General features: G+C 48.9%; 2 protein-coding genes across 2 annotated transcripts; both read left to right on the top strand.

Annotated features, from left to right (window-relative positions):
* The first annotated feature begins 24,007 nt into the window (after positions 1–24,007).
* LOC139835783 (uncharacterized) lies at positions 24,008–25,061 on the top strand. The gene is made up of 3 exons (XM_071825648.1): positions 24,008–24,248; positions 24,301–24,687; positions 24,763–25,061. The coding sequence occupies exons 1-3, from the start codon at positions 24,008–24,010 to the stop codon at positions 25,059–25,061; spliced, it is 927 nt and encodes a 308-aa protein (XP_071681749.1).
* A 17,315-nt stretch (positions 25,062–42,376) lies between these two features.
* On the top strand, positions 42,377–49,852 carry LOC127335551 (DEAD-box ATP-dependent RNA helicase 13-like). The gene is made up of 16 exons (XM_051362256.2): positions 42,377–42,581; positions 42,657–42,895; positions 44,124–44,229; positions 44,481–44,671; positions 45,019–45,213; positions 45,459–45,635; positions 46,365–46,753; positions 46,871–47,051; positions 47,567–47,689; positions 47,784–47,900; positions 48,069–48,173; positions 48,288–48,428; positions 48,572–48,637; positions 48,737–48,892; positions 49,031–49,112; positions 49,408–49,852. Exons 1-16 carry the CDS (start codon positions 42,389–42,391, stop codon positions 49,458–49,460), a joined length of 2,514 nt encoding a protein of 837 aa, XP_051218216.2. The 5' UTR covers positions 42,377–42,388; the 3' UTR covers positions 49,461–49,852.
* Positions 49,853–71,736: the final 21,884 nt, after the last annotated feature.

Raw genomic sequence — 71,736 nt, 5'->3', positions numbered from 1 at the left:
TATTGAAGAAGCGGGGTTTAATTAAATTGAATGATGAAGATATGAGGGAAGCCAAGAAGTCTCTCAAGGAGAAAGGTATTAAATCTGAAGATGTGAAGAATCTACCTCCTATTGAAGATATATGTGAGATAATTCCCCCTTCATCCATGATTGAGGTAAACTCCCTTCAACGCTTTACTAGGGAAGATATTCCGTATTCGAAACCTCCTGCACAATGCTTAGATGAGTTTGATAATTATATTGTTAAGCAAGAAAATTTTAATATGAGAGTAGAGAATCATTTAATGGAAAATTCTCAAGCTATTAGTGAATTGCATGATATTGTGGAGAGAACCTCCAATGATGTTAAGATGCTTGTTAAACATTTTTAAATGATTCAAACTCAAATTGATCAACTCACTAAAGTGCAAAATGACTTGTTAGGGAATAATTCTAAAGAGAAACATGCTTATGAAGTAACAACTAGAGGTGGTGTCTCTACCCAGGATCCTCTATATCCTGAAGGGCATCCCAAAAGAGTTGAACAAGATTCTCAACGCATTGAACCTAGTGCTCATTCTAGGAAGAAAAAGAAGAAGAAACATAAAAATGTTGTAGAATCCTCTGAACCTGTTAATGATCCTAATAGTATTTCTATTTCTGATGCTGAAACTGAAAGTGGTAATGAACATGATAATGATAATGATAATGATAATGATAAGAATGATACTCCTGATAAAGAAGAGGTTGAAGAAGAACCTGAAAAGCATGCTAAAAATAAAAAGTACACTAAAGAAGATTTTATTGCTGAGAAACATGGTAATGAAAGAGAACCTTGGGTGCAAAAGCAAATGCCTTTTCCTGCTAAGAAACTAAAATCAAAGGAAGAAGAACACTATAATAAATTTTGTGATTGGATGAAACCTTTATTCTTGCAAATCCCTTTGACTGATGCTATTAAATTGCCTCCTTATTCAAAGTATATGAAAGATATTGTTACTAAAAAAAGGAAAATCCCCAATGAGGAAATTTCCACTATGCTTGCTAATTACTCTTTCAATGGCAAAGTTCCGAAGAAGTTGGGCGACCCAGGTATACCTACTATTCCTTGTTCTATTAAGAATAATTATGTTAAAACTGCTCTATGTGATTTGGGAGCTGGTGTTAGTGTTATGCCTTTTTCTCTTTATAAGAGACTTTACTTAGATAAGTTGATACCTACTGATATATCTTTGCAAATGGCTGATAAATCTACTGCTATTCCTGTTGGTATATGTGAGAATGTTCCTGTTCAAGTTACTACTAACTGCTTGATATTAACTGATTTTGTTGTGTTGGAAATGCCGGAAGATGATAATATGTCTATTATTCTTGGGAGACCTTTTCTTAACACCGCAGGGGCTGTTATTGATTGCAATAAAGGGAAGGTTACTTTCAATGTTGATGATAGGGAACATACCGTTTATTTCCCCAAGAGGATTGAGAAAGCGTGTGGAGTTAATACTATTTCTAATGTGAGAACTATCAAAGTGGGAACTATTGATTGTCCTATATATGAGCCTAAAGAAGAATATCAAACTCTCGTGATTGGATCCATATCAATACAATTCAAGGTAACATGATTGATTTGAGGTTTATTTCTTCTTATGCTATGAAAATTTATTTGGTGGCAAGACTTGATCAACCTTGTTAACGAATACTTTTTATATGCATAGAGGAGGTAAACAACATCTCTTTCTTCCTCCACTTGTTTTACTTACTGTAGCAACCTCTCCTTATCTTTATTTTATTTCAATGTTGTGCCAAGTGAAGCCTCTAATCGAAGGTTGATACTAGATTTGGATTTCTGCGCAGAAACAGATTTCTATCTGTCACGAATCTGGGTTGTTTTCTCTGTAGGTAACTCAGATAATTATGCCAATTTACGTGCGTGTTCCACAGATATGTACGCAACTTTCATTAGTTCTGAGTTTTCTGATTTGAGCAACGGAAGTATTTTATTAAAATTCGTCTTTACTGGCTGTTCTGTTTTGGCAGATTCTGTCTCTGTTTTTTGCATTGTCTCTTGCGGACTTTAAGCGAGCTTTTCTAGACGTAGAGAGCTGTAGCTAATGTTTTATTGAGTTCTTGCAATGTGCCACTACAGGACCAAGGTGGATTCAAATTTTTTGAGTACTAACCCCTCTAATGAAGTTTATGAGAAGTTTGTTGTGAAGGAAGTTTTCAAGGGTCAAGAGAGGAGGATGATATATGATCAAGAAGAGTGAAAAGTCTAAGCTTGGGGATGCCCCCGTGGTTCATCCCTGCATATTTCAAGAAGACTCAAGCGTCTAAGCTTGGGGATGCCCAAGGCATCCCCTTCTTCATCAACTTATCAGGTTCCTCCCCTGAAACTATATTTTTATTCAGTCACATCATATGTGCTTTACTTGGAGTGTCTGTGTGTTTATTTTCGTTTTGTTTTTGTTTGAATAAGATGGATCCTAGCAATCCTTGATTGGGAGAGATACACGCTCCGCTTTTTCATATGAACACTTGTTCTTCGTTTTACTTTTAATGTTCAATGATAAAAGTTGGAAGCTACAATACTTATCTTTATTTGGTTGGAAAAGGAAAATGCCTCATATGTCTTGGATAATTTGATACTTGGCAATTGTTTTGAGCTCTCAACTAGATCATAAGTTTTTGCATGTAGTTTAAACCTATTAGTGGAGAACTACCGTAAAGCTTGTTAAAATTGGTTTGCATAATTGATCTCTCTTAAGGTCTAGATATTTTCTGGTAAAAGTGTTTGAGCAACAAGGAAGACAGTGTAGAGTATTATAATGCTTGCGATATGTTCTTATGTAAGTTTTGCTGTACCGGTTCATACTTGTGTTTGCTTCAAACAACCTTGCTAGCCTAAGCCTTGTATCGAGAGGGAATACTTCTCATGCATCCAAAATCCTTGAGCCAACCACTATGCCAATTGTGTCCACCATACCTACCTACTATGTGGTATTTCCTGCCATTCCAAAGTAAATTGCTTGAGTGCTACCTTTAAACAATTCAAAATTTATCACCTCTGATTTGTGTTAATGTTTTATAGCTCATGAGGAAGTATGTGGTGTTTAGCTTTCAACCTTGTCATTTACTTTTGACGGACTCTCATATGGACTAGTGGCACATCCGCTTATCCAATAATTTTGCAAAAAGAGCTGGCAATGGGATTCCCAGTCCCAAATTAATTAACTCAAATAGACACTCCTCCATGGTATGTGATTGTTGGAAGGCACCCGAAGGATTCGGTTAGCCATGGCTTGTGTAAGCAAAGGTTGGGAGGAGTGTCATCATCATAATAAAACTAAAATAAAAAGGCACTCCTTCATGGTATGAGATTGTTGGCAGGCACCCAAGGATTCGGTTAGCCATGGTTTGTGAAAGAAAGGTTGGAAGGAGTGCCACCCAAAAAAAATAAAATAAAATGGGAGCCGCTCTTGAAAGTCCGGTTGGCGAGGTAGTTAGTGTACCCATTACCATTCGTTGACAACAACAAACACCTCTCAAAATTTTACTTTTTATGCTCTCTATATGTTTTCAAAACCAAAGCTCTAGCACAAATATAGCAATCGATGCTTTCCTCTTTGAAGGACCATTCTTTTACTTTTAATGTTGAGTCAGTTCACCTATTTCTCTCCACCTCAAGAAGCAAACACTTGTGTTAACTGTGCATTGATTCTTACATACTTGCATATTTGCATTCATCATATTACTCTATGTTGACAATATCCATGAGATATGCATGATGAAAGTTGAAAGCAACCGCTGAAACTTATATCTTCCTTTGTGTTGCTTCGATGCCTTTACTTTGAATCTATTGCTTTATGAGTTAACTCTTGTGCAATCTTTTGATGCTTGTCTTGAAAGTACTCTCCATGAAAAGTTTTGCTATATGTTATCTACTTGTTAGCAACTATAGATCATTGCCTTGAGTCACTTCATTCATTTCATATGCTTTGTAATAGTATGATCAAGGTTATGTAAGTAGCATGTCACTACAGAAATTATTCTTTTTATCGTTTACCTGCTCGGGACGAGCAGGAACTAAGCTTGGGGATGCTGATACGTCCCCGACGTATCCATAATTTCTGTTGTTCCATGCTTGTTTTATGACAATACTTACATGTTTTGCTTGCACTTTATGATGATTTCATGCGTTTTCCTAACTAACCTATTAACAAGATGCCACAGTGCCGTTCCTCGTTTTCTGCTGTTTTTGGTTCCGTAAAGGCTGTTCGGGCAATATTCTCGGAATTGGACGAAATCAACGCCAAACCTCCTATTTTTCCCGGAAGGCTCCGAACACCGAAGAAGAGTCGGAGAGGGGCCAGAGGGCCACCAGACCATAGGGCGGCGCGGCCTGGCCTGGGCCCGCGCCACCCTATGGTGTGGAGCCCCCAGGTGCCCCCCTGCGCCGCCTCTTCGCCTATAAAATCCCTTTCGACCTAAAAACACCGTACCAATTGACGAAACTCCAGAAAGACTCCAGGCGCCGCCGCCATGTCGCGAAACTCCAATTCGGGGGGACAGAACTCTGTTCCGGCACCTGCCGGAACGGGGAAGTGCCCCCGGAAGCCATCTCCATCAACGCCACCGCCTCCGCCATGCTCCGTGAGTAGTTCCCCCATGGACTACGGGTTCTAGCAGTAGCTATGTCGGTATTCTCTCCCCCATGTACTTCAATACAATGGTCTCATGAGCTGCCTTACATGATTGAGATTCATCTGATGTAATCGGTGTTGTGTTTGTTGGGATCCGATGGATGATACATTATGATTAGTCTATCTATAAAGTTTGTGAAGTTATTGTTGCTGCAATCTTGTTATGCTTAATGCTTGTCACTAGGGCCCGAGTGGCATGATCTTAGATTTAAGCTCTATACTTATTGCTTAGATTGTATCTACAAGTTGTATGCACATGTCACTGTCCGGAACCAATGGCCCCGAAGTGACAGAAATCGGGACAACCGGAGGGGATGGTAGTGATGTGAGGATCACATGTTTTCACGGTGTGTTAATGCTTTGCTCCGGTACTCTATTAAAAGGAGTACCTTAATATCCAGTAGTTTCCCTTGAGGCCCGGCTGCCACCGGCTGGTAGGACAAAAGATGTTGTGCAAGTTTCTCATTGCGAGCACGTACGACTATATACGGAAAACATGCCTACATAATTAATAAGCCTGATGTTCTATCTTAATGCTTTGATTCCTGTCAATTGCCCAACTGTAATTTGTTCACCCAACACTTGTCACTTATTGGAGAGTTACCACTAGTGTAGATCGCTGGGAACCCCGGTCCATATTTCATCATCAAATACTTGTTCTACATGCCATCATATTACCTCTGTGTTACTATTACTGCTGCTGTGTTACTATTACTACTGCTCTCATATTACTGCTACTTTCACATCACCCCTGTTACTAGTGCTTTTCCAGGTGCAGCTGAATTGACAACTCAGTTGTTAAGGCTTATAAGTATTCTTTACCTCCCCTTGTGTCGAATCAATAAATTTGGGTTATACTACCCTCGAAGACTATCGCGATCCCCTATACTTGTCGGTCATCAGGCATCTCCTTCGTCTAGATCAATCCAGGTTTCCATGACTGGGTGAGCTCGGGATGGAAACATACACGAAGAGCACCCCTATCAACTCGCTCGCAATCCGCAGCACCCTTGAGGTGACTAGGGAGGCGCCGCCGGGGCCTTTTGAGGGATCGTCTACGGTGGTGTGCCGTCTGAAGGCACCGCCTAGCAATGCCTGCCTATCAGGATCATTTATATCTCTCCATCCTATATTCTACCAATTGGTAGTTTGGTACATGCCCAAGCAAAAATGGTGCTCTCATCGTTCTGGTTGTCCACATAGTTTTCCACGTTGTCTATAACACACTATTTTCGTTTTGGTAGTTTTCTCGCTTTTTCCATCCAAACTTTTGTTCTGCCAGTTTCCGTCCCAACTCTGATGCAATTATAGAACACATACATTCCAGGTTTTTTACCCTAAATTTCTGCATGACCTGTCCTATCGGGAAATTTCATGGGACCAAAAAAAGACCATTTAAGCCCCCGAATGAGCCCTGCAAGTTCTATCAACAAGAATTTATTTGGATCCTTATATTATGCCCATCGTTTCATGGGTCTTCTCGTTGGTGCGCTCTATTGCATTACATATCATTTTATGTGTGTTTCTTTTGTCGCATGTTAATATTTTATGCATACAATGATTGCATGAAACTATCATTTCATGGGTCCCTACTTTATATGCATTTCCTTGTATCGTCTGTCACCACATGTTATTTGGGTCCTTTTATGCCTCCTCGCTCCGCCTCATCGTGATGGCGCTTGGCCCAGTCCAGACGTTAGAGACAACAATCAAGAGGGAGCGACGCCTAGTGACCTAAAAGTCGTGAGCTATCTTGTTCTGTGACGGTGAGGGATGTGTAGCATCAGAGGAGCCGTCATCCACGCCGGTGGGTGGGTGCACTAGCTGCACGGTGGCACCGGAGGGAGAGCTCGCCTCAGAGTCGTTCACGCAGTGGTGAGGGATGCGGGCAGCATGTCCTGGGAACATCGTCCATGTAGGAGGCAACGCATGGCGGTGGGAGAGGGCGTCGCAGAAGCACACAACCTCGAATCCATGAGCCCGGTGCGGTGCTTGGTGGGAGGGGGCGTGGCTCGCCACCGATGATGCCCCGCTTTGCGGTGAGGCGAAAAAGCTATCCTAGGGCAACCAATTGACCAGCTACATTTTGGTGGCCGGTACAGGGGCTTGGGCGCGGCGGATCTAGAGCCGGTTTAGTGGGGGCGGACGAAAGTTGTCCGGAGCCGAAGGCGGTGGGCGATAGAAGCGGCGTAGAGAGGGTGAAATGTCAGATGTGGTTTATCGCATTTGACCCCATTTTTCCCACCCAACCATTTGTGCTGGTAGTTTTCCAGCCCAATTTTGACATAACTATAGCCTGCATGCATTCTAGGGTTTTGCGCCAAAATATTTGTAGGTTAGTAGCGTTTTACGAGAGCCATAGCTTCTATATGCATGCTCCAAGCAAGGCGATTCCGGTGGCGTTGGAAAGGCTCTCAGAAAGTTAGATTTTTCTAGACATGTACTTTTAGAGATGTAGTGTTTATGGTTAGGGTTTAGGATTTAGGTTTGGGATTCCGGGTAGGGTTTAGGGTTAGGGTTTATGTGAATGGTTAAAGTTTATGGTTTAGGATTTAGGATCAAGATTAGGGTTTAGAGATCCATCATTTCATGTGTCACAAAATGATAGTTACTACTCCATGGTGCTCCTATACTGGAGGCGACCGCTAGTAGGACTCCGGCGCCGGCCATGGCCGCGCGCCACCATCTGAGAGATCTGAGAGGGGGCCACGGACGTTGGTGCTCAGGACCCATGAGGCCGGAGGTAGGAGATGAGGTTTCACACACGTGTTCTAGTTAACTAAGTTGGGAGCGCGGGTTGATAACAAGAAAAGCTTTAGGGTTTATTTGCAAAATCGCATGTCCGGCAGTTTTTCGGATCGGAGGGAGTACCTTTTTTGGTTTGGTAGATTTCCAGCTTATTTTTTTTACAACACATGCACTTTCTAGGTTTTCCTTCCCTTTTACATGGGGATTCAATCTATCTACCATGAATTTCCATTGAAATTTTCTTCATTTTTTGTCTGACAATATACATCCAAAAAGTGACCTTAAAGTTGCACCACCAGTACTAGAAATTGCAGGAAGAAACAATGTTAATTATGGTATAGATTTCTGACTATCCATAACCGGGCCAAACATGACAAACATTTGGTTTTTCCATACATTGTAGTATACCACTCTTCATAAATAATTAAGCGAAGTAACTAAAACCAAAAAATTATAGTGCAACTGGATCTAACTTCTACAAACCATTTATAGACATAGATGTGAAAGTAGTCGCACAAAGGGTTTAGACCTAGGGCCTTTAACACATAAGAATGACAAGAATTGCAACATGCACTATTGACTCATATATGGCTTTGCATAATAAAATACTTTGCAATTGGGAAATAAATAAATAAAATGATTAAGTAATATCCTATTTTGGTAGTCACAAAAGAATTTTGTCGGCATATGTCTTGGTGCACATGCCCTACTACCGACAACGGTGGCCCAATACTGAACTAAATCCTCACCATCACGGGACAACCCTAAATTTACAGTGGTACTCCTTCCATCCCACCAAAAGTGTCTCAACTTTATTACAACTTAGATGTATCTAGACACTATCTTGTAGATAGATACATGCATCCAAATTTTGACAAATTTTAGGCACTTTTGGTGGGACGGAGGGAGTATTAGACAAGAGAATTGTCAACACTGTGAATTACGGTAAATACTCCCGGCTTAGGTTCCCGATCGATTATGGGTTGATGTAACGGTATGTGGAAAACATATACATGTATGTGTCCTAAACTAGCTAGCCCTCCATGCATGCATGCAACCACATCATCATTACGGACTTGACCTATATGAAAAATGGAAGCAATTAAGCAATCATGTACCCAGGTTTCGCTTACGACGATGATGGTATGGTGGTTTTTACCAGAGACGAGTCCGGCTAGCAGGGGCGGATCCAGGATTTAAGCATAGAGAGGGCGAAGCTAGCAAAGAATGAGCACTAGTCGACTATTATATCAAATATACCAGGTACCCCATTATATCGCAAGGTTATATATATTCACCTAATATAAATCTTGCTTTTGGTTTGCCCTACCGAGTGGCGCCTAACTACGATGGTGGTTGGACCTGCCATGTCACCATGAACAAATACGGATACATATGTCCACGGTGCTCCAGCGGCAAATCAAATTGTACATAAATGGTCAACTGCAAAGCAAAAAATCTCAATGTTGGCCCAATATGTATCTCATGTTTTTTGAGCTACTGTAGCTAATTTAAACAAAAGATAAGTTCAGATCTCTATCTCTCATATGAGAGATGTAAGTAATATTGCTAAGAGCATCCCCACTCGTTGGCGCTCCCCACGCCCAAATCCGGCGAAATTTTCGTCCGGATTGAAGGAAGATTTGGCGTGGGGAGGAATAGTTTCCCAGCCGCGTGCCCAGGCGAAGTCGACGATGCGAGTTTGAAAAACGGAAACTTGATAAACTTCGGCTAAATTCGGGCAAATATAGACTAAATTTAATGATATTTAGACTAAAACGGGCGGAGTTAATACATAGAGGCCGAATTCGACTATATTTCGAATTCGGCTAGGGGAATTCAAATGCTAATTTTAAAACACGGCGCTCTACATGCCCATACGGCGGTAGAACACCGTGTAGTCGTCGCCGCCGTCGTCGGAGCCGTCGTCCTCGACCTTCAGCACCTTCGGCGGCGCGGCCTGGCGGCTGCTGCCCTGGCCGGCGTCTCCCCACCCCGGGGATGGCTTGTACCATTCGTCGTCCGAGGACTCGAGGTCGACGACGGGGGCAATGACGCCAGATGGAGGCGACGCAGGACGGCGGTAGCGCGCGGCGTCGTCGGCGGCGGTTGGAGCGGCGCGCGCGGCGAGTCGGTGTGCGGCGGCCAGGTCCATCAGCCGCCGCTGCTGCTCCGCCTCCTCGCGCTCCCACTCGCGCCTGGACCACGCCAGGGCGGCGTCCTCGGGGAGGGTGTTGTCGGTGGGCACCAGGTCGTTGAGCGACCTGGCGATCGCCTCCGCCACGGCGGCATCCTCCGCGCGCTTCGCCTCCTCCTCGGCGAGCCTGTTTGCGGCGGCGGCCGCGGCGTCCTCCTTTTTCGCCGCCTTCCTCTTCCGCCCAGGCTGGGAGGGTTGGTCACGGATGACGAGGGCGCCGCTGCTGCGCCCTCTGGTCGGCGGCGGAGACGCCGGCTCCTTCTTGACGCGCACCGGCGTCGAAGGCGATGTCGCCTCCTCCCTCTTCACCGGCGCCAAGGATGACCTCGGCGCCGATCCGGAAGACGACGAGCTGGCAGCCATGCGCCGTGGCTGCCAGACGTTTCCCCGGCGGCGGCTCGCCAATGCCCTCGATGGAGGGGGCATCGTGAGCACCGGGAAGTTTCCGCCCTCGATGTGATCGAGGACGGCCTCGAGTGTCCGGCCCGGCGCGCTCCACCAACGTCGGCGGCCCGCGGCATTGTTGCGCGGAGGCGGAGGCGGCGGGCCGTCGTAGGAGGCGAGCTCCCGCTCCCACCGCCGCAGGAAGTACGAGTTCCACGCCGTGTAGTTGTCGGGGTGGTGGCGTGGCTCGGCGCGCTCCTCATCCGTCAAGGTCATCCGCGCCTCCTCGATGGCGACGTCGAGGGCGTGGCCATGAGGCGGCGGCGGGATTGGTACGCCGCCAGCACTAAGCCGCCACCCGCCGCCGGGAGGCCTCGTGTCCGGCGGGCAGGGGTACCCCGCCTGGTGGAGGAGGTGCCCCTCCCACGCGTGGAGCGACCGGCGGGGGAAGCCGTTGTTGGCTGCGCCGTCATCTTCGTAGAACGCCATCGGGAGAGTAGAGGGAGAGTGGAGGGAGAGTGGAGCACGGGGTACGCCTCGAGGCGAGCGGACCGGCGTATATAGGCGCGGCTGGCGCTGGTGATTAATGCCGCGTGGAATGCGACGCGTCCGCGGTGAGCTAACCGGCGGCAGCCTTTAGTGCGCGCGGAAGACGATGTGTGCGCGGAAGACGACGACATTAACTCGCCGCGTGGCCGGCGAATGCAGACCGGCGGCAGGCTTTTACAGCGCGCGGAAGACGATGCGATGAGGACGACGATTGGTTTCTCTCGCCGACAAGTTGGGGCCACCAGACGCTGGGGAAGTTTCCTCGGTGTTTCCCGCACTTTCGTTTCGTCCGGAGTCCCCGAGCGCTCCCCGGGGGGCCGGGGATGGCGTGGGATCACCGGATGAATTTAGGCCCAAATCCGGACGAAAACGAGGAACCGGGGGCGCGACTGGGCCAAATTACGCCGTCCGGATGAAAAAAACGTCGTTCGGGGGCCTCGTCGGGGAGACGAGTGGAGATGCTCTAAACCATTAGCGCTTTGGGCATTGACACAATAATATACTCCCTCCGCTCATTTCTATAGTGCCTATAGATTTTTGGCATTTGTTTCACAATATAAGGCTTTAGCTTGGTTTTTTTTTTAATTACCCCCTCCACCGGTCAACTTCCACACGACATGCATGAAAAAAAATCCATACAAAATAGGAAACAATTAATTGAGATTCCTAATGCATGGCTCCAAGGATTGCTTAGATTTAGGAAACAATGTTTTTCTTTCCTTAATTAAACCTGACTGCACATATATGGAGAGTCAACCAGACAGATTTGTGGGATTTGTTACGGTAAGTTAGGAAGTTATCGATTTCCGTAATTTTAGTCTGATCTCAAATCGTTCAACCAGGGGGTCTTGTGTAAAAAAATAATCTTGCAGTAATTTGCGTGCAAAAAATCTATAGGCACTATAGAAAGGAACGGAGGGAGTATATGTTACTGATATTCCAACAATGCAAACCTTGAAAGATGAACTCTTGTTTGCGAAACCAGAATTTGTATTAGTTGTCTGACTGTGACTACAAATCAGGAATCTTCCAGACGGATTCTTGTAACGCTCCTTACTAGAAGTTGTAATGATGTAGTTGTAAGTTAGACTTGTGATGGAGTCGGGCTGTGTTGTTGCACTTTTATTGATGCTTATTGTTTGAATTGTGACCTGATGGTCCAAAAAATAGGGATGTCATGCCAAAAGTTTATAGAATCTTGCTTATCGGTGTCCATAGGCAGCTGCATAGTACACATCAATAATAATAAGTCCTGCTAGCTCCAAAAGCTTGTGACCTGATCACTAATTAGGAGGGACAAATAGTCTAAAGATCTCTTGGCGGCTCATTCCAAAATTTTGGTACTCCTAAAATTTTGATACTCTTAATTAATCAGATCAGTCAAGTGCCATGTCGAGATTAACATGTATATGTAGACTACATTAGTACTCCTGGTTGTTCCAAGATTTCATAATTTTGCACACCATATTCATTTTGGTAGTTTTCCCGCTCGTTTTTCGTGTTGGCACTTTTCCCATCCAAACTTTTGTTCTGCCAGTTTTCCGTCCCAATCCCAACACAATTATAGCCTACATAGTACATTGCAGGTTCTCCCGCCTAAACAACATTTTTTTGAGAGCCTTAGCGTCTACGTACGTTTTTCCAGGCGATTCGAGCGGCGTTGGAAGGGCTCTTAGAAACTTATTTTTTTCTAGACTTGTATTTAGAACTCTAGTATTTTATCATATTGGGAAATTTTTTCGCACTTTGGAACTTACGTATCCTATCGGAAAGTTTTCGGGGACCAAAAGAAGACCATCTAAGCCCCCGAATGGGCCCTGCAAGTTCTATCGACAAGAATTTGTCCGCGTCCTTATTTATGCCCATCGTTTATGGATCACGCGCGCTAAAGCATTACATATCATTTTATGTGCGTTTATTTTGTCGTGTGTTACTATTTTTATCTATAAATGATTGCATGAACCTATTATTTCATGAGTCCCTAATTTATGTGCATTTCCTTATTTCGTCTGTCGCCGCATATTATATGTGTCCTTTTATGCCCCTCACACTCCGCTTCATCACGACGGCATTTGGCCCGTTCCAGATGTTGGAGACGGCAATGGCGGGGGAGCGACGTAGGGTGACCTACAAGTTGCAAGCTATGTCGATCTGTGATGGTGAGGGATGTGTAGTCGTTGAAGGGGTTGTCGTCCACGACAGTGGGTGGGATTTCTAGCTGCATGCATGGTGGTATCGGAGGGGAGCTTTCCACAATGTCGTTTGCGCGGCTGCAGCATGTCTCGGGAACCCCGCCCATGTAGGAGACGATGCATGGAAGTGGGAGAGGGCGCCGCAGAGGCACACAACCTCAAATGCACGATCTTGTTGTGTGTGTGTGTGTGGGGGGGGGGGGGGGGGGGGCTGCCCACTAATGATGCCCGCTTTGCGGTGAGGCAAAAAGCTATCCTACGATGACCAATATTTTGGTGCCCGGTACAGGGCTTGGGCGCGGCGGATCTAGAAATAAATTATAAATACTCCCCGCATACCATAATTTCGGTCATGAAATAAATTATAAAATTTGAACTAAGTATTATTAGCCGACTGGGTACTGATTGGCTTAGCTCCCGGCCGATTATCGGTTCATCGAACGGTACGTGGAAAACATATACATGTCTGTGTCCTAAACTGCTAGCCCTCTATGCATGCATGCAACCAAACCGTACGGGTGAAGCCCAATGGATGTTCGATACTGAAGGTGAAGCCCAAGCTTAAATATTTTAGCTTTACAGACTTCGGGTCCTCTAGGTACGTACTACTAGTACGATATATAGCTAGGCTCATCTTCGATGACATCGTCCATCTCATCACTCTCACTGGAACCAAACCGTACGGGTGCTACGCTCTCTCCTCATCCATCTCCTTCCCAACTATGTCGACGCATATGCCCTCATTAACCACCTCCTACGGCATCACTCCATGGAAGCCTGCCGCGCCACACATGCCCACGCCCATGACGAAGACGACTAGGAGGTGAGGCTGAGCGGGGCGTGCACCGCGGTGACGACCGTGGCAAAACAGACATCCATAGGAGTGTGGGAAAAAGTAGAGGCTGGAGCATGACCATGATGGTGAGGTCGGCCACCGCCCGCCTGGTGCCGCCCGATGTGTGTGTATGGATACATGAATGAGATGGATGATTGCTATGTGCATGGTGCATGGTTTCACATAACGATGCATGTGGCATGGTCACGTCATATCCCACGTCAGGCCTATTCCGTCCTACCGGGAGAAAATGGATTATGGGAGTTCTAAGAAGTCGGGCAGATGTGAATTCTCACGGTCGGCTGCGGAGAGTAGCATGCGCGAATTCGCTTGCATAGTTTTCCCAAAAACACCTGACTAACATTGCGATTGACTAGATACGGGATAAGTGAGACTGCAGCGCTAATCCCGCCGCATCAAAATGGGATCTCAAAAACGGAATTACTGAGATTTTTCCACAGGGATCTCAAAAACGGAATTACTGAGCTTGGCAGCATGCCTGTCCCATTTGTACTTATCCTTAGTTTCACACGCCAAGGTTGGCTTGACATTACGGAGCATGTACTTAATCTACTCTATTCTAATGGAGGATAGTCCTATTATATGTCTATGTATCAGCATTTTGGCTGTTTGTCCATCTATATGTAGATAGAATAGCTTTTCTGTTTAGAGGCGGTGAAAAGCATAGAGCCAGCAAAAAAGGGATTGATTTTGTTTTTATGAAAATAGAATGAAAGCAGTGCCAATTTAAATTAAAGAGGTGAAAAGAAAAACCGAGAGAAATACATAGTTGAAATCTGTTGTGTTGCATGCACTGTGCCAGCCCGGAAATGATTGGCTGATGCATGGAGTGTGCTTGCCATTTCTTCATCCGGACTCCGATTGAGGTGTTCTTCAGCTCGTTAAATTTGTATGCAAGAGGCCTAGAACACCATTGCCTTAGAACTTAAATATAAGATGTTTGAAAAATATCACTTTTTGTACACGTTATATGGCTAAGTCTGGTACCTATAATTGTCCCATCTTGTACCCTCTTGGTCCCTTTTGCTCCCTTTTTCTATGATCGCCAATTAACATCTAAACACATATCAAAGACAAGGGAAACATAATAAAATCCTACTAAAACTACTAAATATGTGAAGCTCCTATAAAAATAAACAAGAACTCGTAAGTATGCAAAATAGGCATATGTTTATCTAGCTGGAGCATGAAATGAGTGATAATATGAGTAATAGTATACTTAAAAACATCGTAAAATAGTGCTAAATTTTGAGCTATCAACTTCCTCAAGCTTAGTTGTTACTCGTCCTCGAGTGACGAAGTGAAAAAGAATAATAGCGAGAAATGAACTTGGGTAGAAAAACTCACAAGTATGATGTAATATCCTATACTTTCCCAAGGTAGAAGTAAGATGTAACATAATCATACAATGAAACACCAGTTCGGTTTTGTTGGTCCATAAAAGATCACTTACAACTTCTATGCCTCATGTCAAAAGTAAATCTACCTTGAAATAAAACTTGTGATCCTACTATTGCTCTCTTGTTTTTTATGTTTGTATATTAAGAGTAATAGATAGTGAGTCCATGCTAGACTGCTAAAACAACGAGAAAGCAAAATTAGTTACAAGTGGTAGCCTTATGAGTCCAGCACTTCTTCCATTTTAACGCTTAGCATAGTTAGAGAAGTGACAAGAATATAATACAAGCATTGGTAACTTGAGACAATCACAATAAAGATTATAAGTATGAATAACTATTTGTTTAACAACCACTCTAGCTTAAGTAGTTAACTCTCAGTTTCCAAGGAACACTAGAAGCTTATTATCATCAAATTAAGTATGAGCACTCATGTCAAAACAGGTATAAGCAATGGAGTATCTTAATTATGCACACATCAGTTGATCAAGGCTATCAAAACACTTTACTATATATTCATTGTCTTTCACGAATATTCATCTAATATTAGCGAGTCCAGTCGGGTGCATTTTTTTTTGACCTGGAAGTCGGGTACATACTCACGAACCATCCATCAAAATAGAACAGGACAAACACGAACATGCATTGCACACCACCCACTTGTACTTGGTAGTAATTAACACGGCACGGTCACGACTATCAGCATCAGTGGGTGTAAACAAACACAGCAGAAACATGAGTACTCCTACTAGATTGGGTTTAGTAAATACCTCGACCGTCTCCCCGTAGGCGGAGTGGAGCGTCTGGCAGTCGAGCCTGACGACGGTGCTCCCGGCCGTGTAGAACTGCCTGGCCAGCTCCGGGGTGTTGGCGAGCACGCTGTAGTAGCCGCGCAGGAAGAAGGACCCCACCTGCCTGAACCAGACCCAAAACCAAAACCCTACGCGTCAGCCCAAAAACCTCCGCCTACCCGGTGTGGTGTGGTTGGGCCCGGGGGGGGCCGCTCACCTCGACGGCGTCGGGGGGGCCGGCGATGCGGTGCGGCTCCCGCCGCAGCTCGCCCAGGGCCGCCGGCGGAAAACCCTCGCGCGGGGCGCGAGGGTAGGGTGGGGAGGGGGGCGAACCGGGCCGACGGCGCGTCCTCTCGCGCGGCGCGCGCGGCGAGAGGAAGGGCGTGGCGGCGGAGGCGGCTAGGGTTTCCGGGCGCTCGCCGCGTCGGGTTGTACGGGGAAGGGAGGCGGAATGGGGATTTGGAGCCGAACGGGGGAGGAGGGAGAGAGGAAGGTTTTAAAATGGAGTGGCTGGTCGTCGCTGGCCTTTATTACTGCCTTCTTTTCGCCGTCCCGTTTCCTTTGAGGGAGCCGCGTCGGCGTCGTCTCCTTCCGGTCGGTCGGTGGGTCAAACCGCTAGGGGAAGGGGATACGGTCCGGTCCGATTGGCAGGTGGGTTCCGGAACGGGGTGATTCAGGTGGTGGGGGCATGTGCTGGTGGGGACCTTGGGGATGGAGGCACTCATCCACAATCTGCAATTTTAGAGTATCTCCACCCATCTCCACCGACGAACCCCCGCAGTCGTTTTTTACATCCGGACGGTGTTATTTGGTCTAGCTGCGCTCGTTTTCTCATGGATTTGTTCTTTCATCCATCCGGAGAGCCTAGGCCATCCCGACTTCCCGAGGCCCGCTCGGGGACTCCGGACGAAACAAAAGCGCGCGAAAGTCGAGCGAGCCCGCGTTGTCGGTGTCGGGGGGATGGCCCCCGGTAGGCCAAGAGTATGGCAAGTTCGCCATATTTTTGGTAATGGTAAACCGGATCACAGAGTGATCCGGTATCTAAGTTAAGTTCAGCTAACCGGAGTTGTGCAAACCGGTATCCCAGAGGGGTATACCGTAGTGCTGGCTCTAAGAGGTTGTGTGGCTAAGTGCAAAGGTACCGGAGCCAGAGGCAAAGGTACCGGCAGACCGGTACCAGGGGTCACTGTAGTCTGTCGGCACGTTGGTCAAAGATTCCATCAAGGACTAAAGGACAAAGATGAGCGAACCACGCCAGCTTTAAACGAAGCTCTGGCGCCAAAGCAAGATGATGACGCTAAAGATACCGGAGGACATCACCACTCCCTGTTTAAAGTCATAACCGATGCCAGCTGGGCCAAAGTAGCTTTATAAAGTAGCTTAACTCATTCAAGATTCCATTACGGTTTCTTGCCTTGTAAGCCACCCTCTCCCCTATATAAGGAGAGGGGGCATACCCCTGCGCGGGAGGTTCGATTAGAGCATCGCCCGTAGAGAGATCGTGTACTGTACTCTTCTACCTCTGGCCAAGGGCCAAGTTAAGGAATACATACCGGTTTCTTCCCATCTTTTCTCCCTGTTAACCAAACCCTCCCCCGGATCCTCTAGCGCACATTCGGCCCCAACTTAAGTCATCCCATGGCATATGTCTGTTCACCACGACGACAGTTGGCGCCCACCATGGGGCCAGCAGCCGCGCTTGCTGGAGTTTACATTCGGGCGGGCCTCCTCACTGTCTCCGGCGAGCGCGTGGTGTTTGGGCTCGTCCAGCGCCTCGGCTCGTTGGACTTCGTCGACGACAACGCGAGCTGCTTCGCCAACGGCGGTAAGTTCCCCAAGAACGGCCACATCATGGAGTTCGGCTCTCACCGCATCTACCTCGGCACCGTCCCGGAGCCCCAGTACCTCTCGCCGGTGCTGGTGGCGCCGGACCCGCCAAGATCTTCTGCTGCTCGCGGACTGCGCACCGGCTGCGCCGCCGGCAGCGTGGAGCTGATGATGGCTAATACCATAGCGTGGAGGTGAAGAAATTATTACAAAAACCTGCATTGGTATTAGACTTTCTGGTCTAATACCATAGCTAGTGCATTAAACACATCTTTTTTGCTATAATGAACTTGTTGAGTACACTCATACTCATACCTCTTATAATCCCCTGCTTAGATTGTCTAAATCATCTTGAGGAGGACACCGACGACCAAGAAGGAGCATATGGGATCTGCTATGAAGAGCCAGACCTCTCCGGAGGTGTAGAAGGAGTAGACTTTCTTATAGTCTACGGAGCCGGGGACGGTTCCGAAGGAGAACAAGTCTAGGACCGTGGAGTCGTAGTAGTAGCCGAGCAGTACGAACACTTTAGAACACTTTAGTACTTAGCTGCTCGAGTAGAATAAATGTATGACCTGCTAAGACTACTATATTGTAAGCTAAGTCGGGTTCACCTGGAAACCAGGAGTATTCCTCTCTGGACCAGGAGGAACTCCGTGATGATATGTACATATGGTTTGTAATAATAAATGAATGAGTTATGGACCAGCTATGTTTTGTTGTACTACTCAGAGGGATGTAATATTTGCGAATTGGTACTTCGTGAATGTTATATCAACGACTGTTATACTACAACATGCAGTGGTATGTAGGGTCACCACACCGATCCAACCTGGGCGCCCACCGGCAACGATGCCTGGTGGGTGGACTACTTCCAGACGCAGCATGACGCCGAGATGAACAACACCGTCGGCCTCATCGGCCGACGGAACAGCTGGAACAGGGAGGGGCGCCTCCGCTTCTGGGGTGTTCCCGGGCGCACCCTGGAGCACGTCGTCGACGGCATCCACAACGGCACGCCCAGGCTCGAGATGCCGCCGTCGCCGCCACCATCTCCTACGTCCGCAGCACGCTGGCAGCCGAGGAGGACGTCCTCCTCCAACTTTCTTTCATGAGGGCCGGCGCGATCGGCGCCTTCGTCGCACCGCGCCGCGCCCTACATCGTGCCTAACGTGAGCTTAAGGACGAGCCGGAGTTTGCGACGCCGCCCGTCAATGCAAGGCGCGGTGGCAACAACGTAAGTCGGTAGCAGCACAGGCGCGCCGGCGATACCCTCCTCATCCCGAAGCCGGAGGTGAAGGAGGAGCAGGACGACGAGGAAGCCGTGAAGGCGGCGCAACTGGCGGAGTACGAGCGCCATTAACGCCTCATCGCCAGCAGCGATGACCCCGACGATTGTCCAACGCGGCGTTCGCGGCGTCACTGAACGACAAGGACGCATGGAGGGGCGACCTCGACTTGGCGATCACCATGTCCATCCTCGACACTGGGAAGCCACCCGTCAACCTCACCGATGACGGCGAGGCTGGACCAAGCGACGCGGTGAAGGACGAGCCCGTCGACGAGCCCGGAAAGCAGGATGTCGTCGTCGACTACATGTACAACTTCCACCAGTAATACGACCCCTCTGGCCGCCGCAAGTACTACTAGATTAGGGTTTAGTTTAAATTTCATCGAATTTCATTTAAATCTATGTAATATATAGCAAGTTCGAATGAATTTAGTTATTTTCGTTTAAATTTTAAAAATCTGAAATTTTGTTTGGGGGACGTGGCTGGAGGGAGAGCGACGTCCCCTAAAGACGACACGAACGAAACACGTCTCCCAAACGATAAATCCGACCCCGTTTGGGGAAGCTTTGGGAGACGGGTGGAGATGGTTAGGTCTAACCTATACCCGAAGGCATGGTCAGGTCAGGCTTGGCCCAGAATTGTTAGGCCGGGTCGGGCCGACCGGGCCGGGCTGCCCATGGCAAGGTCTTCTAACCCTAGTCCCCTATCTTCAGAACAGCAATCTTCCCAATCTCTCCCTTCTCCACGCACGCGAGCATCACGGCCGCCTCCCTCTGCCTTCCTCGCCGCCGACCTCTCTATGCCCCACCCCACCCCGAGCGTTTCCTCGCACCCCCCGACTTCCACTTCGTCGGCGTGCAGGAGGACGCCCGCCTCAGCGACGACCACGACCTCGAGGTGGCCAGAGAAGCCCCCCGCCTCCTCCTAGTCCCAGTCTCCCAGGTGCGCCGCCCTCTCCCCTTTCCAAGCGCGCCGCCCCCGGCCTCCTCCTGCCAGCAGCGTACAGGCAACCTCTCGGGATTTTTTGAGAACGTTTCCTTCACCCAAATTTGGTTTAGACAACCGTGTACACGATCCAATAGAGATCTCAAACCCGGCCCATTTCATCAGACAAGCCGCCAAGCCGTCGGTAGTTATTAGCACAAAGCCCAAGCCCAAGTCCAAAACCAAAACCCTTCCATTGTCTCATCTTTCTCCCCCACTTCCTCCCGGCGCCACCGCCTCCTCCTCCCGCCGCCCTCTGTTTCCGATGGCCGAAGCACCGGAGCAGCAGATGCCAGACCCTCCCACTCCGCCCCAGGAGACAAAGCAACGGCCCAAGAAAAACAAGAGGGGCCGCTCGAAGAAACCCAAGCGAGCCGCCGCCGCCGCCAACGCTCCCTCCTCAACCAGCGCCACCGTGGTTGAGGACCCCTTCCTCGTCCTTGCCGGCGGCAAGGAAGGAGGTAACGACCTGAACTTTTCGTACTGTTATTTCCACTTTCGTTGGGTTCACTGACTTGGCTTGGTGTTCGGCGCAGGGTTCCTGGAGCTGGAGGAAATCGACGGGGCCGACTACGGGATCTTCGGGACCATCGTGGAGGACGTGGGAGCAAGTGCCAGGAAGGTGGGCAATGACCAAAAGAAGAAGAAGACCAAGAGGGGGAAACGGAAGCGAGGGGATAATGCCAAGCGCTTGGATGCCGATGTTGGTGGCGATGACGATGCTGATTGTGCAGACGGTTTAGTAGTTGAGAGCAAGGAGGAGGAGGGTGAGAAGGCTGAGGAGAAGGGAAAGAGGAAGAAGAGGAACAGTAGTAACCCTAGGCCCCTATCTTGAGAAGAGTATCTTCCCAATCTCTCCCTTCTCCATGCACGCGAGCATCACGGCCGCCTCCCTCTGCCTTCCTCGCCGCCGACCTCTCTCTGCCCCACCCCAACCCGACTTCCACTTCGTCGGCGTGCAGGAGGATGCCCGCCTCAGCGACGACCACGACCTCGAGGTGGCCAGAGAATCCCCCCGCCTCCTCCTAGTCCCAGTCTCCCAGGTGCGCCGCCCTCTCCCCTTTCCAGGCGCGCCGCCCCCGGCCTCCTCCTGCCAGCAGTGTACAGGCAACCTCTCGGGATTTTTTGAGAACGTTTCCTTCACCCAAATTTGGTTTAGACAACCGTGTACACGATCCAATAGAGATCTCAAACCCGGCCCATTTCATCAGACAAGCCGCCAAGCCGTCGATAGTTATTAGCACAAAGCCCAAGCCCAAGTCCAAAACCAAAACCCTTCCATTGTCTCATCTTTCTCCCCCACTTCCTCCCGGCGCCACCGCCTCCTCCTCCCGCCGCCCTCTGTTTCCGATGGCCGAAGCACCGGAGCAGCAGATGCCGGACCCTCCCACTCCGCCCCAGGAGACAAAGCAACGGCCCAAGAAAAGCAAGAGGGGCCGCTCGAAGAAACCCAAGCGAGCCGCCGCCGCCGCCGACGCTCCCTCCTCAACCAGCGCCACCGTGGTTGAGGACCCCTTCCTCGTCCTTGCCGGCGGCAAGGAAGGAGGTAACGACCTGAACTTTTCGTACTGTTATTTCCACTTTCGTTGGGTTCACTGACTTGGCTTGGTGTTCGGCGCAGGGTTCCTGGAGCTGGAGGAAATCGACGGGGCCGACTACGGGATCTTCGGGACCATCGTGGAGGACGTGGGAGACAGTGCCCTGCCGGTGGGCAATGACCAAAAGAAGAAGAAGACCAAGAGGGGGAAACGGAAGCGAGGGGATAATGCCAAGCGCTTGGATGCCGATGTTGGTGGCGATGACGATGCTGATTGTGCAGACGGTTTGGTAGTTGAGAGCAAGGAGGAGGAGGGTGAGAAGGCTGAGGAGAAGGGAAAGAGGAAGAAGAGGAACAGTAGTAACCCTAGGCCCCTATCTTGAGAAGAGTATCTTCCCAATCTCTCCCTTCTCCATGCACGCGAGCATCACGGCCGCCTCCCTCTGCCTTCCTCGCCGCCGACCTCTCTCTGCCCCACCCCAACCCGACTTCCACTTCGTCGGCGTGCAGGAGGACGCCCGCCTCAGCGACGACCACGACCTCGAGGTGGCCAGAGAAGCCCCCCGCCTCCTCCTAGTCCCAGTCTCCCAGGTGCGCCGCCCTCTCCCCTTTCCAGGCGCGCCGCCCCCGGCCTCCTCCTGCCAGCAGCGTACAGGCAACCTCTCGGGATTTTTTGAGAACGTTTCCTTCACCCAAATTTGGTTTAGACAACCGTGTACACGATCCAATAGAGATCTCAAACCCGGCCCATTTCATCAGACAAGCCGCCAAGCCGTCGGTAGTTATTAGCACAAAGCCCAAGCCCAAGTCCAAAACCAAAACCCTTCCATTGTCTCATCTTTCTCCCCCACTTCCTCCCGGCGCCACCGCCTCCTCCTCCCGCCGCCCTCTGTTTCCGATGGCCGAAGCACCGGAGCAGCAGATGCCGGACCCTCCCACTCCGCCCCAGGAGACAAAGCAACGGCCCAAGAAAAACAAGAGGGGCCGCTCGAAGAAACCCAAGCGAGCCGCCGCCGCCGCCGACGCTCCCTCCTCAACCAGCGCCACCGTGGTTGAGGACCCCTTCCTCGTCCTTGCCGGCGGCAAGGAAGGAGGTAACGACCTGAACTTTTCGTACTGTTATTTCCACTTTCGTTGGGTTCACTGACTTGGCTTGGTGTTCGGCGCAGGGTTCCTGGAGCTGGAGGAAATCGACGGGGCCGACTACGGGATCTTCGGGACCATCGTGGAGGACGTGGGAGCAAGTGCCAGGAAGGTGGGCAATGACCAAAAGAAGAAGAAGACCAAGAGGGGGAAACGGAAGCGAGGGGATAATGCCAAGCGCTTGGATGCCGATGTTGGTGGCGATGACGATGCTGATTGTGCAGACGGTTTGGTAGTTGAGAGCAAGGAGGAGGAGGGTGAGAAGGCTGAGGAGAAGGGAAAGAGGAAGAAGAGGAACATTAGTAACCCTAGGCCCCTATCTTGAGAAGAGTATCTTCCCAATCTCTCCCTTCTCCATGCACGCGAGCATCACGGCCGCCTCCCTCTGCCTTCCTCGCCGCCGACCTCTCTCGCCCCACCCCAACCCGACTTCCACTTCGTCGGCGTGCGGAGGACGCCCGCCTCAGCGACGACCACGACCTCGAGGTGGCCGAGAAGCCCCCGCCTCCTCCTAGTCCCGCCTCCTGTGTGCGCCGCCCTCTCCCCTTTCCAGCGCGCCGCCCCCGGCCTCCTCCTGCCGGCAGACAGGCAACCTCTCGGGATTTTTTGAGAACGTTTCCTTCACCCAAATTTGGTTTAGACAACCGTGTACACGATCCAATAGAGATCTCAAACCCGGCCCATTTCATCAGACAAGCCGCCAAGCCGTCGGTAGTTATTAGCACAAAGCCCAAGCCCAAGTCCAAAACCAAAACCCTTCCATTGTCTCATCTTTCTCCCCCACTTCCTCCCGGCGCCACCGCCTCCTCCTCCCGCCGCCCTCTGTTTCCGATGGCCGAAGCACCGGAGCAGCAGATGCCGGACCCTCCCACTCCGCCCCAGGAGACAAAGCAACGGCCCAAGAAAAACAAGAGGGGCCGCTCGAAGAAACCCAAGCGAGCCGCCGCCGCCGCCGACGCTCCCTCCTCAACCAGCGCCACCGTGGTTGAGGACCCCTTCTCGTCCTTGCCGGCGGCAAGGAAGGAGGTAACGACCTGAACTTTTCGTACTGTTATTTCCACTTTCGTTGGGTTCACTGACTTGGCTTGGTGTTCGGCGCAGGGTTCCTGGAGCTGGAGGAAATCGACGGGGCCGACTACGGGATCTTCGGGACCATCGTGGAGGACGTGGGAGCAAGTGCCAGGAAGGTGGGCAATGACCAAAAGAAGAAGAAGACCAAGAGGGGGAAACGGAAGCGAGGGGATAATGCCAAGCGCTTGGATGCCGATGTTGGTGGCGATGACGATGCTGATTGTGCAGACGGTTTGGTAGTTGAGAGCAAGGAGGAGGAGGGTGAGAAGGCTGAGGAGAAGGGAAAGAGGAAGAAGAGGAACAGTAGTAACCCTAGGCCCCTATCTTGAGAAGAGTATCTTCCCAATCTCTCCCTTCTCCATGCACGCGAGCATCACGGCCGCCTCCCTCTGCCTTCCTCGCCGCCGACCTCTCTCTGCCCCACCCCAACCCGACTTCCACTTCGTCGGCGTGCAGGAGGACGCCCGCCTCAGCGACGACCACGACCTCGAGGTGGCCAGAGAAGCCCCCCGCCTCCTCCTAGTCCCAGTCTCCCAGGTGCGCCGCCCTCTCCCCTTTCCAGGCGCGCCGCCCCCGGCCTCCTCCTGCCAGCAGCGTACAGGCAACCTCTCGGGATTTTTTGAGAACGTTTCCTTCACCCAAATTTGGTTTAGACAACCGTGTACACGATCCAATAGAGATCTCAAACCCGGCCCATTTCATCAGACAAGCCGCCAAGCCGTCGGTAGTTATTAGCACAAAGCCCAAGCCCAAGTCCAAAACCAAAACCCTTCCATTGTCTCATCTTTCTCCCCCACTTCCTCCCGGCGCCACCGCCTCCTCCTCCCGCCGCCCTCTGTTTCCGATGGCCGAAGCACCGGAGCAGCAGATGCCGGACCCTCCCACTCCGCCCCAGGAGACAAAGCAACGGCCCAAGAAAAACAAGAGGGGCCGCTCGAAGAAACCCAAGCGAGCCGCCGCCGCCGCCGACGCTCCCTCCTCAACCAGCGCCACCGTGGTTGAGGACCCCTTCCTCGTCCTTGCCGGCGGCAAGGAAGGAGGTAACGACCTGAACTTTTCGTACTGTTATTTCCACTTTCGTTGGGTTCACTGACTTGGCTTGGTGTTCGGCGCAGGGTTCCTGGAGCTGGAGGAAATCGACGGGGCCGACTACGGGATCTTCGGGACCATCGTGGAGGACGTGGGAGCAAGTGCCAGGAAGGTGGGCAATGACCAAAAGAAGAAGAAGACCAAGAGGGGGAAACGGAAGCGAGGGGATAATGCCAAGCGCTTGGATGCCGATGTTGGTGGCGATGACGATGCTGATTGTGCAGACGGTTTGGTAGTTGAGAGCAAGGAGGAGGAGGGTGAGAAGGCTGAGGAGAAGGGAAAGAGGAAGAAGAGGAACAGTAGTAACCCTAGGCCCCTATCTTGAGAAGAGTATCTTCCCAATCTCTCCCTTCTCCATGCACGCGAGCATCACGGCCGCCTCCCTCTGCCTTCCTCGCCGCCGACCTCTCTCTGCCCCACCCCAACCCGACTTCCACTTCGTCGGCGTGCAGGAGGACGCCCGCCTCAGCGACGACCACGACCTCGAGGTGGCCAGAGAAGCCCCCTGCCTCCTCCTAGTCCCAGTCTCCCAGGTGCGCCGCCCTCTCCCCTTTCCAGGCGCGCCGCCCCCGGCCTCCTCCTGCCAGCAGCGTACAGGCAACCTCTCGGGATTTTTTGAGAACGTTTCCTTCACCCAAATTTGGTTTAGACAACCGTGTACACGATCCAATAGAGATCTCAAACCCGGCCCATTTCATCAGATAAGCCGCCAAGCCGTCGGTAGTTATTAGCACAAAGCCCAAGCCCAAGTCCAAAACCAAAACCCTTCCATTGTCTCATCTTTCTCCCCCACTTCCTCCCGGCGCCACCGCCTCCTCCTCCCGCCGCCCTCTGTTTCCGATGGCCGAAGCACCGGAGCAGCAGATGCCGGACCCTCCCACTCCGCCCCAGGAGACAAAGCAACGGCCCAAGAAAAACAAGAGGGGCCGCTCGAAGAAACCCAAGCGAGCCGCCGCCGCCGCCGACGCTCCCTCCTCAACCAGCGCCACCGTGGTTGAGGACCCCTTCCTCGTCCTTGCCGGCGGCAAGGAAGGAGGTAACGACCTGAACTTTTCGTACTGTTATTTCCACTTTCGTTGGGTTCACTGACTTGGCTTGGTGTTCGGCGCAGGGTTCCTGGAGCTGGAGGAAATCGACGGGGCCGACTACGAGATCTTCGGGACCATCGTGGAGGACGTGGGAGCAAGTGCCAGGAAGGTGGGCAATGACCAAAAGAAGAAGAAGACCAAGAGGGGGAAACGGAAGCGAGGGGATAATGCCAAGCGCTTGGATGCCGATGTCGGTGGCGATGACGATGCTGATTGTGCAGACGGTTTGGTAGTTGAGAGCAAGGAGGAGGAGGGTGAGAAGGCTGAGGAGAAGGGAAAGAGGAAGAAGAGGAACAGTAGTAACCCTAGGCCCCTATCTTGAGAAGAGTATCTTCCCAATCTCTCCCTTCTCCATGCACGCGAGCATCACGGCCGCCTCCCTCTGCCTTCCTCGCCGCCGACCTCTCTCTGCCCCACCCCAACCCGACTTCCACTTCGTCGGCGTGCAGGAGGACGCCCGCCTCAGCGACGACCACGACCTCGAGGTGGCCAGAGAAGCCCCCCGCCTCCTCCTAGTCCCAGTCTCCCAGGTGCGCCGCCCTCTCCCCTTTCCAGGCGCGCCGCCCCCGGCCTCCTCCTGCCAGCAGCGTACAGGCAACCTCTCGGGATTTTTTGAGAACGTTTCCTTCACCCAAATTTGGTTTAGACAACCGTGTACACGATCCAATAGAGATCTCAAACCCGGCCCATTTCATCAGATAAGCCGCCAAGCCGTCGGTAGTTATTAGCACAAAGCCCAAGCCCAAGTCCAAAACCAAAACCCTTCCATTGTCTCATCTTTCTCCCCCACTTCCTCCCGGCGCCACCGCCTCCTCCTCCCGCCGCCCTCTGTTTCCGATGGCCGAAGCACCGGAGCAGCAGATGCCGGACCCTCCCACTCCGCCCCAGGAGACAAAGCAACGGCCCAAGAAAAACAAGAGGGGCCGCTCGAAGAAACCCAAGCGAGCCGCCGCCGCCGCCGACGCTCCCTCCTCAACCAGCGCCACCGTGGTTGAGGACCCCTTCCTCGTCCTTGCCGGCGGCAAGGAAGGAGGTAACGACCTGAACTTTTCGTACTGTTATTTCCACTTTCGTTGGGTTCACTGACTTGGCTTGGTGTTCGGCGCAGGGTTCCTGGAGCTGGAGGAAATCGACGGGGCCGACTACGGGATCTTCGGGACCATCGTGGAGGACGTGGGAGCAAGTGCCGTGAAGGTGGGCAATGACCAAAAGAAGAAGAAGACCAAGAGGGGGAAACGGAAGCGAGGGATAATGCCAAGCGCTTGGATGCCGATGTTGGTGGCGATGACGATGCTGATTGTGCAGACGGTTTGGTAGTTGAGAGCAAGGAGGAGGAGGGTGAGAAGGCTGAGGAGAAGGGAAAGAGGAAGAAGAGGAACAGTAGTAACCCTAGGCCCCTATCTTGAGAAGAGTATCTTCCCAATCTCTCCCTTCTCCATGCACGCGAGCATCACGGCTGCCTCCCTCTGCCTTCCTCGCCGCCGACCTCTCTCTGCCCCACCCCAACCCGACTTCCACTTCGTCGGCGTGCAGGAGGACGCCCGCCTCAGCGACGACCACGACCTTGAGGTGGCCAGAGAAGCCCCCCGCCTCCTCCTAGTCCCAGTCTCCCAGGTGCGCCGCCCTCTCCCCTTTCCAGGCGCGCGCCCCGGCCTCCTCACGCCCGGCGGCGTACGGGCAACCTCTCGGGATTTTTGAGAACGTTTCCTTCACCCAAATTTGGTTTAGACAACCGTGTACACGATCCAATAGAGATCTCAAACCCGGCCCATTTCATCAGACAAGCCGCCAAGCCGTCGGTAGTTATTAGCACAAAGCCCAAGCCCAAGTCCAAAACCAAAACCCTTCCATTGTCTCATCTTTCTCCCCCACTTCCTCCCGGCGCCACCGCCTCCTCCTCCCGCCGCCCTCTGTTTCCGATGGCCGAAGCACCGGAGCAGCAGATGCCGGACCCTCCCACTCCGCCCCAGGAGACAAAGCAACGGCCCAAGAAAAACAAGAGGGGCCGCTCGAAGAAACCCAAGCGAGCCGCCGCCGCCGACGCTCCCTCCTCAACCAGCGCCACCGTGGTTGAGGACCCCTTCCTCGTCCTTGCCGGTGGCAAGGAAGGAGGTAACGACCTGAACTTTTCGTACTGTTATTTCCACTTTCGTTGGGTTCACTGACTTGGCTTGGTGTTCGGCGCAGGGTTCCTGGAGCTGGAGGAAATCGACGGGGCCGATTACGGGATCTTCGGGACCATCGTGGAGGACGTGGGAGCAAGTGCCAGGAAGGTGGGCAATGACCAAAAGAAGAAGAAGACCAAGAGGGGGAAACGGAAGCGAGGGGATAATGCCAAGCGCTTGGATGCCGATGTTGGTGGCGATGACGATGCTGATTGTGCAGACGGTTTGGTAGTTGAGAGCAAGGAGGAGGAGGGTGAGAAGGCTGAGGAGAAGGGAAAGAGGAAGAAGAGGAACAGTAGTAACCCTAGGCCCCTATCTTGAGAAGAGTATCTTCCCAATCTCTCCCTTCTCCATGCACGCGAGCATCACGGCCGCCTCCCTCTGCCTTCCTCGCCGCCGACCTCTCTCTGCCCCACCCCAACCCGACTTCCACTTCGTCGGCGTGCAGGAGGACGCCCGCCTCAGCGACGACCACGACCTCGAGGTGGCCAGAGAAGCCCCCCGCCTCCTCCTAGTCCCAGTCTCCCAGGTGCGCCGCCCTCTCCCCTTTCCAGGCGCGCCGCCCCCGGCCTCCTCCTGCCAGCAGCGTACAGGCAACCTCTCGGGATTTTTTGAGAACGTTTCCTTCACCCAAATTTGGTTTAGACAACCGTGTACACGATCCAATAGAGATCTCAAACCCGGCCCATTTCATCAGACAAGCCGCCAAGCCGTCGGTAGTTATTAGCACAAAGCCCAAGCCCAAGTCCAAAACCAAAACCCTTCCATTGTCTCATCTTTCTCCCCCACTTCCTCCCGGTGCCACCGCCTCCTCCTCCCGCCGCCCTCTGTTTCCGATGGCCGAAGCACCAGAGCAGCAGATGCCGGACCCTCCCACTCCGCCCCAGGAGACAAAGCAACGGCCCAAGAAAAACAAGAGGGGCCGCTCGAAGAAACCCAAGCGAGCCGCCGCCGCCGCCGACGCTCCCTCCTCAACCAGCGCCACCGTGGTTGAGGACCCCTTCCTCGTCCTTGCCGGCGGCAAGGAAGGAGGTAACGACCTGAACTTTTCGTACTGTTATTTCCACTTTCGTTGGGTTCACTGACTTGGCTTGGTGTTCGGCGCAGGGTTCCTGGAGCTGGAGGAAATCGACGGGGCCGACTACGGGATCTTCGGGACCATCGTGGAGGACGTGGGAGCAAGTGCCAGGAAGGTGGGCAATGACCAAAAGAAGAAGAAGACCAAGAGGGGGAAACGGAAGCGAGGGGATAATGCCAAGCGCTTGGATGCCGATGTTGGTGGCGATGACGATGCTAATTGTGCAGACGGTTTGGTAGTTGAGAGCAAGGAGGAGGAGGGTGAGAAGGCTGAGGAGAAGGGAAAGAGGAAGAAGAGGAACAGTAGTAACCCTAGGCCCCTATCTTGAGAAGAGTATCTTCCCAATCTCTCCCTTCTCCATGCACGCGAGCATCACGGCCGCCTCCCTCTGCCTTCCTCGCCGCCGACCTCTCTCTGCCCCACCCCAACCCGACTTCCACTTCGTCGGCGTGCAGGAGGACGCCCGCCTCAGCGACGACCACGACCTCGAGGTGGCCAGAGAAGCCCCCCGCCTCCTCCTAGTCCCAGTCTCCCAGGTGCGCCGCCCTCTCCCCTTTCCAGGCGCGCCGCCCCCGGCCTCCTCCTGCCAGCAGCATACAGGCAACCTCTCGGGATTTTTTGAGAACGTTTCCTTCACCCAAATTTGGTTTAGACAACCATGTACACGATCCAATAGAGATCTCAAACCCGGCCCATTTCATCAGACAAGCCGCCAAGCCGTCGGTAGTTATTAGCACAAAGCCCAAGCCCAAGTCCAAAACCAAAACCCTTCCATTGTCTCATCTTTCTCCCCCACTTCCTCCCGGCGCCACCGCCTCCTCCTCCCGCCGCCCTCTGTTTCCGATGGCCGAAGCACCGGAGCAGCAGATGCCGGACCCTCCCACTCCGCCCCAGGAGACAAAGCAACGGCCCAAGAAAAACAAGAGGGGCCGCTCGAAGAAACCCAAGCGAGCCGCCGCCGCCGCCGACGCTCCCTCCTCAACCAGCGCCACCGTGGTTGAGGACCCCTTCCTCGTCCTTGCCGGCGGCAAGGAAGGAGGTAACGACCTGAACTTTTCGTACTGTTATTTCCACTTTCGTTGGGTTCACTGACTTGGCTTGGTGTTCGGCGCAGGGTTCCTGGAGCTGGAGGAAATCGACGGGGCCGCCTACGGGATCTTCGGGACCATCGTGGAGGACGTGGGAGCAAGTGCCAGGAAGGTGGGCAATGACCAAAAGAAGAAGAAGACCAAGAGGGGGAAACGGAAGCGAGGGGATAATGCCAAGCGCTTGGATGCCGATGTTGGTGGCGATGACGATGCTGATTGTTGATGCGTGTGGTTGGCACGTCCGTTGGGAACCCCAAGAGGAAGGTGTGATGCGCACAGCGGCAAGTTTCCCTCAGTAAGAAACCAAGGTTTAATCGGACCAGTAGGAGTCAAGAAGCACGTTGAAGGTTGATGGCGGCGAGATGTAGTGCGGCGCAACACCAGTGATTCCGGCGCCAACGTGGAACCTGCAAAACACAACCAAAGTACTTTGCCCCAACGAAACAGTGAGGTTGTCAATCTCACCGGCTTGCTATAACAAAGAGTTAACCGTATTGTGTGGAAGATGATTGTTTGCAGAAAACAGTAGAACAAGTATTGCAGTAGATTGTATTTCAGTAAAGAGAATTGGACCGGGGTCCACAGTTCACTAGAGGTGTCTCTCCCATAAGACGAACAGCATGTTGGGTGAACAAATTACAGTTGGGCAATTGACAAATAAAGAGAGCATGACCATGCACATACATATCATGATGAGTATAGTGAGATTTAATTGGGCATTACGACAAAGTACATAGACCGTCATCCAACTGCATCTATGCCTAAAAAGTCCACCTTCAGGTTATCATCCGAACCCCCTCCAGTATTAAGTTGCAAACAACAGACAATTGCATTAAGTATGGTGCGTAATGTAACTAGTGACTACATCCTTGAACATAGCACTAATGTTTTATCCCTAGTGGCAACAGCACAACACAACCTTAGAACTTTCTCACCTTGTCCTGTGTCAATGCAGGCATGAACCCACTATCGAGCATAAGTACTCCCTCTTGGAGTTAATAGCAAAAACTTGGCCAGAGTATCTACTTGTAACGGAGAGCATGCAAGATCATAAACAACACATAGATATAACTTTGATAATCAACATAACAAGTATTCTCTATTCATCGGATCCCAACAAACGCAACATATAGAATTACAGATAGATGATCTTGATCATGTTAGGCAGCTCACAAGATCCAACAATGATAGCACAATGGGGAGAAGACAACCATCTAGCTACTGCTATGGACCCATAGTCCAGGGGTAGACTACTCACACATCACACCGGAGGCGACCATGGCGGCGTAGAGTCCTCCGGGAGATGATTCCCCTCTCCGGCAGGGTGCCGGAGGCGATCTCCTGGATCCCCCGAGATGGGATCGGCGGCGGCGGCGTCTCTGGAAGGTTTTCCGTATCGTGGCTCTCGGTACTGGGGGTTTCGTCACGGAGACTTTTTATAGGCGGAAGGGCAGGTCAAGAGGCGGCACGGGGGCCCCACACCACAGGGCCGCGCGGCCAAGGGGGGGGGGGGCCGCGCCGCCCTAGGGTGTGGCCCCTCCGTGGCCCCTCTTCGTCTCTCCTTCGGACTTCTGGAAGCTTCGTGAGAAAATAGGCCCCTGGGCTTTGATTTCGTCCAATTCCGAGAATATTTCCTTACTAGGATTTCTGAAACCAAAAACAGCAGAAAACAAGAATCGGCACTTCGGCATCTTGTTAATAGGTTAGTTCCAGAAAATGCACGAATATGACATAAAGTGTGCATAAAACATGTAGATAACATCAATAATGTGGCATGGAACATAAGAAATTATCGATACGTCGGAGACGTATCAGCATCCCCAAGCTTAGTTCTGCTCGTCCCGAGCAGGTAAAACGATAACACAGATAATTTCTGGAGTGACATGCCATCATAATCTTGATCATACTATTTGTAAAGCATATGTAGTGAATGCAGCGATCAAAACATTGTATATGACATGAGTAAACAAGTGAATCATATAGCAAAGACTTTTCATGAATAGCACTTCAAGACAAGCATCAATAAGTCTTGCATAAGAGTTAACTCATAAAGCAATAATTCAAAGTAAAGGCATTGAAGCAACACAAAAGAAGATTAAGTTTCAGCGGTTGCTTTCAACTTGTAACATGTATATCTCATGGATATTGTCAACATAGAGTAATATAATAAGTGCAATAAGCAAGTATGTAGGAATCGATGCACAGTTCACACAAGTGTTTGCTTCTTGAGGTGGAGAGAAATAGGTGAACTGACTCAACATTGAAAGTAAAAGAATGGTCCTCCATAGAGGAAAAGCATCGATTGCTATATTTGTGCTAGAGCTTTGATTTTGAAAACATGAAACAATTTTGTCAACGGTAGTAATAAAGCATATGCATCATGTAAATTATATCTTATAAGTTGCAAGCCTCATGCATAGTGTACTAATAGTGCCCGCACCTTGTCCTAATTAGCTTGGACTACCGGATCATCACAATGCATTGTTTTTACCAAGTGTCACAAAGGGGTACCTCTATGCCGCCTGTACAAAGGTCTAAGGAGAAAGCTCGCATTGGATTTCTCGCTATTGATTATTCTTCAACTTAGACATCCATACCGGGACAACGTAGACAACAGATAATGGACTCCTCTTTTATGCATAAGCATATACCAACAATTAATAATTTTCTCATTTGAGATTTGAGGATTGTTGTCCAAAACTGAAACTTCCACCATGGAGCATGGCTTTAGTTAGCGGCCCAATGTTCTTCTCTAACATATGCATGCTTAACCATATGGTGGTAGATCTCTCTTACTTCAGACAAGACGGACATGCATAGCAACTCACATGAAATTCAACAATGAATAGTTGATGGCGTCCCCAGTGAACATGGTTATCGCACAACAAGCAACTTAATAAGAGATAAAGTGCATAATTACATATTCAATACCACAATAGTTTTTAAGCTATTTGTCCCATGAGCTATATATTGCAAAAGTGAATGATGGAATTTTAAAGGTAGCACTCAAGCAATTTACTTTGGAATGGCGGAAAATACCATGTAGTAGGTAGGTATGGTGGACACAAATGGCATAGTGGTTGGCTCAAGTATTTTGGATGCATGAGAAGTATTCCCTCTCGATACAAGGTTTAGACTAGCAAGGCTTATTTGAAACAAACACAAGGATGAACCGGTGCAGCAAAACTCACATAAAAGACATATTGAAAACATTATAAGACTCTACACCGTCTTCCTTGTTGTTCAAACTCAAAACTAGAAATTATCTAGACCTTAGAGAAACCAAATATGCAAACCAAATTTTAGCATGCTCTATGTATTTCTTCATTAATGGGTGCAAAGCATATGATGCAAGAGCTTAAACATGAGCACAACAATTGCCAAGTATCACATTACCCAAGACATTTATAGCAATTACTACATGTATCATTTTCCAATTCCAACCATATAACAATTTAACGAAGGAGAAACTTCGCCATGAATACTATAAGTAGAAACCAAGGACATACTTGTCCATATGCTACAGCGGAGCGTGTCTCTCTCCATAAAGTGAATGCTAGGATCCATTTTATTCAAACAAAACAAAAACAAAAACAAACCGACGCTCCAAGAAAAAGCACATAAGATGTGATGGAATAAAAATATAGTTTCAGGGAGGAACCTGATAATGTTGTCGATGAAGAAGGGGATGCCTTGGGCATCCCCAAGCTTAGACGCTTGAGTCTTCTTGATATATGCAGGGGTGAACCACCGGGTGCATCCCCAAGCTTAGAGCTTTCACTCTCCTTGATCATGTTGCATCATACTCCTCTCTTGATCCTTGAAAACTTCCTCCACACCAAACTCGAAACAACTCATTAGAGGGTTAGTGCACAATATAAATTGACATATTCAGAGGTGACACAATCATTCTTAACACTTCTGGACATTGCATAATGCTACTGGACATTAATGGATCAAAGAAATTCATCCAACATAGCGAAAGAGGCAATGCGAAATAAAAGGCAGAATCTGTCAAAACAGAACAGTTCGTATTGACGAATTTTAAAATGGCACCAGACTTGCTCAAATGAAAATGCTCAAATTGAATGAAAGTTGCGTACATATCTGAGGATCATGCACGTAAATTGGCTTAATTTTCTGAGCTACCTACAGGGAGGTGGACTCAGATTCGTGACAGCAAAGAAATCTGGAACTGTGCAGTAATCCAAATCTAGTACTTACTTTTCTATCAACGGCTTAACTTGGCACAACAAAACACAAAACTAAGATAAGGAGAGGTTGCTACAGTAGTAAACAACTTCCAAGACACAAAATAAAAACAAAGTACTGTAGGTAAAAACATGGGTTGTCTCCCATAAGCGCTTTTCTTTAACGCCTTTCAGCTAGGCGCAGAAAGTGTGTATCAAGTATTATCAAGAGACGAAGTGTCAACATCATAATTTGTTCTCATAATGGAATCAAAAGGTACCTTAATTCTCTTTCTAGGGAAGTGTTCCATACCTTTCTTGAGAGGAAATTGATATTTTATATTACCTTCCTTCATATCAATAACAGCACCAACAGTTCGAAGAAAAGGTCTTCCCAATATAATGGGACAAGATGCATTGCATTCAATATCCAAGACAACAAAATCAACGGGAACAAGGTTATTGTTAACGGTAATGCGAACATTATCAACTTTACCCAAAGGTTTCTTTGTAGAATGATCAGCAAGATTAACATCCAAATAACAATTTTTCAGCGGTGGCAAGTCAAGCATATTATAAATTTTCTTAGGCATAACAGAAATACTTGCACCAAGATCACATAAAGCATTACAATCAAAATCTTTAACCTTTATCTTAATGATGGGCTCCCAACCATCCTCTAGCTTTTTAGGAATAGAGGCTTCGCGCTCTAGTTTCTCTTCTCTAGCTTTTATAAGAGCATTTGTAATATGATGTGTAAAAGCCAAATTTATAGCACTAGCATTAGGACTTTTAGCAAGTTTTTGCAAGAACTTTATAACTTCAGAGATGTGGCAATCATCAAAATTCAAACCATTATAATCTAAAGCAATGGGATCATCATCCCCAATGTTGGAAAAAATTTCAGCAGCTTTATCACGCAGTTTCAGCAGTTTTAGCAGTTTCATGCAGTTTTTCGCGCTTTGCATTAGAAGTGGAAACATTGCTAACACCAATTCTTTTATTAGTATTAGTAGGAGGTGCAGCAACATGTGTAGCATTAGCATTACTAGTGGTGGTAATAGTCCAAACTTTAGCTATATTCTTTTCTTTAGCTAGTTTTTCATTTTCTTCTCTATCCCACCTAGCACGCAGTTCAGCCATTAATCTTATATTCTCATTAATTCTAACTTGAATGGCATTTGCTGTAGTAGTAATTTTATTATGATGATTCTCATTAGGCAAAACTTTTGATTTCAAAAGATCAACATCAGCAGCAAGACTATCGACTTTAGAAGCAAGTATATCAATTTTCCCAAGCTTTTCTTCAACAGATTTGTTAAAAGCAGTTTGTGTACTAATAAATTCTTTAAGCATGGCTTCAAGTCTAGGGGGTGAACTCCAATTATTGTTGTAAGAATTCCCATAAGAATTAACATAGCCGTTGCCATTATTATAAGGATATGGCCTATAGTTGTTACTAGAATTGTTCCGGTAAGCATTGTTGTTGAAATTATTATTTTTAATGAAGTTTACATCAACATGTTCTTCTTGTGCAACCAATGAAGCTAACGGAACATTATTAGGATCAATATTAGTCCTATCATTCACAAGCATAGACATAATAGCATCAATCTTATCACTCAAGGAAGAGGTTTCTTCGACAGAATTTACCTTCTTACCTTGTGGAGCTCTTTCCGTGTGCCATTCAGAGTAGTTGATCATCATATTATCAAGAAGCTTTGTTGCTTCACCAAGAGTGATGGACATAAAGGTACCTCCAGCAGCTGAATCCAATAAATTCCGCGAAGAAAAATTTAGTCCTGCATAGAAGGTTTGGATGATCATCCAAGTAGTCAGTCCATGGGTTGGGCAATTTTTAACCAAAGATTTCATTCTTTCCCAAGCTTGAGCAACATGTTCAGTATCTAATTGTTTAAAATTCATTATGCTACTCCTCAAAGATATAATTTTAGCAGGGGGATAATATCTACCAATAAAAGCATCCTTGCATTTAGTCCATGAATCAATACTATTCTTAGGTAGAGATAGCAACCAATCTTTAGCTCTTCCTCTTAATGAGAAAGGGAACAATTTTAGTTTAATAATATCACCATCTACATCTTTATATTTTTGCATTTCACATAATTCAACAAAATTATTAAGATGGGCAGCAGCATCATCAGAACTAACACTGTAAAATTGCTCTCGCATAACAAGATTCAGAAAGCAGGTTTAATTTCAAAGAATTCTGCTGTAGTAGCAGGTGGAGCAATAGGTGTGCATAAGAAATCATTATTATTTGTGGTTGTGAAGTCACACAACTTAGTATTTTCAGGGTTGGCCATTTTAGCAACAGTAAATAAAGCAAACTAGATAAAGTAAATGCAAGTAAACTAATTTTTTTGTGTTTTCGATATAGCAAACAAGATAGCAAATAAAGTAAAACTAGCAACTAATTTTTTTGTATTTTGATTTAGTGCAGCAAACAAAGTAGTAAATAAAACTAAGCAAGACAAAAACAAAGTAAAGAGATTGAGAAGTGGAGACTCCCTTGCAGCGTGTCTTGATCTCCCGGCAACGGCGCCAGAAATTTGCTTGATGCGTGTGGTTGGCACGTCCGTTGGGAACCCCAAGAGGAAGGTGTGATGCGCACAGCGGCAAGTTTCTCTCAGTAAGAAACCAAGGTTTAATCGGACCTGTAGGAGTCAAGAAGCACGTTGAAGGTTGATGGCGGCGAGATGTAGTGCGGCGCAACACCGGTGATTCCGGCGCCAACGTGGAACCCGCAAAACACAACCAAAGTACTTTGCCCCAACGAAACAAAGTGAGGTTGTCAATCTCACCGGCTTGCTGTAACAAAGAGTTAACCGTATTGTGTGGAAGATGATTGTTTGCAGAAAACAGTAGAACAAGTATTGCAGTAGATTGTATTTCAAGAAAGAGAATTGGACCGGGTCCACAGTTCACTAGAGGTGTCTCTCCCATAAGACGAACAGCATGTTGGGTGAACAAATTACAGTTGGGCAATTGACAAATAAAGAGAGCATGACCATGCACATACATATCATGATGAGTATAGTGAGATTTAATTGGGCATTACGACAAAGTACATAGACCGTCATCCAACTGCATCTATGCCTAAAAAGTCCACCTTCGTGTTATCATCCGAACCCCTCCGGTATTAAGTTGCAAACAACAGACAATTGCATTAAGTATGGTGCGTAATGTAACTAGTGACTACATCCTTGAACATAGCACTAATGTTTTATCCCTAGTGGCAACAGCACAACACAACCTTAGAACTTTTACATCCTTTGTCCCGGTGTCAATGCAGGCATGAACCCACTATCGAGCATAAGTACTCCCTCTTGGAGTTAATAGCAAAAACTTGGCCAGAGTATCTACTAGTAACGGAGAGCATGCAAGATCATAAACAACACATAGATATAACTTTGATAATCAACATAACAAGTATTCTCTATTCATCGGATCCCAACAAACGCAACATATAGAATTACAGATAGATGATCTTGATCATGTTAGGCAGCTCACAAGATCCGACAATGATAGCACAATGGGGAGAAGACAACCATCTAGCTACTGCTATGGACCCATAGTCCAGGGGTAGACTACTCACACATCACACCGGAGGCGACCATGGCGGCGTAGAGTCCTCCGGGAGATGATTCCCCTCTCCGGCAGGGTGCCGGAGGCGATCTCCTGGATCCCCCGAGATGGGATCGGCGGCGGCGGCGTCTCTGGAAGGTTTTCCGTATTGTGGCTCTCGGTACTGGGGGTTTCGTCACGGAGACTTTTTATAGGCGGAAGGGCAGGTCAAGAGGCGGCACGGGGGCCCCACACCACAGGGCCGCGCGGCCAAGGGGGGGGCCGCGCCGCCCTAGGGTGTGGCCCCTCCGTGGCCCCTCTTCGTCTCTCCTTCGGACTTCTGGAAGCTTCGTGAGAAAATAGGCCCCTGGGCTTTGATTTCGTCCAATTCCGAGAATATTTCCTTACTAGGATTTCTGAAACCAAAAACAGCAGAAACAAAGAATCGGCACTTCGGCATCTTGTTAATAGGTTAGTTCCAGAAAATGCACGAATATGACATAAAGTGTGCATAAAACATGTAGATAACATCAATAATGTGGCATGGAACATAAGAAATTATCGATACGTCGGAGACGTATCAATTGTGCAGACGGTTTGGTAGTTGAGAGCAAGGAGGAGGAGGGTGAGAAGGCTGAGGAGAAGGGAAAGAGGAAGAAGAGGAACAGTAGTAACCCTAGGCCCCTATCTTGAGAAGAGTATCTTCCCAATCTCTCCCTTCTCCATGCACGCGAGCATCACGGCCGCCTCCCTCTGCCTTCCTCGCCGCCGACCTCTCTCTGCCCCACCCCAACCCGACTTCCACTTCGTCGGCGTGCAGGAGGACGCCCGCCTCAGCGACGACCACGACCTCGAGGTAGCCAGAGAAGCCCCCCGCCTCCTCCTAGTCCCAGTCTCCCAGGTGCGCCGCCCTCTCCCCTTTCCAGGCACGCCGCCCCCGGCCTCCTCCTGCCAGCAGCGTACAGGCAACCTCTCGGGATTTTTTGAGAACGTTTCCTTCACCCAAATTTGGTTTAGACAACCGTGTACACGATCCAATAGAGATCTCAAACCCGGCCCATTTCATCAGACAAGCCGCCAAGCCGTCGGTAGTTATTAGCACAAAGCCCAAGCCCAAGTCCAAAACCAAAACCCTTCCATTGTCTCATCTTTCTCCCCCACTTCCTCCCGGCGCCACCGCCTCCTCCTCCCGCCGCCCTCTGTTTCCGATGGCCGAAGCACCGGAGCAGCAGATGCCGGACCCTCCCACTCCACCCCAGGAGACAAAGCAACGGCCCAAGAAAAACAAGAGGGGCCGCTCGAAGAAACCCAAGCGAGCCGCCGCCGCCGCCGACGCTCCCTCCTCAACCAGCGCCACCGTGGTTGAGGACCCCTTCCTCGTCCTTGCCGGTGGCAAGGAAGGAGGTAACGACCTGAACTTTTCGTACTGTTATTTCCACTTTCGTTGGGTTCACTGACTTGGCTTGGTGTTCGGCGCAGGGTTCCTGGAGCTGGAGGAAATCGACGGGGCCGACTACGGGATCTTCGGGACCATCGTGGAGGACGTGGGAGCAAGTGCCAGGAAGGTGGGCAATGACCAAAAGAAGAAGAAGACCAAGAGGGGGAAACGGAAGCGAGGGGATAATGCCAAGCGCTTGGATGCCGATGTTGGTGGCGATGACGATGCTGATTGTGCAGACGGTTTGGTAGTTGAGAGCAAGGAGGAGGAGGGTGAGAAGGCTGAGGAGAAGGGAAAGAGGAAGAAGAGGAACAGTAGTAACCCTAGGCCCCTATCTTGAGAAGAGTATCTTCCCAATCTCTCCCTTCTCCATGCACGCGAGCATCACGGCCGCCTCCCTCTGCCTTCCTCGCCGACCTCTCTCTGCCCCACCCCAACCCGACTTCCACTTCGTCGGCGTGCAGGAGGACGCCCGCCTCGGCGACGACCACGACCTCGAGGTGGCCGGAGAAGCCCCCGCCTCCTCCTAGTCCCGCCTCCCTGTGTGCGCCGCCCTCTCCCCTTTCCGTGCGCGCCGCCCCGGCCTCCTCCTGCCAGCAGCGTACAGGCAACCTCTCGGGATTTTTTGAGAACGTTTCCTTCACCCAAATTTGGTTTAGACAACCGTGTACACGATCCAATAGAGATCTCAAACCCGGCCCATTTCATCAGACAAGCCGCCAAGCCGTCGGTAGTTATTAGCACAAAGCCCAAGCCCAAGTCCAAAACCAAAACCCTTCCATTGTCTCATCTTTCTCCCCCACTTCCTCCCGGCGCCACCGCCTCCTCCTCCCGCCGCCCTCTTTTTCCGATGGCCGAAGCACCGGAGCAGCAGATGCTGGACCCTCCCACTCCGCCCCAGGAGACAAAGCAACGGCCCAAGAAAAACAAGAGGGGCCGCTCGAAGAAACCCAAGCGAGCCGCCGCCGCCGCCGACGCTCCCTCCTCAACCAGCGCCACCGTGGTTGAGGACCCCTTCCTCGTCCTTGCCGGCGGCAAGGAAGGAGGTAACGACCTGAACTTTTCGTACTGTTATTTCCACTTTCGTTGGGTTCACTGACTTGGCTTGGTGTTCGGCGCAGGGTACCTGGAGCTGGAGGAAATCGACGGGGCCGACTACGGGATCTTCGGGACCATCGTGGAGGACGTGGGAGCAAGTGCCAGGAAGGTGGGCAATGACCAAAAGAAGAAGAAGACCAAGAGGGGGAAACGGAAGCGAGGGGATAATGCCAAGCGCTTGGATGCCGATGTTGGTGGCGATGACGATGCTGATTGTGCAGACGGTTTGGTAGTTGAGAGCAAGGAGGAGGAGGGTGAGAAGGCTGAGGAGAAGGGAAAGAGGAAGAAGAGGAACAGTAGTAACCCTAGGCCCCTATCTTGAGAAGAGTATCTTCCCAATCTCTCCCTTCTCCATGCACGCGAGCATCACGGCCGCCTCCCTCTGCCTTCCTCGCCGCCGACCTCTCTCTGCCCCACCCCAACCCGACTTCCACTTCGTCGGCGTGCAGGAGGACGCCCGCCTCAGCGACGACCACGACCTCGAGGTGGCCAGAGAAGCCCCCCGCCTCCTCCTAGTCCCAGTATCCCAGGTGCGCCGCCCTCTCCCCTTTCCAGGCGCGCCGCCCCCGGCCTCCTCCTACCAGCAGCGTACAGGCAACCTCTCGGGATTTTTTGAGAACGTTTCCTTCACCCAAATTTGGTTTAGACAACCGTGTACACGATCCAATAGAGATCTCAAACCCGGCCCATTTCATCAGACAAGCCGCCAAGCCGTCGGTAGTTATTAGCACAAAGCCCAAGCCCAAGTCCAAAACCAAAACCCTTCCATTGTCTCATCTTTCTCCCCCACTTCCTCCCGGCGCCACCGCCTCCTCCTCCCGCCGCCCTCTGTTTCCGATGGCCGAAGCACCGGAGCAGCAGATGCCGGACCCTCCCACTCCGCCCCAGGAGACAAAGCAACGGCCCAAGAAAAACAAGAGGGGCCGCTCGAAGAAACCCAAGCGAGCCGCCGCCGCTGCCGACGCTCCCTCCTCAACCAGCGCCACCGTGGTTGAGGACCCCTTCCTCGTCCTTGCCGGCGGCAAGGAAGGAGGTAACGACCTGAACTTTTCGTACTGTTATTTCCACTTTCGTTGGGTTCACTGACTTGGCTTGGTGTTCGGCGCAGGTTCCCGGAGCTGGAGGAAATCGACGGGGCCGACTACGGGATCTTCGGGACCATCGTGGAGGACGTGGGAGCAAGTGCCAGGAAGGTGGGCAATGACCAAAAGAAGAAGAAGACCAAGAGGGGGAAACGGAAGCGAGGGGATAATGCCAAGCGCTTGGATGCCGATGTTGGTGGCGATGACGATGCTGATTGTGCAGACGGTTTGGTAGTTGAGAGCAAGGAGGAGGAGGGTGAGAAGGCTGAGGAGAAGGGAAAGAGGAAGAAGAGGAACAGTAGTAACCCTAGGCCCCTATCTTGAGAAGAGTATCTTCCCAATCTCTCCCTTCTCCATGCACGCGAGCATCACTGCCGCCTCCCTCTGCCTTCCTCGCCGCCGACCTCTCTCTGCCCCACCCCAACCCGACTTCCACTTCGTCGGCGTGCAGGAGGACGCCCGCCTCAGCGACGACCACGACCTCGAGGTGGCCAGAGAAGCCCCCCGCCTCCTCCTAGTCCCAGTCTCCCAGGTGCGCCGCCCTCTCCCCTTTCCAGGCGCGCCGCCCGGCCTCCTCCACGCCAGCAGCGTACAGCAACCTCTCGGGATTTTTTGAGAACGTTTCCTTCACCCAAATTTGGTTTAGACAACCGTGTACACGATCCAATAGAGATCTCAAACCCGGCCCATTTCATCAGACAAGCCGCCAAGCCGTCGGTAGTTATTAGCACAAAGCCCAAGCCCAAGTCCAAAACCAAAACCCTTCCATTGTCTCATCTTTCTCCCCCACTTCCTCCCGACGCCACCGCCTCCTCCTCCCGCCGCCCTCCGTTTCCGATGGCCGAAGCACCGGTGCAGCAGATGCCGGACCCTCCCACTCCGCCCCAGGAGACAAAGCAACGGCCCAAGAAAAACAAGAGGGGCCGCTCGAAGAAACCCAAGCGAGCCGCCGCCGCCGACGCTCCCTCCTCAACCAGCGCCACCGTGGTTGAGGACCCCTTCCTCGTCCTTGCCGGCGGCAAGGAAGGAGGTAACGACCTGAACTTTTCGTACTGTTATTTCCACTTTCGTTGGGTTCACTGACTTGGCTTGGTGTTCGGCGCAGGGTTCCTGGAGCTGGAGGAAATCGACGGGGCCGACTACGGGATCTTCGGGACCATCGTGGAGGACGTGGGAGCAAGTGCCAGGAAGGTGGGCAATGACCAAAAGAAGAAGAAGACCAAGAGGGGGAAACGGAAGCGAGGGGATAATGCCAAGCGCTTGGATGCCGATGTTGGTGGCGATGACGATGCTGATTGTGCAGACGGTTTGGTAGTTGAGAGCAAGGAGGAGGAGGGTGAGAAGGCTGAGGAGAAGGGAAAGAGGAAGAAGAGGAACAGTAGTAACCCTAGGCCCCTATCTTGAGAAGAGTATCTTCCCAATCTCTCCCTTCTCCATGCACGCGAGCATCACGGCCGCCTCCCTCTGCCTTCCTCGCCGCCGACCTCTCTCTGCCCCACCCCAACCCGACTTCCACTTCGTCGGCGTGCAGGAGGACGCCCGCCTCAGCGACGACCACGACCTCGAGGTGGCCAGAGAAGCCCCCCGCCTCCTCCTAGTCCCAGTCTCCCAGGTGCGCCGCCCTCTCCCCTTTCCAGGCGCGCCGCCCCCGGCCTCCTCCTGCCAGCAGCGTACAGGCAACCTCTCGGGATTTTTTGAGAACGTTTCCTTCACCCAAATTTGGTTTAGACAACCGTGTACACGATCCAATAGAGATCTCAAACCCGGCCCATTTCATCAGACAAGCCGCCAAGCCGTCGGTAGTTATTAGCACAAAGCCCAAGCCCAAGTCCAAAACCAAAACCCTTCCATTGTCTCATCTTTCTCCCCCACTTCCTCCCGACGCCACCGCCTCCTCCTCCCGCCGCCCTCCGTCTCCGATGGCCGAAGCACCGGTGCAGCAGATGCCGGACCCTCCCACTCCGCCCCAGGAGACAAAGCAACGGCCCAAGAAAAACAAGAGGGGCCGCTCGAAGAAACCCAAGCGAGCCGCCGCCGCCGCTGACGCTCCCTCCTCAACCAGCGCCACCGTGGTTGAGGACCCCTTCCTCGTCCTTGCCGGCGGCAAGGAAGGAGGTAACCACCTCAACTTCTCGTACAGTTGTTTCCACTTTGGGGTTAGGTTCACTGACTTGGCTTGGGGTTCGGCGCAGGGTTCCTGGAGCTGGAGGAAATCGACGGGGCCGACTACGGGATCTTCGGGAGCATCGTGGAGGACGTGGGAGCAAGTGCGAGGAAGGTGGGGGGTGACCAAAAGAGGAAGACGAAGAGGGGGAAACGGAAGCGAGGGGATGGTGCCAAGCGCTTGGATGCCGATGACGATGGTGATTGTGCAGACGATTTGGTAGCTGAGAGCAAGGAGGAGGAGGGTGACAAGGCTGCGGAGAAGGGAAAGGGGAAGAAGAGGAACAGGAAGAAGAGGAACGTGAACGACAAGGAGACGAATTCAGAGAGCAAGGAGGATGGCGCCGATGATAATGTGGAGGAAGGTAAGAAGGATGTTACCAATGACAATGCTGAGGAGGGTAAGAAGGGCGAGAAAAAGGGAAAGAAGAAGAGGAACAGGAAGAAGAGGAAGGTGAATGACGAGGAGAAGGATTCAGAGAGCAAGGAGGATGTTGCCGATGACAGCATGGAAGGTGCTTAGTTTTTTGTTTTCAGCTAGTGTCTTCGGATCACTTGCTTATGTATTTGTAGATTATATAATTTGGTATTCCTTTTTTTGGGATTGCTTTACTTCCTTTTCCAAAATTTGGTAGATTAGCAGTGCAGGTTTACTTGAGAATAGCTATTGATACTGTATTTGTGGATATGCTCATATTGGTAGATTAGCACTTAGCAGTGCAGGTTTACTTGAGAATAGCTAACGATACTCTTCTGTGCCTCCCAGATGCGCAAGACGTCGATGAAAATATGGAACAAGATAACGACGATGAGCTGAAATTGGGCGAGGATGAACTTTATGCGTGGCTGGAGTTAAGATTGCATCCCCTTCTTATCGAGGCAATGCACAGGCTTGGGTTTAAAGAACCAACACCCATACAAAAGGCTTGCATTCCTGCAGGGGCTCATCAAGGCAAGGTTTGTTATATGTTAACCGGTCGGGAACTAGCCATTAGCTTATTCTGCATGGAAATGCTGAATTTATTTTGTTTTATTGTCCTGATGTTATTTGTTGTTGTTAACTTCTCTTAGCTTCATAACCTATTCATTGACTGAAAATATTGTATTTTTTCTTGTGCTCGTTGCTTTTTTAAGCTGCCTAATGCCCTAATGGAGTTATGGATATACTTACTTTATAATTTTCAAACTAGTATTGCTACTTTGGTCCCTCTTAGTAGTTCACTTACCATTAATCGAAGACTTTCTTGATGCTCCATAGCAAATGTTTGGTATTTTAACTTTGCCCATGATTATCCCTGCTACAGGATGTTATTGGTGCAGCAGAGACAGGATCTGGAAAGACACTTGCCTTTGGTCTTCCTATTTTGCAGCGCCTTCTCGAAGAACGAGAGAAAGCTGAAAGATTACATGTAGAAGATGAAAAATTGACTGAGGAAAGTTCTTCGGGAGGCCCACTCCGCGCACTTATTCTGACACCCACAAGAGAACTTGCCAAACAGGTATAAGAATGATCTGCGATTTACATTTGGCATGGAACTTTAATTCTTGATAATGCTGTAGCTATAAATCTACGCTGTCCATCCTATTCCCCTTGGTGCGTTCTGGTTATTTGAGTTCAACCTTTTCCCTAGCTTATTCAGTTAGAGTTCTGAACATCATTGCTCTTGAAATTTCTTCTTTCAAGTTGTTACCTCTATTTGAATATGAGGTAGTGTGTCATGCATGTTATGATTCTTGTTTGCAGGTCTGCGATCATCTAAAAGATGCAGCAAAGTTCTTAGGAATTCATGTTGTTCCTATTGTTGGTGGTTTATCCATGGATAAGCAAGAACGGCTTTTAAAAAAGAAGCCTGAAATTGTCGTTGGAACTCCAGGAAGATTATGGGAGCTAATGTCCTCAGGCAATCAGCACCTAGTTGAGGTTTGTATGTGAACGTCTGAAAGTATATGTTAAGTAGTCATTTTGCATTTTGGCAACTCAGTGTATGATTGATATACAACATTCATACCCCTAGGAAAACATATTAGGTATAATCATCAATCATAAGTGTATCCGAACCTTGCAACAAAATGGCCAACTTTGTGAATAAACTTTTGTTACTGCATTGTGGTCTGAAGATTTTCATTACGGCAAACTGCAGGGAAATGACACACTTAATCACCGTTTTTTTTTCTTCTGTTCTGCAAACTGCATACTGAAAGCAAGTCTGGCATCTTCAGTTTGGAAGAATCCTGGTTTTATCCTCATAATATAGAAATACTTCTAGGTGATGGAAGCCAGGGAACTAAGCCCGGTGATCTCTAGTTAACGTAACTTGTATCTACTATAACTATAGTTATCACTGCTATCCTTTCTTCTAGATGATTGCACCTAATAGTAAACTGAACTTTTCTCTATTTCAAATGACAGAATGAAGTATAAGTGTGGCTGGTTTCTGGTTGAACCTAACTTGCATCTAAGATAGTTATTAATGCTATTCTTACCTCTAGATGATTGAACCCAAAAGTAAACTGAACTTTTCTTTATTTCAAATGACAGATCGAAGTATATAAATGCGGCTTGTTCTATTTATTGCAATTCTCTTGTCGTTATTTATTGTTGAAGACATGGTGCTAACTGTCACAATGCTTCTATTTATTTATCACTCAGCTGCATTCACTGTCATTCTTCGTGTTGGATGAGGCTGATAGAATGATAGAGCGGGGTCATTTCAAAGAAGTGCAATCTATCATTGAGATGCTTCCTCTATCTAATAGTTCTGATGAGCCAACCGTAAAAGCCACGTCAAGCTGTGAAACTGTGCTAAATTTGCAAGTAAAAAAGAGGCAAACCTTTGTCTTCTCGGCGACACTTGCACTCTCAGCTAATTTTCGCAAGAAGTTAAAGCGTGGCCTTTCTACTTCAAAGGCATCAACGACTGATGATTTGAGCTCCATCGAAGCACTTTCGAAGCAGGCTGGTATGAAACCTAATGCAGAAATAATTGATTTAACAAATGCTTCGATCTTGCCTGCGAAACTTGAAGAATCATTCATCGAGTATGCCTTTTTTCCTTGTACTTTCATTGTAATAGCCGTTTATCTTTGGCTTGTAATTTTTTATGCAAACACTGTAGTAGTTTGACACTGAAAACTTACTTTTTGCTTGTTTTGCAGGTGTAGCGATGATGATAAGGATGCCAACCTGTACTATATATTAAGTGTTCATGGACAAGGCCGCACAATAATATTTTGCACATCGATTGCTGCATTGCGTCACATTTCTTCTTTATTGCGCATACTCGGAATCAATGTCTTGACAAATCACGCTCAAATGCAACAAAGGGCTCGCATGAAGGTGACTCTTCCATAAACTGTACACTGTACCTATATGTAACTTTTTCTTAGCTCTTGGAATCATGTTCCACTTTACATATTATCTACTCCCTCTGTTCCATGTCGCTAATTTGGTAAAACTTTGTAGTAAATCAGCGGCAACTATGGAACAGAGGGAGTATTATACACTTAATGACTTAAATGGTTATGGTTGGAATCATTGTAACCAGTTGACACATATAGAAGTTTCTTTTTATTGCGGGATTTTGCTAACATATAGTAATGTACTAATGTTTTCCTAAAATTACCGCTTAATAACTGGTTCTGGGATCAGCAGGTTCTTTACTTTTGTTTTCCAATTGTTTTGTGATGTATGACCTTCTTCACTGTAGTTTTTTTTTTCTTCTTGCTTATTTTAAATTGGAACCCTATCTCTGCCTTGTCATAGTCAAGTAAAGCTAACAACTTCTAAGCTTAGTAATGTTTAGCTTTGCCTTTTGTAAGATAAGGCATTGAGACTTTCTTGTGTTCATTCAGGCTGTCGATCGTTTCCGTGAAAGTGAGAATTCCATTTTGGTCGCGACTGATGGTTTTGCAAGGGGCATGGACTTTGATAATGTCCGAACTGTTATCCATTATCAACTGCCACATTCCAGTGATGTAGGTGCACTGTTTATTTCTTGAACCTACACTTATCTTACATTGAGACCAAAATCACTAACTAGATTTTTGCAATCTTGTTTGCCCCTCTTAGGTTTATATCCACAGGAGTGGAAGGACAGCGCGCAAATCATTGGCAGGTTGCAGTATTGCGTTGATCTCTCCTGATGACAAAGCCAAGTTTTACTCTCTCTGCAAGTCATTTTCAAAGGTGATTTCCGTTCATATGTATTCATATGTTAGATGTTACCCACATACACAGCCTATTAAATCTCTCATGACAAGTGCATTTTCACCCTTCTCAACCACTCGAGATGGTGCAATTTAATTATAGTTCTTTCTCAGATTAAGCTGACTAACTATTGCTTGAAAACCACAGGAGAACCTCCAGCAGTTTCCTGTTGATCAGGCATACATGCCTCAAGTAATGAATAGACTCTCCCTTGCTCGGCAGATTGACAAGATATCACGTAAAAATTCACAGGCAAGTGGTTTGTTAGATTTTCTTTGATCATTTTTAACATGTATGGATTAAGCACTGACCTCTGATTAGTTTTAGTTATAGTTGTCCACGCTCTGACTGCTGTCTGCTTTTCAGGAAAATGCTAACAAATCCTGGCTTCAGAGGAATGCTGAATCCATGGGACTTATATTGGATGCTAGTGACAGCGAGGAAGAACGTGTACAAGGCCACAAGCAACGAAAGGCAACATCTGCAAAGCTCCAGAAACTTCAACAGGTTTGAATGATTTAATAATATTATATTAGTGTTAATAGCATTAGTATTTTTTTTGGTAAGCTAAGCTATTATTAGGTGGTCATGTCTTGACAATGTTTCTCTATCTATCTGGCCCATAATTCAGCTCATTTTCCTTTGTGTAGGATTTAAACGAACTCTTGCAACACCCCTTGCAACCTAAGACTTTCTCACGGCGCTATTTGGCTGGGGTTAGTTTTCTGTCATGCAGTAAATATTATGGATCACTTCTGGCACCTTAGCCTGACAAGATTTTGTGTTCACTGACATCAACCCTTCAATTCATCCAGGCTGGTATTTCACCATTGCTCCAGAAGCAACTAGAAGATTTGGCCAGAAGGAATGTAAATGGTAATACTAGTAATAACGAGAATAAAGGGTCTCAATTTGTTATTGGCCAGGATCGTGTGGAACCCTTGCAAGCTCTTCAAGATTCTGGGCAAGAGGTGAGCTTTTCAATCGACATTTATGTCACTCATAACCAGAACCAAGTTTCTAAGTTGTGTGTAGTTCATATATCAGTTGCTTTTGTTTGTATATTCTTCTGCCCCTTCTCTTATCTATTACTGATTTTATGCTGTCAGATTTGTGTGAATATGGACAAGCAAAGAGAGAAGAGAAGACTTGCTGAAAATTGGAGGCGGAAGAAACATGAAGAGAAGAAGAGTAATTTTCTTTCATCATTCTTTTCTAATTCGCTCCGCTTGCACTCATGCATCACCAGTGGTCATGGCTCTGCAATAATTCATTTCTGAATATTTAAAAGAAATGCAAGAAGCCTGCATTCTACTTTTATCTCGTACACATGCCATTCCTATAATAATGCTGATGAACATTGGATTTTATCTGGCTCTGTCCGAGCATTTATATTTCAAAACACCCCTAGCCATAATTAAAAATGGTACTACAAACTTTGTTTAGACAGCCCATCGACGTCTTAATTTCTTCCTTTCATTTTCAGGTACACGAGAACAAAAGAGAAATGACAGGAGACAAGCTAAAGAGAGGGACTGAATAGTCGATGTATAACTGAAGGAGGAGCCATTTATCTTGGCTATGCTTGTTTTGCCGTTGTTTATCTCTGGGTTTAGGAGGGTAAATGTGCCAGGCAACTTATGTTGTCAGGGACACTTTAGGTCCATGATTGCTTCCAAGAACACCTTCACTGATGTTTTTGACGTGATATATCACTGAAGGCACTAAATTTATGAGTTGGTGTAAACAAGATTGAGTCGATCAGGCGATGGATATCATCATTTGCAGTTAAGCTAGAACCGAGCCTCAGCAAAGAATGATGAAACCTAAGCAATTTGCTTGGCTGTGTTGTAACAGTTAACCCATCTCTGTAACCTGTGATATACGTTTATTAGAGTTTATCTTTAAAGTTTTTTTTTTCTTTTGTGTGAGTTCTCTCAGATGTTACAAACCAAAATTTCTGGTGGAAATTTCAGGGACTTGACTGAACTGCTGTAGCAAATCTTGACTGTTGATGAGAAAAACAAATCCTAGCTGTTGTCCGACGCTTCGTCTTTCCTTTGTGGTGGTGGAGGCGCTGATAGTGTCAGGTGTGTTTTGTTAAGAGGTTCTCCTATGTTTCTCGTGCTTCCGATGTTTTTCACGGCAATATGAATATGCCAGTATGAAGCAGCGGTTCAACATGTTGCCTTGCCTGGATTTTGTGTGTGTGGACAATAGTGTCTTTAAGGATATTAGGTTCTATTTTTTTTGCAAAAATTCTGCCGCACTATTAATAATCATCAGTCAGCACTAAAAATAATAAAAAATTACAGATGAAAATTCTGATGGATCTTTGGAGTTTGGACCACCTTGCGATGACTATGGACACTAACGCGATGACTATGGACACTAGCACAAGTCGAAGGTGTGCTGCCATCCTCCCCTTTTGACGGAGCTAGGCAAAACTTGCCATCCTCCCGTTTCAATGGATTCTACTACAAGAAGATTTTTGCCATCCTCCCGTTTCAATGGATTCTACTACAAGAAGATCTAGTACGATAAACTTTGTCCGGCTCTGGTGATGGAGGGGTGAGGACCGTGCCGCACCTTCCCGCTAGCGTCTGTAGTTGTCGCTAGGTGGTACAATGAACTTTTTTTTATAATTTTTATAATTTTTGGGCTTTCACTACTGATTATTAATAATAGATCGATCGAATTTCAAAAGAAAAACCTATCCGCTGCAACATTGCCTTTTTTCTTCTTCTCAAAGGTACGCCGTAAGGGCATCTCCAACGGGGCAACCCATCCCGCGCCCGCGCGTCCGGATGGGTCCAGTTGGACAAAAACGCGGCCCAACGCGGCGACACATCGCAAATGCGGATGGCCGCGGCGTCCAGAACTACGCAAACCCGGCCCAAATCTGGGCCGAGTTTGCGTGGCCGCGGATGGCACACGGCGTCCTCGCGTGTCCGCATGGTCCGCGTGGCTGGCCCAGCTGTCGGTGCCCAGTCCTATTAAATGTGGACTGGGGGAGGGGGACTGTCCCTATCCAGTCCCCACTCTCCACTCCGGCCACACGCACGAGCGACCGCGAGCTTCCGCGCCGCCATGGCCCCGAAGCGGGAGTTCCTCCCGTCCGCGAATGACCACGAGGCCGGCAGCAGCCGGCGAATCGCGCCAGCGGCGTTCGACATGGGGCCGTCGGCTCCTCCCAGCCGCGACCGGATCTACGTCACCGTAGCGGTGGCGCAGATGTTCTGGGACACCGGCATCCCAATGCCATGGGGGGACGTGCACGTCCCCGGCTCCGGCCGCGCCCGCATCGCGGAGATTCGGAGGCGTCGCGCGCAGCTGCCGGCGGACCTCCGGGAGCACCCCGCGTACGGCGACACAAGTCCCAACTGGGACTTCTGGTTCGAGGTGGAGCACGACGCGCGCCGCGCACACGTGCTTCATGCCCGCGACGGCGTGGCCTCGCGCGCAGCCGCGCACGCCTGCAAGGCGGGCTGGCCGCCGCCCCAGCGGCCTCTATATCAACGAGGCCGCGTCGGCGCCACAGGCCAATCCCTAGCCCCAGCCCCAGCCGCAGCCCGAGTCCCAGGAGGAGGACGACCCCGAGCTGCAGGCGGCGCTCGCGGCGTCCCTTGAGCAGCGCGACCTCGAGGAGCTGGCCAAATGGCTGCACCTCGTGGAGACGCTGCGCACCTCCGTGCTGGAGGAGATGGCCAGGAAGGCCCAGGAGGACGCCCAGGCGGAGGCGTGGGCCTTCCTCGAGATGGCTCGCCAGGAGGAGGAGGCCACGCGCCAGGCGGCGCTCCGGGAGGAGATGGAGCGCCGGGCCACGCTCCGGGCGGAGGAGAAGCGCCGGGCCGAGCTCCGGCAGGAGGCGGAGCTGCAGGCCGCAACGGCGGAGCAGCTCCGGAAGGAGTCCGCGCGGAGGGCACGGCTGCGCAGGCCGGCGAGCCCTCCGGACCCGCACTCCGCCTGGGAAAGGGCGCAGTGGTCGCCCTGGCCGGAGTCCCCGGTGCCCTCCGGCGTGTCCAGCCGGAACAGCGCGTCGCCGCCGGGGGGCGTCGTCCTCATCGACAGCGACGACGACGAGTACTACTGGGAGTAGTACTGCCGGCGGCCACCGTGCTCGCAAACCCTGGCCAGGATTTGCTTTTTTATTTAGTTTAAAGCCCATATAGAGCTTTCTTTTGTGTAAAATTTTCCCAAAGGCTAAGTTTAATGAACCACTAGTTTCAATTTATTTTTTGTTGTTTTTTTTTTCATTTTCATTTTTTATTCCATTTGCGCTGCGTCCGCGCGTTGGGCGCAGCGTGCGACGTAAACGAACACGCGAACGTGTGCCGCTGTCCAGGTATCCGCGCGACCACCCAAATGGTTCAAAACAGACGGTCAAGCGCGTCCGTTTTGTTAGATGTGATTTGGCGGAACGTACCGTGGAGCTGGGTACGGTTGCGTGTTATATAGTAGGGCACAAAAGCCGTATAGTACATGATAGGGTATCCGTATACAAGTCATACGGTATACACAACTTACATCTAACACTCCCCCTTAATCTAAACCTTTTGCAACAAGGCGTGCCTTATACCTATCAATAGTACCATCTGCCTTTTTTTTGATACGATACACCCATTTGCAATCAATTAAATTTCTGCTTTTACTTGGAGGAACAAGGTGCCAGGTCTTGTTGTCAATCAAAGCATCATATTAATCTTGCATTGCTTGTCGCCAATTGGGATCATTGAGAGCTTCCACAAGAGTGCATGGCTCACCTGTAGAGGACAACATGCCATATCTAACAGTTCCATCAGTATACTTTTTGGGATTTCTTATACCTTTCTGAAGACGAGTGCGTGGTTCAGCAGGTGGTGCAGCAATAATAATTTCCCCCCTGGCTGCAGCCACAGAAGATCCAGAGACAGCCCCAGATTCTGTGGCAGAAGAGACAGAGGGAGCAGCGCTGGCAGCGCCAGATGGCGAGACAGGGCTGGCCGGTGGCGTGTGTTGGCCACGCGCTGTCGGAGACAGCGGCGGGGACCGCTCTGGCGCTGCAGGCGAGGCGCCAGGTGGCGGGCTGGCAGAGGATGCGGGCGTGTGGCGAGCACACGCAGGCGGGGACCGCTCCGGCGCGGCGGGCGAAGCGCCAGATGGCGAGCCAGCAGCGGGCGGAGGTGTGGCGGGAGAATCCTCCTCGGGATCAGAGGACGTCAGGGAATGTTCCTGTAGGATAACGTTGCATAGAAAACAAAAATTTTCCTACCGCGAACACGCAATCCAAGCCAAGATGCAATCTAGAAGACGGTAGCAACGAGGGGGTATCGAGTCTCACCCTTGAAGAGATTCCAAAGCCTACAAGAGGAGGCTCTTGTTGCTGCGGTAGACGTTCACTTGCCGCTTGCAAAAGCGCATAGAAGATCTTGATCACGATCGGTTCCGGCGCCACGAACGGGCAGCACCTCCGTACTCGGTCACACGTTCGGTTGTTGATGAAGACGACGTCCACCTCCCGTTCCAGCGGGCAGCGGAAGTAGTAGCTCCTCTTGAATCCGACAGCACGACGGCGTGGTGTCGGTGGCGGTGGAGAACTCCGGCGGAGCTTCGCTAAAGCTACGCGGGAGATATGGAGGAGAGGGGGGCGGCTAGGGTTTGGGAGGGGGTGGCCGGCCTCAAGGGGGTGCGGCCAACTTGTGGCTTTGGTGTGGCCGGCCCCCTCCCCTATGCCCCTCATTATATAGGTGGAACCCCAAGTGTTGGTATCCAAGTCTTCGAATAAGACCCGAACCAAAAACCTTCCATATGGAGGGGAAACCTAGCCAAGCTAGGACTCCCACTTGAGGTGGGAGTTCCACCTCCCATATGGGGGGTGGCCGGCCCCCTAAGGGGGAGTCCACTTGGGACTCGTCCCCCACTAGGGTTGGCCGGCCATGGAGGTGGAGTCTCATGTGGACTCCACCTTCCTTGGTGGTTTCTTCCGGACTTTTCTAGAACCTTCTAGAACCTTCCATAGAACCTTCCGCGACATTTTAATTCACATAAAATGACATCCTATATATGAATCTTATTCTCCGGACCATTCCAGAACTCCTCGTGACGTCCGGGATCTCATCCGGGACTCCGAACAAATATTCGAACTCCATTCCATATTCAAGTACTACCATTTCAACATCCAACTTTAAGTGTGTCACCCTACGGTTCGTGAACTATGCGGACATGGTTGAGTACTCACTCCAACCAATAACCAATAGCGGGATCTGGAGATCCATAACGGCTCCCACATATTCAACGATGACTTTAGTGATCGAATGAACCATTCACATACAATACCAATTCCCTTTGTCACGCGATATTTTACTTGTCCGAGGTTTGATCTTCGGTATCACTCTATACCTTGTTCAACCTCGTCTCCTGACAAGTACTCTTTACTCGTACCGTGGTATGTGGTCTCTTATGAACTCATTCATATGCTTGCAAGACATTAGACGACATTCCACCGAGAGGGCCCAGAATATATCTATCCGTCATCGGGATGGACAAATCCCACTGTTGATCCATATGCCTCAACTCATACTTTCCGGATACTTAATCCCACCTTTATAGCCACCCATTTACGCAGTGGTGTTTGGTGTAATCAAAGTACCTTTCCGGTATAAGTGATTTACATGATCTCATGGTCATAAGGACTAGGTAACTATGTATCGAAAGCTTATAGCAAATAACTTAATGACGAGATCTTATGCTACGCTTAATTGGGTGTGTCCATTACATCATTCATATAATGATATAACCTTGTTATTAATAACATCCAATGTTCATGATTATGAAACTAATCATACATTAATCAACACGCTAGTTTAAGAGGCATACTAGGGACTTCTTGTTGTCTACATATCACACATGTACTAATGTTTCGGTTAATACAATTATAGCATGATATATAAACATTTATCATAAACATAAAGATATAAATAATAACCACTTTATTATTGCCTCTAGGGCATATCTCCTTCAGTCTCCCACTTGCACTAGAGTCAATAATCTAGATTACATTGTAATATACCTAACACCCATGGCATTCTGGTGTTGGTCATGCTTTGCCCTAGGGAGAGCTTTAGTCAACGGATCTGCTACATTCAGATCAGTGTGTACTTTGCAAATCTTTACTTCTCCATCTTCGATGTACTCGCGAATTGAGTGGTAACGCAGCTTGATATGCTTCAGCCTCTTGTGTGACCTTGGCTCTTGTGCATTGGCGATGGCACCCATGTTATCACAGTAAATGATTAATGGGTCCAATGCACTAGGAACCACACCGAGCTCTACAATGAACCTCTTCATCCATACCGCTTCTGATGAAGCCTCTGAAGCCGCTATGTACTCTGATTCTGTTGAAGACTTCGCCACCGTGCACTGCTTCGAGCTTGCCCAGCCATCGCAGCACCATTCAATATAAACACGTACCCAGATTGTGACTTAGAGTCATCAGGATCAGTGTTCCAACTTGCATCGGTGTAACCATTTACAACGAGCTCTTGGTCACCTCCATAACAAAGAAACATATCCTTAGTTCTTTTCAAGTACTTTAGGATATTCTTGACCGCTGTCTAGTGTTCCATTCCTGGATCACTTTGATATCTGCTAGTCAAACTAACAGCATGTGCTATATCCGGTCTAGTACATAGCATGGCGTACATGATAGATCCTACTGCCGAGGCATAGGGGATTTTACTCATCCTTTCTCTTTCTTCTGCCGTAGCCGGTCCTTGAGTATTACTCAAGACTTTGCCTGGTAACATAGGTAAGAACCCTTTCTTAATTTCGTCCATTCTAAACTTCTTTAGAATCTTGTCCAGATATGTACTCTGTGATAGCCCTATTAGGCGTCTTGATCTATCTCTATAGATCTTGATGCCTAATATATATGATGCTTCACCAAGGTCTTTCATTGAAAAACTATTATTCAAATAACCTTTAACACTGCTTAATAGTTCTATATCATTCCCGATCAATAATATGTCATCTACATATAATATCAGGAATGCTACAGAGCTCCCACTCACTTTCTTGTAAATACAGGCCTCTCCATGACACTGTATAAACCCGAAGTCTTTGATCACCTTATCAAAGCGTCGGTTCCAACTTCTCGATGCTTGCTTCAGTCCATAGATTGAACGCTGAAGTTTGCATACTTTGTCAGCATTTTTAGGATCGACAAAACCTTTGGGTTGTACCATATACAACTCTTCCTCAATGTCACCATTAAGGAACGCCGTTTTGACATCCATCTGCCAAATCTCATAATCGAAAAATGCAGCTATTGCTAACAAAATCCTCACAGATTTTAGCTTCGCTACAGGTGAGAAAGTCTCATCGTAGTCAACTCCTTGAATTTGTCGGAAACCCTTTGCGACAAGTCGAGCTTTATAGACAGTAATATTACCATCAGCATCTGTTTTTCTCTTGAAGATCCATTTATTTTCGACAGCCTTTCGGCTATCAGGTAAGTCTACCAAAGTCCATACTTTGTTATCATACATGGATCCCATTTCGGATTTCATGGCTTCTTGCCATTTGTTGGAATCTGGGCTCATCATCGCTTCTTCATACGTCGCAGGTCCTCATCATTGTTATCCACAATCATGACATTTAGACAAGGATCATACCAATCAGGAGTGGTACGTTCCCTTGTCGATCTGCGAGGTTCGATAGTTTCCTCGTTCGAAGTTTCATGATCATTATCATTAGCTTCCTCTGTTGCCGGTGTAGGCGATGCTTGGTACAACTTCCGATCGCGCTACTCTGATCAACGAGTATAGATTCATCAATCTCATCGAGTTCTACTTTTCTTCCAGTCACTTCTTTAGTGAGAAATTCTTTCTCAAGAAAGGTTCCGTTCTTAGCAACAAAGATTTTGCCTTCGGATTTGTGATAGAAAGTATACCCTATAGTTTCCTTAGGGTATCCTATGAAGACGCATTTCTCCGCTTTGGGTTCTAGCTTGTCCGGTTGTAACTTCTTTACATAGGCTTCGCAACCCCAAACTTTCAGGAACGACAGCTTAGGTTTCTTATTAAACCATAATTCATACGGTGTCGTTTCTACGGATTTTGATGGTGCTCTATTTAAAGTGAATGCGGCTGTCTCTAATGCATAACTCCAAAATGATAATGGCAAATCAGTAAGAGACATCATAGAACGAACCATATCTAAGAGAGTTCGATTACGACGTTCGGACACACCGTTTCGTTGTGGTGTTCCCGGCGGTGTCAATTGTGAAAGTATTCCGCATTTCTTTAAATGCATGCCAAACTCATAACTCAGATATTCACCTCCATGATCAGATCGTAGAAATTTGATCTTCTTGGTACGTTGATTTTCTACTTCACTTTGGAATTCCTTAAACTTCTCAAAAGTTTCGGATTTATGTTTCATGAAATAGATATACCCATATCTACTCAGATCATCTGTGAAGGTTAAAACATAACGATAACCACCGCGTGATGCTACGCTCATTGGTCCACATACATCGGTATGTATGATTTCCAATAAGTCAGTAGCTCGCTCCATCATACCAGAAAATGGAGTCTTTGTCATTTTTCCCATTAGACATGCTTCGCATCTATCAAGTGACTCAAAGTCAAGTGATTCAAGTAATCCATCAGTATGGAGTTTCTTTATGCGTTTCACTCCAATATGACCAAGACGACAGTGCCACATATAAGTAGAATTATCATTCAATTTAATTCGCTTAGCATCAATGTTATGTATATGCGTATCACTACTATCGAGATCTAACAGAAATAAGCCATTCTTCTGTGGTGCTCGACCATAAAAGATATTATTCATAAAAATAGAACAACCATTATTCTCAGACTTGAATGAATAACCGTCTTGCATTAAACAAGATCCAGATATAATGTTCATGCTCAACGCAGGTACATAATAACAATTATTTAGGCTTAAAACTAATCCCGAAGGTAGATGTAGAGGAAGTGTGCCGACTGCGATCACATTGACCTTGGATCCGTTTCCAACGCGCATCGTCACTTCATCTTTCAGCAGTTGTCGTTTATTCTTTAGTTCCTGTTTCGAGTTACAAATATGAGCAACTGAACCAGTATCAAATACCCAGGTACTAGAACGAGAACCAGTGAAATGAACATCTATAACATGTATATCAGATATACCTTCTTTCTTCTTCTTGACAAGGCCGCTCTTCAGATCAGCCAGATACTTGGAGCAATTACGCTTCCAGTTGTCCCTTCTCCTTGCGATAATAGCACTCAGCATCAGGCTTAGGGCCGTTCTTAGGTTTCACAGGAGGTGTGGCAGCTTTCTTGCCACCCTTCTTGAATTTTTCCCTTAGACTTGCCCTGTTTCTTGAAACTGGTGGTCTTGTTGACCATCAACACTTGGTGCTCTTTCTTGATCTCAATCTCAGCAGCTTTTAGCATGCCAAAGAGTTCAGGTAACTCCTTGTTCATGTTCTGGATCTTGTCGTTCATCACGAAGTTCTTGTAACTTGGTGGCAGTGATTGAAGGACACGATTAATCCCCAGTCTGTTAGGAATCACTATTCCCAAGTCACTGAGTTTCTTCGCATGCCCGGTCATGGCGAGCATGTGCTCACTAACGGAGCTGCCTTCTTCCATCATGCAACTGAAGAATTGTTTCGATGCTTCATAGCATTCCACGGCCGCATGAGTCTCAAAAATAGCTTTCAGCTCTTTCATCAACTCATGAGGATCGTGGTGCTCAAAACGTTTTTGAAGATCGGATTCCAGACTGCATAGGATGGCACACTGAACTTGAGAGTACCGTATTTTCCGAGTCTCGTAAACAGCTTTTACTTCATCGGTTTCAGTTTCTGCAGGAGGGTCACCTAGCGGTGCATCAAGCACATATTGCAGATTTCCGCCAGAGAGGAAGATCCTCACATGACGGAACCAGTCGGTGAAGTTGCTACCGTTGCTCTTAAGTTTCTCTTTCTCTAGGAACTGATTAAAATTGATTGGGGACGCCATCTCTACAACATATATTTGCAAAAGTTTAGACTAAGTTTATGACAAATTGAGTTCAAATTTTAATTCAACATAATTAAAAATCTAAGTGAACTCCCACTCAAAACAATATCCCTCGCATTGTCTTAGTGATCACACGAACCAAATCCACCGCACCTAAACCCGATCATCACGAGAAAAGGTGTGATTTCAATGGCGAACACTCAAAGTGTTCATCATATCAACCATATGATTCATGCTCTACCTTTCGGTATCACGTGTTCCGAGACCATGTCTGTACATGCTAGGCTCGTCAAGGCCACCTTAGTATCCGCATGTGCAAAACTGTCTTGCACCCGTTGTATGTACTTATTGAATCTATCACACCCGATCATCACGAGATGCTTCGAAACGACAAGACTTGGTAACGGTGCTACTAAGGATGAACACTTTATTATCTTGAGATTTTAGTGAGGGATCATCTTATAATGCTACCGTCGCGATCTAAGCAAAATAAGATGCATAAAAGGATTAACATCACATGCAGTTCATATGTGATATGATATGGCCCTTTTGTCTTTGCGCCTTTGATCTTCATCTCCAAAGCACGGACATGATCTCCATCATCTTCGGGCATGATCTCCATCATCGTCGGCGTAGCGTCAAGGTCAATGGCGCCGTCTTCATGATTGTCCTCCATGTAGCAACTATTACAACTACTTTGAAATACTACTCAACATGAATTTTAAAGACAACCATAAGGCTCCTGCCGGTTGCCACAATACAATAATGATCATCTCATACATATTCATCATCACATTATGGCCATATCACATCACCAAACCCTGCAAAAACAAGTTAGACGTCTCTAATTTGGTTTGCATATTTTACGTGGTTTAGGGTTTTCGAGAGAGATCTAATCTACCTACGAACATGAACCACAACGTTGATACTAATGTTTTCAATAGAAGAGTAAATTGAATCTTCACTATAGTAGGAGAGACAGACACCCGCAAAGCCTCTTATGCAATACAAGTTGCATGTCGAACGAGGAACAAGTCTCATGAAGGCGGTCATGTAAAGTTAGTCCGAGCCGCTTCATCCCACTATGCCACAAAGATGCAAAGTACTCAAACTAAAGATAACAAGAGCATCAACGCCCACAAAACCATTGTGTTCTACTCGTGCAACCATCTATGCATAGACACGGCTCTGATACCACTGTAGGATAACGTTGCATAGAAAACAAAAATTTTCCTACCGCGAACACGCAATCCAAGCCAAGATGCAATCTAGAAGACGGTAGCAACGAGGGGGTATCGAGTCTCACCCTTGAAGAGATTCCAAAGCCTACAAGAGGAGGCTCTTGTTGCTGCGGTAGACGTTCACTTGCCGCTTGCAAAAGCGCGTAGAAGATCTTGATCACGATCGGTTCCGGCGCCACGAACGGGCAGCACCTCCGTACTCGGTCACACGTTCGGTTGTTGATGAAGACGACGTCCACCTCCCGTTCCAGCGGGCAGCGGAAGTAGTAGCTCCTCTTGAATCCGACAGCACGACGGCGTGGTGTCGGTGGCGGTGGAGAACTCCGGCGGAGCTTCGCTAAAGCTACGCGGGAGATATGGAGGAGAGGGGGGTGGCTAGGGTTTGGGAGGGGGTGGCCGGCCTCAAGGGGGTGCGGCCAACTTGTGGCTTTGGTGTGGCCGGCCCCCTCCCCTATGCCCCTCATTATATAGGTGGAACCCCAAGTGTTGGTATCCAAGTCTTCAAATAAGACCCGAACCAAAAACCTTCCATATGGAGGGGAAACCTAGCCAAGCTAGGACTCCCACTTGAGGTGGGAGTTCCACCTCCCATATGGGGGGTGGCCGGCCCCCTAAGGGGGAGTCCACTTGGGACTCCTCCCCCACTAGGGTTGGCCGGCCATGGAGGTGGAGTCTCATGTGGACTCCACCTTCCTTGGTGGTTTCTTCCGGACTTTTCTAGAACCTTCTAGAACCTTCCATAGAACCTTCCGCGACATTTTAATTCACATAAAATGACATCCTATATATGAATCTTATTCTCCGGACCATTCCAGAACTCCTCGTGACGTCTGGGATCTCATCCGGGACTCCGAACAAATATTCGAACTCCATTCCATATTCGAGTACTACCATTTCAACATCCAACTTTAAGTGTGTCACCCTACGGTTCGTGAACTATGCGGACATGGTTGAGTACTCACTCCAACCAATAACCAATAGCGGGATCTGGAGATCCATAATGGCTCCCACATATTCAACGATGACTTTAGTGATCGAATGAACCATTCACATACAATACCAATTCCCTTTGTCACGCGATATTTTACTTGTCCGAGGTTTGATCTTCGGTATCACTCTATACCTTGTTCAACCTCGTCTCCTAACAAGTACTCTTTACTCGTACCGTGGTATGTGGTCTCTTATGAACTCATTCATATGCTTGCAAGACATTAGACGACATTCCACCGAGAGGGCCCAGAGTATATCTATCCGTCATCGGGATGGACAAATCCCACTGTTGATCCATATGCCTCAACTCATACTTTCCGGATACTTAATCCCACCTTTATAGCCACCCATTTACGCAGTGGTGTTTGGTGTAATCAAAGTACCTTTCCGGTATAAGTGATTTACATGATCTCATGGTCATAAGGACTAGGTAACTATGTATCGAAAGCTTATAGCAAATAACTTAATGACGAGATCTTATGCTACGCTTAATTGGGTGTGTCCATTACATCATTCATATAATGATATAACCTTGTTATTAATAACATCCAATGTTCATGATTATGAAACTAATCATCCATTAATCAACAAGCTAGTTTAAGAGGCATACTAGGGACTTCTTGTTGTCTACATATCACACATGTACTAATGTTTCGGTTAATACAATTATAGCATGATATATAAACATTTATCATAAACATAAAGATATAAATAATAACCACTTTATTATTGCCTCTAGGGCATATCTCCTTCAGTTCCTCTGCATTGTTTTCAGTGCCAGTTTCGTCATTTTCTGGCAGATCATCATCTTCAATTTCTGAGCCGATTTCAGCTCCAATTTCAGCAGAATTTTCAGCAGCGCCTTTCGCATCCTGTAGGACATGAACAATAGGCACAATAGGAGACATATGGTTATCAAAATTACGTGCACCCTCATGCGATGATGATGAATCAGTGTTGGATGGAAGGAGTAAAAGTTCCTTTTTGAGAAGAGCACCGGCATTGGGATGTAGTGAGGCAAAAGGGAACACATTTTCATCAAAGACAACATCACGAGAAATGTAGATGCGACCAGTTGACACATCTAGACACTTAACACCCTTGTGAAGAGGACTGTAACCAAGGAAGACACATTGCTTGGAGCGGAAAGCAAGTTTGCGTTTGTTATAAGGGCGAAGATTTGGCCAGCAAGCACAACCAAAAACTCGGAGAGCATCATAATTTGGTGTAATGTGAAGAAGACATTCTGTGGGAGTCTCAAAGTTTAGAACTTTACTAGGGAGTAAATTAATGAGAAAAGTGGCAGTGAGAAAAGCTTCGTCCCAAAACTTAAGAGGCATAGATGCATTGGCAAGTAAAGCAAGACCAACTTCAACAATATGACGATGTTTTCTTTCAGCGGAGCCGTTTTGTTGATGGGCATGAGGACAGGAAACATGATGGGTAATGCCGACTTGCTGAAAGAATCCATTCAGTTTCTCATATTCACCACCCCAATCTGTTTGCATGGTAACAATTTTCCTATCAAACTTGCGCTCAACAAGCTGTTGGTAATTGAGGAAAGCTTGATAAACATCCGAACGCTTCTTAAGCAAATATATCCAAGTAAATTTACTAAAATCATCAATAAAGCTTACATAGTATGCATGTTTGCCCACAGAGAGAGGAGCAGGGCCCCATACATCAGAGAAAACTTGTTCTAGAGGAGCAGTGGAGACACTAGTAGATATAGAATATGGCAACTGATGACTCTTAGCTAACTGACAAGAATCACAAATATATGGGGTACTCTCATGGGTGTAAGCTATTTTATTTTTCCTAAGAACTTGTTGAACCACAAAGGAAGATGGATGACCTAAACGACGATGCCATGTAGAAGATGATGGCTTTATTGCGGCGAAGGCAAGCTTGGAGGTCTCATGAAACATAGGCACCAGGGGATAGAGACCACCATAGCAGGGGCCCCTAAACAGGATTCTTCGAGTTTCCAGGTCCTTGATTAAGAAGAAGAAAGGGTGAAACTCAATAAAGACATGATTATCAAGAGTGAACTTATGCACATACAAAAGATTTTTTGATGCATTAGGGACATGAAGGATGTTGTTAAGATCAAAGGAACCATGAGGGGTACGCAAAATTGAATTACCAATATGACTAATGGGCATGCCGTTACCTTCAGCAGTGCGAACCCGATCTTGTCCATTGTACTTGTTGGCGATGTGCAGCTTGTTCAATTCACTGGTGATATGATCGGTGGCACCTGTATCAGTATACCAGTTTGTGTCCACTCCATAGGATGCAAGGTGTGCACCCTTATCTCCTTTGTCTCCCTTGTCTTTCTTGTCATCAGAGTAGCGCCACCAACAATCCGAGGCGGGGTGACCATGGATCTTGCAAATTTGACACTCAGTATCAACATAGGGAGTGGGGGCGCGGTCACGGCGTCCACCCCCGTCGCGACGCTTGTCGCGTCTATCATCATGGCGATCACGATCGCCACGGCGGTCATCACTACGCCAAGATCCGCGATCATCACCATGTGCAGAGTAGCGGTCATCATCTCTGGGGTGGCGGTAGCCACCACCTCCACTGCCCCCGCCACGGTGAGGGCCACGGTCAGGGCTACGACCACGCGGAGAAGAGTAGCGACGCTGAGGAGAGGTCCGACCACGGGAGCGTTGCTCACGGTCACGACGGGCCAGGTTTGCAGAGGAGACAAAGGTGCCATTTTCTTCAACGCCATTGCGCATGTCAAAGGAGGACAGCTGATCATAAAATTCATCCAGGGTGGTGCCATGATTTCCGTTGACTGTGGTAATGAGAGAGTTGTACTCAGTCTTGTCAAGACCATGGAGTAGATAGCCAAGAAACTCATCGTCCTCAATGGGCTTTCCAAGAGCAGTAAGTTCGGATGCAAACCCTCTCATCTTTGTGTAGTACTGGTCCGCAGTCATGGTGAGCTTCTTGGTGTCATTGAGCTGTTCACGCAGGTGTTGGGCCTTGGTGCGGGAGGCAGTTTTGAACATGGCGTTGATGGTGGTCCAAGCTTCAGCGGTGGATTCAACGCCAAGAAGATGGGAGAGGATATCCGGGGACAGCGTGTTCAAGAGAAACCGGAGAACCTGCTGATCCTTGGCCATCCAGGTGACATAGGCCGGGTTCTCCACGGTGACCTTCTTGTTGTCAATGTCGTCGACTTCAACGAGCTTCGGCGGGGCGCGATCTGTCCCCTCAAGGAGAGGCATCACATTGGCACCACGGAACGCGGGGAGGACAAGGGCCTTCCACAGCAGAAAATTGCCCCGAGTAAGTTGCTGCGCCGGAGGAGCTCCAAGGGCGGCGGCAAGACCGGGGGTTGTTGATGACGAACTCATGGCGGCGGCGGCAGATGGCAACGTCGGCGCGGTGGGCTAGGGTTTTGGCTGTTTTTGGTCGTGGGTTTCTTGAGATCAGCGGCGGCTAGGTGTATAGCGGCGTGATTTGTTGTCGTAGGGCGGCGGCGGTGGCTTTAGGGTTAGCACACGGCGGCGGCAGGTTTTTGGTGTGGGTTTTTGATCGCGGTGACCGTAGGAAGAGAACTACGGCGACGGTGGGATGTAGAGGAGGCGGCGGCGGCGGCGGCGGCGGGTTTTGGATCGGCAGCTTGGTCAGGGAAGAGCCTGCTCTGATACCATGTTAGATGTGATTTGGCGGAACGTACCGTGGAGCTGGGTACGGTTGCGTGTTATATAGTAGGGCACAAAAGCCGTATAGTACATGATAGGGTATCCGTATACAAGTCATACGGTATACACAACTTACATCTAACACGTTTGAGTCGCATGGTTGAGGGCGGCCGCTACCGGCGACGCTGACTGGGAATTGAGTGCCACGCGCAAGGCCATCAAGGCCACCGAGGACTTCACCCGCACCCGCAAGCTCACTCAGCTCGACGTCGAGGAGATGGTAGCGATGAGCGCGGCCAATGAAGCTGTCTTGTCGACCGGCGAGATTGAAGAAGATGGCGAGGTTTTCTTGGACGACCAGGTGCAGCAAGACATGTACGAGGAGGCCTTCTTGGACGAGCTGGACTACCAGGAGATGGTCTTGGCCATTGACGGGGCTTTGGATGAGTTGCGCCAGGAAGCGGCCGGGTGCAGCCCCGACCCTCCGCGAACAGGGTATCTTGGACGATATATGGATTTATAACACCGCAAGATCTTTTTCGATGACGCTTTGTAAGAGATGCAGCTCGCATCGAGTCCAACATACGGAAGCTAGCCACGGAAGAGATGTAGACATCTGGAGTAGTATCAGAAATGCTAGACTTACAGTTCCCATGTCTATGCCAGAGCGCGAAAAACTGACCGTAGTAAATTTTGATCAAATCATGCACATTTCTTGATATCCTTTGATGTGAAATGTTCATCGGTTCCTTTAGATTGAAGTACATTCAGTTATTTACATAAAGAAGCTGTCTTTGGAAAAGACCTATGTACTAGTATGATATACTGATAATCTGGACAGTGTTAAACTTCAGTGCCGTATTTGAGTTACCACATGTTGCCGAGTGTGCTGTGTGGCAGCGTTTGATTTTTATTTTTCAATTGCGAAGAAGACACAATTTTTACATTCGCAAAAAAAGAAGAAGACACATTCTTAGACATGAATAGAAATGCACACATTGTCGCAAAATACCTGATAAATGGCCAACCTCGACCAAAGAAAAATCCATTATCTAGCAGTGAAATAAAAGGAAAGACCTCTGACATCATTTATAACCCTTAGTGCAACATACAATCTTTTGATTAGTTTTACGGCATTTGAACTCCATTATAAATTATCCCTTTTATTTGGTTCAGGGGCAGAACGAACTTTATATAAGGTAGAGGAATTTTACTGCTCATGATGGTTGTTCTCGGGTAGATAGCTTTTGTCTCCGGCATTTTGTTACATGGCAGAGCAAGCAACCCTTTATTTTCTGGCTGAATTAATGGTCATTGTTGCATCTGTAGATAGGATTATTATTCAAGAAAAAAGCATCATATCATAATTAAGATTTATATGATCTTATGATCAGAGTGCGAATTATTTAGTGATGCTTGAACAAAATAAGTGCAGCATATCTCGTGTGTGTTCCCTTGTAATTCTCATAGCTTCTTCTTGCCATGCAAGTGTACCCACTGCGTTCTCTGAAGTCTTAACCTTGGTGTCAATTTTACTAGTTGATTATTCCTTTTCTGTTGTGATTCCAGATTGTTGATATCCTACAGGGTACACGGTGTGTAACTTTGCAGGTTTCCTTTTGGTACTAGTACAGTAGTACTGCCAAAACTAGTCAACACATAGTTAATTTGCACACTTATCCATCTGTTTCTCTACATGGTAATGCAAAAGATGCCATGTAACAAAAATTCCATGAACACCTCTTCTGCCCCGTCTTACAGATTTTTCTGACTTTTTTTGGTTTCTTTTAAGTTTTAACTGAAGTTAGTGCTACTAGAGTTATTGTCATAGTTCTAGTGACATTGCCTTGATGCTCTCTTTTCCTTTGCTACACAACTAGCTGTAGTGTTGGTACTACTAGTGGTAATTAACTAACTATAACAAATGCATTTGGTAATAATAGGAGGGGTCCTACTGTATCTGTGCTGGTACCATCAACTTGAAGAGAGGAGAAGGGAAAGAAAGCAAAAAGAAACTGAAACTAAAAGGTACTACTTTATCACCTGCTGCTTGATTCAAGTAATTTATATATGTGTGCTAAGGTTCAAGCTGTAGTATGAAAATTAGAAATTGTAATCATTATAAATACCAACAGAGTACCAACAAAGTTGTAGTATAAAAATTAGGACAACTTGGCAATAACTCAATGATATATTTTACACCATTGATATATTTTACTCATTGACAATAACTTGACAATTAGTCCTTTACCGACATTGATATATTTTACTTTAATCTGTCTCATATTTTTCTGGGCATGTTTTCATTTATAGACACTTGCTTTTGCTAATGAACTCAACCTGGAACTTTTTTGATGACACGTGATTGCTAATGATAAGTTCAGTTTAGATATGCATGCAAAACTAGCCATGGATACTTTTTGATTCTGTCCCATTAATATCTCGTCCCATGAGATACTTAGAGATTCAGAAGTGAAACAAATGCAGCCCTTCTTATAGATTATGTTTGTTCTTGTTTACCAGATTAGAACGCCTTGGCCATCTGCCGGATTTGCTTGACTTAGCTTGCAAGCGATGTGGTCGTCGAGGAAGGAGAAGTGTCTTTGCATCTCCACAAGGTGAACATTTGCTCCATCTCTCTCCATGTGTTATTCCCTGTTCTTCCGAGGACGGCGAGAAATGGAATGCGGATTCGTTGGAAGCCATCTTGAATGTGAGGATGTACATATGCTAAATAAGGAAGCCAGTATTCTCTGTGAAACACCACCCAAATTTGCCGACGCTGGATAGGGACGGCGGAGCGGACCCTCGGCCAGGAGCGGCGGAAGGTGAGGAGGTCTCTAGAAGATAAGAGCATTGGTCGTGGCGGCCCCTTCGAAGACGAGAGCAGCGGCGTACGGCGGCCAAAGGTGGACCTTGTAGCGGTGGCCCCTTTGATGAGACGACGGCCAGAGGTGGTGCTGGTTGCGATGCCCCCTAGGCGTGGTCGGGCGGCCCCTCCGATGGTGAGCAGAGCGGCGAACGACCATTGGCGCCTGGAGGTGGAGCTGGGTGCGACGGCTCCTGCGACGGCGATCAAAGTGGATGGTGGCGAATATTTGAATGTGAATTTCGAAATCTACTCCTAATTTGTAGAATATTCAATGTGTTATGGATTTTCTTTTTTACCAAAATCCATTTGTACTACGCGTGCAAAAATTATTTCAGTTTGGAGTATTATTTTTGTCAATATGTAATTACTTGTGATTCATCCAAAATATAGGTCGTTAATGTGATTTTTTTTCGCGAAAACGCAAAAGACTTGCGTTTCGATGCATTGATAGATAGATAGAAAAGTTATATGTACATGTCCATGAGAGGACGAACACCCCGCACTACAACTCGACCCAAGAAAGGAGACCTAGTCTAGAGGAGGATCTGGCAGACACCCCGGGCTCCCGCGTTCGCCCACTGTCGCGCTTCGGTCTTGATGTCGCCGAGCAGGGAAGGCACCGAAGGCTGTGCGTTTTCAAAGATCGCAGCATTCCGGTGCTTCCAGATCCACCACGCCATGAGCATGATGATCGACGATGTACCTTTACGCAACTGGCGAGGGGCGGTACGCAGTACCTGCGACCACCACTCCGCGAAGTCCCCCTCTGAAGAAGGAGGTTCTGCGGTGGATCGGATCCACGAGAGGACTTCGAACCAGATCATCCTGGAGAATGAACACCAGTGAGTAGGTGCGTCATAGTCTCCTCTGATTGGTCACACAGCGGGCATTTGGGCGCATGTGGTAGACCACGTCGCGCCAGCCTCTCACCCGTCCAACACCTGTCAAGGCAGGCCAACCATATGAAAAATTTCACCCTAGGGGGCGCCCGGATTTCCAATTCAGCTCCCAGGATTGTGAGGTGACCCCCCCCCCCCTGAAAGAGGGCCTCATAGCAAGAATGGGAGGTGTATTGGCCATCTGTCGTCCAAACCCAAGTCGTCGTGTCCTGTTCCTCCGAAAGCTGTACATCCCTCAGTCTGCTCCATAATTGATTGCCATAATGCAAGGGCAGTAGGTGCTCCAGCCATGTCGGGGATCCAAGTGCGGTCTACTAGTGCCTGACGCACCGTACGCACCTTCCTGCGCCGTTTAGGGACCAGGGCGTACACCTCCGACGCCATCTCCTTGATGGAGCGGCCGCCCATCCCATCTGTCCTCCCAGAAGAGAGCGGACTCTCCATTGCCAACCCTCATCGAGGTGGAGGCCGCAAAGATGTCCAACTCCGCCTTCGAGAACTGCATGTCCAGCCCACGCCACGGACGCAGGGGGTCAGTGCGCATCCTCCAGAGCCAGCGCACCCTGAGGCTTATGGCCATACGTGCCAGGTCGGGGATTCCCAGCCCACCAAGATGCAGCGGTCGACACACCCTTGCCCAATTCACGTGGCAGTGACCTCCATTGGCTTCTGCTCGGCCCACCCAGAGGAACCCTCGCAGGATCTTGTTAATCTGCTTGAGAGTCTTTTTGTTCAGGGCCAGAACCGTTATCTGGTGCAACGGGATTGCCGCCAGCACGGCTCGAATCAGCGCCAAACGTCCGGCTTGCGTCATCATGGACGCCCGCCACGTCAGCAGCTTGTCAGCTAGCCTGTCCACAAGCGGCTGGAAGGACTCGGCCGACAGGCGCCTTGTAGACAGGGGGATACCCAAGTACTTCACCGGGAAAGGCGCTAGCTGGCACTCCATGTGCACCGCAGCAGCCCCAGCCTCCTCCTCCGAACACGCAATCGGGGATACCGAGCATTTAGCGAAGTTGGTGCGTAAGCCGGAGGCCTGTCCGAACAGCTCCAGGATGCCGCGGACCGCACTCAACTCAGACTCGTCTCGGTGATAGAAGATCACCACATCATCCGCATAAAGCGACACTGAGGTCGCAAGGTCCCGCCGCGCCAACCATCGCAGCACACCCAGATCAGATGCCTTGGCGAGCACCTTGTTGAGCGAGTTCATCACTAGGACAAACAACGATGGCGACAGGGGGTCCCCCTGTCTCAGTCCCCTCCGATGCCATGTCGGGGGTCCTGGCTCGCCGTTGAGCAGCACCCGAGTACTAGCCGTGGCCAGCAGTAGAGAGACAAGCTCTCGGAACCTCGGGCCAAACCCTAGCTTCTGGAGAACCTCCATGAGGAATCCCCAGGACACCGAGTCAAAGGCCCGAGCAATATCCAGCTTCAGCATCACCCTCGGCTCCTTCTCTCTGTGCAGGAAGCGGGCCGTCTGCTGGACCAACATGAAGTTGTCGTGTATGCATCTTTTATGGATGAAGGCGCATTGGTTGCGGTCCACCAGTGACTCCATCCGAGGTGCCAGCCTAGTAGCCTAGATCTTCGCCACCAGCTTGGCAAAGATGTGGATAAGACTTATCGTCCTGTAATCACCTAGCGCCGTAGCGTCCGGGCGCTTGGGCAGCAGCACTATCAAAGCCTGGTTAAGGCCTTGGAATCCACGCCCGCACATCGTGTAAAGCTTGTCAAAAGCCGCCATGAAGTCAGCCTTGACCACCCCCCAGCATTTCTGCAGAAATTCAGCCGTGAACCCGTCGGGGCCGGGAGCTTTGCCTGGCGGCAGGTGCTTGATCACCTCCCAAACCTCCTCTTCCGTGAACGCCACCTCGGGCTCGGATAGGTCCTCTAGGGTGACACCCATAAAATCTAAGTCCAGCGAGTGTGCCCATGCCACCGAGGTGCCGAGTAGGCCCTCAAAGTGTGCGAAGGTAGCTTCAGCCATGGCCGCATGGTCGGAAACAACCGCATTATCCACCCTCAAACTGTGGATCACATTCTTCTGGCGCATGTAGGCCGCATGCTGGTGGAAGAAGGCCGTGTTGGCGTCCCCCTCCCGCAGCCATGCGATCTTTGCCCGTTGGCGAGCCATCGTCCACTCAAGCGAACCCAACCCTAAGTAGGTCTGCTTGAGGTGTGCCCGGAGTCGACGTTCATCGAGTGTGAGCTATCGGGATTCCATGGCCATGTCCAACCTCAGCACCACCTCTCGCGCTATCATTAGCTGCAGTTTGATAGATCCAACCTTTTTATCGCTCCAGCTCATGAGCCGACGCGCTGTGAGTTTCAATTTAGCAGTGAGTCGCCTGAAAGGATCAGTGTCTCCCTGGACCACCTCCCAGGCATCCTGAACCACCTCATCGAACCCGTCAAGGCGCAGCCAGAAACGCTCAAACTGGAACCTTTTCCGCCCTCCCGACTGTGTGGTGCAGTCAAGGAGGAGGGGGCAGTGATCCGCCACAACCGTCGCCAAGCAGCGCTGACTGCAACTGCTATGGAGTTCTTCCCAAGCCACCGTGGCAAATACCCGGTCAAGCCGAACGAGAGTAGGGGTTTCGCGTTCATTCGACCAAGTGTAGCGTCGGCCATGCAGGTAGATCTCCTTCAGCTCATAGTCGTCCAGGAAGCGACGGAACCGTCCCATCATCCTACGGTTAAGGTTACCGTTGTTCTTGTCCCCAGTCCGGTAGATCATGTTGAAATCCCCGCAGAGCGCCCAAGGCCCCTGGTGGATTCCACGGACATCACGTAGCTCATCCAGGAAGGCGATCTTATCAGCCTCAGCCTGTGGTCCGTAGTCTCAGGTCAGCCACCACCATGGTTCCCCCCCAGGGGGCGCCACCCTCGCAGTGATGGTATTAGCACCTACGTGGGCTGTCAAGCTGCACCACCCTGCTCACCCAAGCCATAATCATCCCACCCCGAGTACCGGTCGCCGGCAAGCAGAAGTAAGCATCAAAATCCGCGCCAAGCGCTTCCATAACAATGGCAGGGGTTACAACCGCAAGTTTTGTCTCCTAGATACAGACGATAGATGCACCCGTGGTGCCTACCACACTCCTGACAGCCGTACATCTTGCGCGATCATTAA

The sequence above is a fragment of the Lolium perenne genome, chromosome 2 (genome assembly GCF_019359855.2).
Source record: "Lolium perenne isolate Kyuss_39 chromosome 2, Kyuss_2.0, whole genome shotgun sequence".
Lineage (NCBI taxonomy): Eukaryota > Viridiplantae > Streptophyta > Magnoliopsida > Poales > Poaceae > Lolium > Lolium perenne.
Note: the sequence above shows the minus strand (reverse complement) of the source record. Positions and strands in the feature narration are given on the sequence as shown.

Excerpts from the sequence above, each read along its gene's own strand:
- LOC139835783 (XM_071825648.1), top strand. The coding sequence starts at position 24,008 with ATGCACGCGAGCATCACGGCCGCCTCCCTCTGCCTTCCTCGCCGCCGA. Across the intron at positions 24,249-24,300 it reads CTCCTGCCAGCAGCGTACAG|ACAACCGTGTACACGATCCA; the intron begins GCAACCTCTCGG and ends AATTTGGTTTAG. Across the intron at positions 24,688-24,762 it reads TGCCGGCGGCAAGGAAGGAG|GGTTCCTGGAGCTGGAGGAA; the intron begins GTAACGACCTGA and ends TGTTCGGCGCAG.
- LOC127335551 (XM_051362256.2), top strand. The coding sequence starts at position 42,389 with ATGGCCGAAGCACCGGTGCAGCAGATGCCGGACCCTCCCACTCCGCCC. Across the intron at positions 42,896-44,123 it reads AGGAGGAGGAGGGTGAGAAG|GGCGAGAAAAAGGGAAAGAA; the intron begins GCTGAGGAGAAG and ends GAGGGTAAGAAG. Across the intron at positions 45,636-46,364 it reads GCAATCAGCACCTAGTTGAG|CTGCATTCACTGTCATTCTT; the intron begins GTTTGTATGTGA and ends TTTATCACTCAG.